Source organism: Poromitra crassiceps (assembly GCF_964638095.1).
Source record: "Poromitra crassiceps genome assembly, chromosome: 23".
NCBI classification, from domain to species: Eukaryota; Metazoa; Chordata; class Actinopteri; order Beryciformes; family Melamphaidae; genus Poromitra; species Poromitra crassiceps.
Window position 1 is genome coordinate 15,862,816 of NC_139639.1, and position 68,182 is coordinate 15,930,997.

The 68,182-nt window shown below is 44.4% G+C and overlaps 5 protein-coding genes across 5 annotated transcripts in view; 4 read left to right on the plus strand and 1 right to left on the minus strand.

Annotated features, from left to right (window-relative positions):
* The window catches only part of LOC310797237 (low-density lipoprotein receptor-related protein 8-like), a gene marked incomplete at both ends in the record, with an annotated part of 100,749 nt that extends 100,431 nt beyond the window's left edge, over nucleotides 1–318 (plus strand). The window contains 1 exon segment of the mRNA XM_083659593.1: nucleotides 1–318. This exon segment is cut by the window's left edge and continues 23 nt beyond it. Within this exon segment, the coding sequence (XP_083515719.1) occupies nucleotides 1–318 (318 nt within the window).
* A 5,373-nt stretch (nucleotides 319–5,691) lies between these two features.
* LOC310797238 (KN motif and ankyrin repeat domain-containing protein 4-like) lies at nucleotides 5,692–21,519 on the minus strand. The gene is made up of 10 exons (XM_083659594.1): nucleotides 21,414–21,519; nucleotides 14,703–14,782; nucleotides 13,123–14,622; nucleotides 11,986–12,061; nucleotides 10,600–10,905; nucleotides 10,188–10,272; nucleotides 9,823–10,042; nucleotides 9,075–9,217; nucleotides 8,594–8,791; nucleotides 5,692–7,026 (listed from the first exon to the last, which is right to left on the minus strand). The coding sequence occupies exons 2-10, from the start codon at nucleotides 14,716–14,718 to the stop codon at nucleotides 6,934–6,936; spliced, it is 2,637 nt and encodes an 878-aa protein (XP_083515720.1). The 5' UTR covers nucleotides 14,719–14,782; nucleotides 21,414–21,519; the 3' UTR covers nucleotides 5,692–6,933.
* Nucleotides 21,520–33,158: 11,639 nt separating this feature from the next.
* LOC310796773 (angiopoietin-related protein 3-like) lies at nucleotides 33,159–36,939 on the plus strand (the record flags this gene model as incomplete). The annotated part of the gene is made up of 7 exons (XM_083659009.1): nucleotides 33,159–33,650; nucleotides 34,476–34,586; nucleotides 35,103–35,214; nucleotides 35,768–35,881; nucleotides 36,017–36,112; nucleotides 36,325–36,597; nucleotides 36,731–36,939. 7 exons carry the CDS (start codon nucleotides 33,159–33,161, stop codon nucleotides 36,937–36,939), a joined length of 1,407 nt encoding a protein of 468 aa, XP_083515135.1.
* A 3,016-nt stretch (nucleotides 36,940–39,955) lies between these two features.
* Nucleotides 39,956–48,770, plus strand: LOC310797244 (phosphoglucomutase-1-like; the record flags this gene model as incomplete). Its single annotated transcript, XM_083659600.1, has 11 exons — nucleotides 39,956–40,213; nucleotides 41,424–41,586; nucleotides 42,015–42,161; nucleotides 42,585–42,710; nucleotides 45,573–45,763; nucleotides 45,874–46,028; nucleotides 46,253–46,368; nucleotides 46,588–46,723; nucleotides 47,951–48,134; nucleotides 48,277–48,405; nucleotides 48,668–48,770. 11 exons carry the CDS (start codon nucleotides 39,956–39,958, stop codon nucleotides 48,755–48,757), a joined length of 1,695 nt encoding a protein of 564 aa, XP_083515726.1. The 3' UTR covers nucleotides 48,758–48,770.
* Nucleotides 48,771–56,905: 8,135 nt separating this feature from the next.
* Nucleotides 56,906–59,612, plus strand: leprot (leptin receptor overlapping transcript). Its single transcript, XM_083659620.1, has 4 exons — nucleotides 56,906–57,024; nucleotides 57,371–57,446; nucleotides 57,560–57,746; nucleotides 57,935–59,612. The coding sequence occupies exons 1-4, from the start codon at nucleotides 57,009–57,011 to the stop codon at nucleotides 58,049–58,051; spliced, it is 396 nt and encodes a 131-aa protein (XP_083515746.1). The 5' UTR covers nucleotides 56,906–57,008; the 3' UTR covers nucleotides 58,052–59,612.
* The last annotated feature ends 8,570 nt before the right edge of the window (nucleotides 59,613–68,182 follow it).

Below are 68,182 nucleotides of genomic sequence, written 5' to 3' on the forward strand. Positions count from 1 at the left end.
TTCGGGCTGGTGTGCACCGGAGTCTACCTGGTGTGGCGCAACTGGCGACGCAACTCCACCAAGAGCATGAACTTCGACAACCCGGTCTACCGCAAGACCACGGGCGACGGCGAGGAGGACGAGATCCACATCGGGCGGACCGACATGGGGCACCACGCGCACCACCACCACCCCTACCCGCCCGGCGTTGGCGTGGGAGTCGTGGGAGCGGGCGGCGGCACGTGCCCGCAGTTCATCGCCCTGCCACTCGGGGGCAGCATGCCCGACCCAGGAACTCACTGGTACACGGAACAGCCCATGCTCTCCACCGCTAAGTGACCCGCGATGGTGGCTACACGGAGGGGGGAGATGGCCGCTCAGGCACACGCACACACAGTGAGGTCAGAGGTCGACTCTGGCTCTGACCGAATAACATATCATCATATGTTACAGTACATCCAGCCATTCACAACCATGTCCGATGCCAGTTTTCATACGAAAAGCAGCAGTAACTCGCGACTATGATTCTTCTTATTATAGTTTCATGCTGTATCTGTGCTGGAGCTGGATCTATTTTCCCTCCGGTCAATGCTGAGAATTAATTATAGAGTTAATGATGTGTAATAATGTGTTCCCAACATTGACTTAAGCAGGAAGATTGAGTCATACTGGCCCCTGTTCAGAGTTCTCTTTTGCGTTTACAGCTGAGGGAGCCGTGTGGTTTCTGATCTTTTTGCATCAGAGGTAGTCAGAAATTATTTTTCCATCCTTGATGTTTCAATTTGGGTTTTGTGTTATTTCTGGTGGACCGTGGAGCTCTGGGAGCACTGTTTAGGAAGGAGCAGGTCTGAACCTGTTTAGGAAGGAGCAGGTCTGAACCTGTTTAGGAAGGAGCAGGTCTGGAACTGTTTAGGAAGGTGCAGGTCTGAACCTGTTTAGGAAGGAGCAGGTCTGAAACTGTTTAGGAAGGAGCAGGTCTGAACCTGTTTAGGAAGGAGCAGGTCTGAACCTGTTTAGGAAGGAGCAGGTCTGAACCTGTTTAGGAAGGAGCAGGTCTGAACCTGTTTAGGAAGGAGCAGGTCTGAACCTGTTTAGGAAGGAGCAGGTCTGAAACTGTTTAGGAAGGTGCAGGTCTGAACCTGTTTAGGAAGGAGCAGGTCTGAACCTGTTTAGGAAGGAGCAGGTCTGAACCTGTTTAGGAAGGAGCAGGTCTGAAACTGTTTAGGAAGGAGCAGGTCTGAACCTGTTTAGGAAGGAGCAGGTCTGAACCTGTTTAGGAAGGAGCAGGTCTGAACCTGTTTAGGAAGGAGCAGGTCTGAAACTGTTTAGGAAGGAGCAGGTCTGAACCTGTTTAGGAAGGAGCAGGTCTGAACCTGTTTAGGAAGGAGCAGGTCTGAAACTGTTTAGGAAGGAGCAGGTCTGAACCTGTTTAGGAAGGAGCAGGTCTGAAACTGTTTAGGAAGGAGCAGGTCTGAAACTGTTTAGGAAGGAGCAGGTCTGAACCTGTTTAGGAAGGAGCAGGTCTGAAACTGTTTAGGAAGGAGCAGGTCTGATGAAACTGTTTAGGAAGGAGCAGGTCTGAACCTGTTTAGGAAGGAGCAGGTCTGAACCTGTTTAGGAAGGAGCAGGTCTGAAACTGTTTAGGAAGGAGCAGGTCTGAAACTGGGCCAGCACTTTTGTTGATGGGACAATCTGTACAAATTTATGTCAATCAATCAAACAGCATTACTGGAGCTGCCATTTATAGCTCACATTTCCCTGGATGAGTTCTCCTCTTTGAAAGCCTTTCTCCCATCTCTGATAGAAATGAGGCATTTTAACAGAGCTTGCCAGCCACAGTTTGTGAGCGTGTAGTTCTGTAGCTCAGAAGATGGAGGCTTATTTCCATCTATTTTTTCCGATCAGCATAGAGGATGAGTGTGCACTCGATCTGAGAGAGGGGAGAGAACTGGCTTCTTCCCAGGAGTTGCGTTTTCGTTTTCCGTGACATTTTTAGATGTGAAGTGACTTGAGCTCAACAATAGACTGGTGCTTTTCGTGAGGTAAGTCATCATTGCCATTTGTCTCCGCCATATTTCGATATCACCAGGCCACGGCTGATATGCTCGGCAAAAGTCACCATTTATGTGTGTGTGTGTGTGTGTGTGTGTGTGTGTGTGTGTGTGTGTGTGTGTGTGTGTGTGTGTGTGTGTGTGTGTGTGTGTGTGTGTGTGTGTGTGTGTGTGTGTTCTTTTTTTATAGAATTTAATTCCATCGTTGCATCCTTGCGTTATTCTTTGGCAAATGTGCACAGTCACTGCACGCATAGACATGCACGCACGCGCTCACACACACACACACACACACACACGCACACGCATGCACATACACACACACAGGCATGCACACACACACATGCTGCAGTGATAGCAGACTCACGCTGCTCTCCAGAGAACAGATACGATATGCACTTGCCCTCAGAAAACGCTAACAGCATGCATGATTGCTCACCCACTGACAATACAGGCACTGGCAGGAGACACACAAACACATGCACATGCACACGCACACTCATACACATAAACACACACACACACACACACCCACACACACACACTCACACACACAAACAAACACACGCACACTCATGTCACGTACACAAAAGCAGGCAGGATTGCGTAGCCTGCTTTTCCCCTCCTGAGACGGCCGATGTGTTTTGAGCAGACGCTTTTGGACAGCGCCAAGTGGGACGGCCCAGCAGGGGGCCCCACCGCTGACAAGGACCCGTCTGCCTGACGCAGTCAGCGAGAACAAAGAAGAGATTCTGCCATAAGGAGGCTGTGAGACTGGGCTTCTTCTCTGTCCGGCCCGGGTTTTCGCCCCGTCAAGAACACTGTCACCGTCATTGTCCCAGGTCCCACTTGTTGTTCTGGAATGAAAATGGGATTTTGCAGCCGCCAGGTGGAGAGAGAGATTGTGATGTGTGCGCGCGTGTGTGTGTGTGTGTGTGTGTGTGTGTGTGTGTGTGTGTGTGTGTGCCTGTGTGTGCGTGTGTGTGTGTGTGTGTGTGTGTGTGTGTGTGTGTGTGTGTGCGTGAGTGTGTTCATTACCATGCATGTGAGTGCTTCTGTTCCTCCCACAGCCATATTTGAACCGTTTTGTATGCTCTTTGTTGCACAACCCTCTTAGAATGCCTTCTGTATCGTGGTGTGTTGCATGGAAGAACAGTGTGTGAATGTATGTAGTGTGTGTGCTTATATTTCTGTGTGTGTGTGTGTGTGTGTGTGTGTGTGTGTGTGCGTGTGCGTGCGTGCGTGCGTGCATGCGTGCGTGCGTGCGTGCGTGCCATAGTGAGTGAATGCACGAGAGCGTATGACACTGGAGAAGGTTGGAGGGTGCTTTTTAAATCATTGATTTGTAAATATGTTTTCATAAGGTTTTTGATAATGTATTATACAATGATGTAAAAGAAAGCTGTACATAAGATTTTAGATAACTGAAAGTGTGGACAGGTATATTAATTTATTTGTATAAAAGAGAGCACTGCATTCCCTGATTGTAAGGAATATGAATTATCCACCAAAGTGGTTTGTGTTGTTTCTTGCTGTGCGCGTCATCTTAGCATCCTCTTCTTTCTTTGTTTAAACCCACGTGAAACATGGTGTTCCTTCTTAAATTATTAACCCCGCATCTTTGCAACGCTTCTCAAACCTTTTGGTGTCAATGAAAGGCTTTCTTGTTTATTTGTGCCTTTTGCTTTACTTTGTTCATTTTCCTGACAGGGAGCTCAATCAGCCAACTGCTGTATTATACATGCAAACATCATCTGTATCAATGCCAAACCGGTTCCACTTTTTGATTTTCTGTAATGAAGTTCTTTCGAATATCTCTCTATATATTGGTATATAAAATCGGATTGAAAATGTCCTCCGCGTGTGCTTTTTCGTCATACATGTATCATGTTTTCGCATCATCTAAGGACACATACGGTACAGTATTCGACACATACACCAGAGGATCAGGTAGATTTTTTTTTCTTCTCGACATGTAGGGTCCTTAAATCACATGATCAATAGCTTATCTCAGGCTGGGCCTCCTCCGTGACCCAGCGACAATTAAAGCGATTCATAGGCAGACAGAGAGACGAGATAAACCCGGTCCATTATCTTCATTAAGCAAAGCAGGGCAAATGACTTGAAATCCAGCCTCCGTGTTTTCTGGTACCCCATTAGGATGTTACGCAATAGGTATCTGTGTTCGTAACAATGGCGCCCCCGGCAGGAGTGTGTGTGCACCTCACAGATGTTGGCAGCTGCACAAAGGCCCAGATGGACACCTTTATCCACAGTGGCGTGAAGGCCAGGTGGGGGATGGGATGCTACAATATATTCACACCTACACAGCTGTACTGTGCAAGGCCACATATCATAGCATCATGTAGCCTACATATTGTTTCATTCACGGAGGCGTACTGTATGCACCTCAATATTCACAAAATGCTGCGGCTCATCTCTAAACACTGAACATTTAGTCTGTTTAAAGACCCCCTAAAGTAATGTTTTAAGATGTACAATACTCTACTTGAATAATACAGTAACTTGTGTGTCTGATGGTTTTTCCGTTAAATTATCTTGTTGAAATCCTTAAAATGACCCGCCCTCCTTTTGCCTCATTAGAAATGCCAAAACAACCAATCGCAGCATAGAGGGGCTTTAACTGCTGAATAATGGACAGGGATTGGCTCCAGTATTTGTGATGTCACGACTCACGAATAATCATGCTTGTCTTGAAAATAGCCTTTACAGTGAGCACAGAGAAACTTTCCACTTTCAGCAGACGATTAGCCTTCTCGTATCAAACTCTGCACAGACATCATTCTGCACAGTCACGCTCAAACATCCAACTGTATAAGAACAAGAAGAAAAACACATTTTTGACTTTAGGGGGTCTTTAAGGTAGAAAATGCAAATTTGACTACTGCAGTACTGTTTCCATATTGAGTCTCTCTCTCTCTCTCTCTCTCTCTGTCTGTGTCTCTCTCTCTGAGGGTGTTTGCTCGGGGGGGTCATTGCGACAGCGGGACAGTCTCTCAGCCAGGCGGAGAAATCCTCGGGGGAAATGAGGTGGCTTTGCAGAGAAAAATCCAGCCTCCCCCTCCCCCCTCCCCTTTTGTGGTATCACACACACACACACACACACACATCATCTCAATCTTCTCTGCAGAACTAAAAGTCGGGGCCTCATACCGTTTCCCCAGGAGATTAGTGGAACAAAAACCACTCAAACTCATCTGGTTTATCATGCTTGACTGGGCCCGCCCGCTCCAGCCACCATACAGCTGGAGTGCAGCTGAATCATCTGGTTGTGGTGGTGGTGTCCTCTCCTCTCGCAGTGGCATCAATACAATTTGGGCGAGTGTCATGTCTATAATTGTCTGTCACACTTGAAAAGGATTAGATCCAATCCCTTGGATAGGCTCGTCATCTCAGAATTCCTGATTTATGCACCTTGTTTTGTGGATGGGATTTGGCCGGGTTGTGGAGACCGTGGGACGGGGAAGCTGTGCCACCTGCTGGTTAGGTTCATCACTACAGGGAAGATAAAGCTGGTTGAGTTTTGACCTGACTGCAAAGCTACACACATTTCCCAATGTGTCTGCTTGTGTAAAATAATACTTATCCAATATCACTGGTATACATTTCCTCCATTTTATTAAAAACAAGCAGTTGATACATCAATATTGCAACTAAATTGACTAATCGGTGAAATTAACAGGATGGTGTATCGACAGCAACAGGTTTATGCTTTACCTTTCCTTCATGTGTTTTGCATGCAGCATGGAAAATGTATTCAGCATTCCTTCATGTATTTCCCAAGCGTTTTTTATCGAAGAAGAAAAATGTTCAGCTGAGCACATTCAAATAGATAGGAATGCAAATAGCAATCTGTAATTTTCCTCCCGCAAGAGGTAAGCACTAGGGATAGTGCAAATTGTATTTCCAGCACATACATTTGCATAAGTATCAACATATTCATGTAACCCAATACAATCAAAGAATCGTAATAAATATATATATATATATATATATTTATTTTTCATTGCATAGTTTGCAGAGCTAAGCTGCGACTTGGATGTGCGAAGACCTGACATAACTATAGACATTTACAGTAAAGACAATGGGACATTTATACTGTTGGTATGAACTCACTCATAATGGCGTAACGTTACACTCATAAGGCACGGCAAAGCTTTGCCAGATGGTTGAACACTGACGGGCCTCTTGCACGGTTGTTCCATTGATAACTATGCTGATGAGCAGAAGTCCATCTTCACTCCACACAATTCAGTAAGGACAAAATGAAAGCAAGAGCTCGATCCAAGCACATAATGCCAATAGTGGGTCTTTAAACACTGCAGAGCGACAGCAGGAGATGGGAGTGGGCCATGTGTCTGAGATGTGTTTGAAGCTGGAGATGGGAGTGGGCCATGTGTCTGAGATGTGTGTGAAGGTGTTGTTTCTGCAGAGAACAGGAGATGGGAGTGTGCCATGTGTCTGAGATGTGTGTGAAGGTGTTGTTTCTGCAGAGAACTGGAGATGGGAGTGGGCCATGTGTCTGAGATGTGTGAGAAGGTGTTGTTTCTGCAGAGAACTGGAGATGGGAGTGGGCCATGTGTCTGAGATGAAGGCGTTGTTTTTGCAGAGAACTGGAGATGGGAATGGGCCATGTGTCTGAGATGTGTTTGATGGCTCTGTTTCTGCAGAGAACTGGAGATGGGAGTGGACCATGTGTCTGAGATGTGTTTGATGGCTCTGTTTCTGCAGAGAACAGGAGATGGGAGTGGGCCATGTGTCTGAGATGAAGGCTTTGTTTCTGCAGAGAACAGGAGATGGGAGTGTGCCATGTTTCTGAGATGTGTGTGTGTGAACTTAGGTGATGTTTCTGCAGAGAACAGGTGCATCATGGCCTCCAGGTCTAGAGCGCTCTGGCTTTGGCGTGGGCCTGCAGCAGGGCGGCTGTATCAGTGTGGGAGCTTTGCATGGCCACAGACAGGGCCGTGCCACCATTCTGGAGGACAGAAAGACAGGAAAGCAGGAAACAAGGATCAAGTCACCATTACTTGGCTGGCAACACAGACATTCATGTAAGGTTTGAATTCAGAATCCATATCTCTCACCACAGGATACAGGCTTACTAAACTAAATGTGTGAGGTTGCATGTTTTATCTTTTGAGTGTAATAATTGATTTCATTAGATGTTAATTTGCCTAATTAAGGTGGGTTTGTCAGAGTGGGTTAGGAAGGAAGGTAGAAATCCTGTGGTTGATGATGGACAGCCTTTTCCCTCTGAAACTCAGGAGATTTCCATCCTCTCCTCTGTTCCGCTCTCCACCTCCGTCCAGGCTGAGAGATAAGGTACTGTACTGTTAGCTCCGCCTCCCTCCAGACTGAGAGATAAGGTACTGTACTGTTAGCTCCGCCTCCCTCCAGGCTGAGAGATAAGGTACTGTACTGTTAGCTCCGCCTCCCTCCAGGCTGAGAGATAAGGTACTGTACTGTTAGCTCCGCCTCCCTCCAGGCTGAGAGATAAGGTACTGTACTGTTAGCTCCGCCTCCCTCCAGGCTGAGAGATAAGGTACTGTACTGTTAGCTCCGCCTCCCTCCAGGCTGAGAGATAAGGTACTGTACTGTTAGCGGATTAGCTCATCTCAGCCCAGGGAGATTTGTCCCACTGTAGCCCTGATTATGCCTGGGAGAACTCCATTCAGTCCCCACACTGAGCTTTCACAGACCTAAGCTGCTTCTTCAGCCCAATTCTGTGTATAGAAAAGTAGATATATAATATGCCATTTTGTTATCAGTAAAAGGATTACGTACAGGAGTTGTGAATTTGAGTCATCCTGTGATCCATTCAGTGTGTTCTGACTGTAGTATTCACTAGGGGGCATTTGCTTGAAGGTGCTACTTGTAGTTGTAGTATTGTCATTGTCAAATTAACTGATACGTTGGTATAATTACTGTAAACAACTGAGGCCATGGATGAGACGATTGTTAGCCTCTATCTGACACAGTAGTTAGTGCTTTATTATTATTATTATTATTATTATTATTATTATTATTATTATTATTATTATTATTATTGCCATTTTGCCTTTATTTGATAGGATAGTATGTGCTGGACAATGACAGGAAAGCAGGGAGGGAGGGGAGGACATGCAGCAAAGGACCGCAGGTCGGATTCGAACCTGTGTCGGCTGCGTGAAGGGCAATGCCTTAATGGTGCAGGTTCTACCAGGTGAGTCCCCCACACAGTGGTTATTGCTTATTAGTGTTTTCCCAGAATTAAGACGTGATTTGCTTCCTGTAGCAGAGGAGGTTGCTTCTTCAGCCAAATGTCTTGCTTTATTGCAGATGATAATCATGTTGGAGAATATATCAAACCTGGTGGTACACAATGTACTGTCAAATGCCAGAGGCCAGTTTTGCTTGATTATGTTAATTATTGTAATGTCTCAAAATGAATGTGGCGATGATTTGATGATATTAAAATGCAGTAATCATGTAGCGCCTTTAAAAAAACTGATTGTCCCACATTTGTGCCTTTGCATGCCTGTAACATCTAAGCCACACCTCACCTTGTCAGTCAGGGTGAGGTCACAGCTCCTCTCCAGCAGCAGCCTGGCGATGTGTGTGTGGCCCCTCTCGCAGGCGAACATCAGGGCCGTGCTTCCCTGGGCGTCCTGGATGTTGGCGTCCGCCCCGCAGCTCAGCAGCAGGCGGACCATCACCACTCGCCCGTGCCTCACTGCCAACTGCAGAGCCGTCTGGCCCGTCTAGGGGGGCGATAGAAAGAGAGGAAGAGGATGATGGATTGAGATGTTGATGAAGGACCACTGTGGATGCATGGGAAAACAAGAAGTCAGCTGGAACACACCCTGCTGTTACTGGTCATACTGCCCTCACATTTTAGGCAAAACTTCAGAGAAATAAATGTTTTACCACCCCGTTCTAACCTGACACTGCCAAATGGTTTAATCCAGTTGCCTTGCAAGGTTAAAGGTTAAAGGTTAACCCCATTCTCCCCCATGTTAGAATGTGAACACTTGGCCGTGTTACCTGGCTGGAGCGAATATTCACGCTGCCCAGCTCCATGAGCCTGCGGACTACCTCCATGCCACCGGGGCCGTCGGGGGCCGTCAGCGAGGCCAGCATCACCGCTGTGTAGCCAGCCTTGTTCTGCAGGTCCACATCGCTCGCGCCTGGGGTGTGGAGAAACAGGTAGAGCTCATATCTGTGCTTTTTTATATTTATACTATAAGCATACTTTGCACATTTACAATAGCTCTAGTAACACCAGAGATGGCGACTTGCAGCTTAGACTTGAGTCACACAGTGACTTGAGATATATTCTATATAGATTTTTATTCTATATGAGAGATATATATATATATATATATATATATATATATATATATATATATATATATATATATATATATATATATATAGTGCATTAAGGGAGATGTCTACTAATAATAATGTCAACTAATCAATGCTGATACTGTATGCCAATGATAATACAGTACATGCTTTGAATTCCTTAGATACTGTAGCTATGCAGTGTTCTAAGAAGACCGGATAGCAGCAGATAATGGAGCGCTCATCCATAAGAGATTTGAGACTCTTGGACTTGTGACCAAAGACTTGAGACTTGACTTGGACTTGCAAAAAATGACTTGTGAACATCTCTGGGTAACACACATGATTTGGTAGTGATTGAATGCAAGATGTAGTGCAAGCAAATAGGTCCTTCTATTCTATTCTGTTCTATTGTGATTCAATGCTTTTTCCTGTAGAGAAGCACCTGTGTCCAGCAGCAGGCTGACGATGCTGTAGTTGCAGTGGGACACACTGTAGTGGAGCGCCGTGTTGCCGTTGTCATCAGCCAGGTTGACCAGGAAGGCCAGCAGAGAGGGCGTGGCCTTCTTCACTTCCCTCAGGTACACAGCCACCCGATTGGCCACTGAAGTCTCCTCTGCCGCCACGCCGAACCAATTCTGAAACAGCACCACTAGGGCCTTCCTCTGGAAGACAGGGAGAAACCATGCTATATATGGATGTCGTTTTCTGACATGGATTTGGCCTAATACAGACTAAATGAAAGTGGGACTATTAGACAATGTTCTTTATGTTGGAAAGAGAATATTTGGAGGGGTCAAGCGTACATACCATGTCATCGTTGGGGTTGTCCATGTTGTCCATGTGGTCTCTGAGGAACTGACAGGCCGTCATAAATTCCTTACTCACTGTCTCCCTAGAAGGGTGTGTGTGTGTGTGTGTGTGTGTGTGTGTGTGTGTGTGTGTGTGTGTGTGTGTGTGTGTGTGTGTGTACAACGTGTGTGAAAGAGAGAGAGAGAGAGGGCCTTTAATGTCTGCGCACACTGTCCTTACGAAATAAACTAAACTTTAATTCATAAGAGAACAAATTCCTCAAAGCATTAAGAATAATATATTCCCAAGAGATGAAAAAGAAACATTTAGCATGGGAGCTTTTCCCCTGCGAGAGAGTAAACATCAAAAAAACATTTCCTGGCAATGAAATAAACAAATAATGATAAGGCTTCCGCTCCGGTCCCCTCACCTGCCTCTGGTGGTTGTCTCTGAGCCAGACTCTCTCTCCATCTGCTCCCCTGGGGCCGCTGGCTTCGTCTTGGCCGCTCTCTCCGGAGCTGCAGCTTCCGCAGACGCTTCCATGCCTCCATCTGTCGGCATTGATCCCGCTCCACCCGCTCTCGCCTGCCTGTCTGGGCTCGCTCTTCCCGGCTTCTTTTCTGGGTCCACATCCGCCTGGGATGCAGCCATGTCCCCGGGGTTCTCCCTCTGCTGCGAATGGTCACGAACGCTCTGGTCCACACAGACCAGCTCTGCGCTCGCTGCCGTTTCATGGCTTTAAAGGAATTAGATAAAGGAAACCAGGGCAGGAAATTAACACCGTGCGGCAGCCAAATGTTGGTGAATGTTGGCGGTGGCAGTTTTTGTTGTCTATTTTACAAGCCACTGATCAGTAAACAGGGTGTCGTTTTACAGGAGCCTTATTTCTGTTTTATCTGGTGAAGTAGTGAAAGAGGCTATAGTGAATTCTGATCCACCAAACAGTGAGACTTGAGCATGAATAAGTTAGAAAGACAGCCAGTAAAAGGCAAATACCACTCAGTTCACGTTATTTTGCATCCTACAAAAACAAACATCCTACAAAATCTTCCTCATACGTTGTTGTCGCCGATAGCTGTCATTTTTCATGGCCAGGCGACAAATGAACAGTGACAGCCACTCCATCACTGCTTTGTCTGTTTTACAGATACAAGATTTCTGGAAGACAGAAGATAATCTTTCTAATCAGTGTTCAGTGGCCAAGCGTCTCCAAAGCTGAACGTCAAAGACAAAGCAAAGAAAAGATGTGATGCCTGGAGCCGCTTCATTTTGAAGGAATAGCAGTCAGACTGTTGACTCATGGAAGATCTGTCTGATCATATATTTTTAGACCATATGATGTAGTAATACTATCCATTCTGAACCAAACAAATATGCCCCCCGAGCCCCAAGAAATCCTGGAAACTGTCACAGTCACCTTTTCCATCTTTTGAAATTCATTTTCTCTGGAGATTTACGCCACAAATTAGGGAGTAGGATAAACTAAACGTTTTCATTTGTGGCTATGGGAAACAGCAAACGTTCTCTTGAACTCAGTTATCCTAAGGCATGGGATTTCCATGCTTTAGTATTCCCATGATGGGAATACTACATTTCAAAGCAAAAAATGCAACTATGCCGTCCATAAACTTAAGTCTTTAGAGGGCGAGGCATGCTTCATCATTCAATCTGTAATCATGACGCTTTTCTCTTTGTCAGCACAACACAATACAAAACAACCCAAGCTTCAAGAACCACAAGTTCGTATTTAGGCTATGCGTCAACCAAAACTGTGGTTCACCAATAATCGTAAATCCCCAGATTTTTGTTTACTAACCCTTCATTAACACCAGCAAAGTGTAGATTTTTTGATAGCCGGGCAGCTCCGTCTCTCTTCATGATGGATTTAGGGGCTACAGAGAAGATACAAACAGAGGATGTGATGGAATATTTAGGCCAGAACAACTGTAACAACATCCTGACTAAATACATATTTAATATGGCTTGTATTTTCCTCTGCATACAACCATGTATCAAGTCATTATAAAAGCTAATTGTATTGCCATATTGATTATTGACTGTATTGATTATTGTTTAAACAAATAGTTAAGGTGGGAAATGGGAATAGTCTTGTGCATTTTGCACCCTGAAACCTGCATAATACTGTAAGAGGTGTGTTATTGGCTTGATCAGCAAATGTAAATTGTGTTGTTAGAACAACTTTTCCTTGTAATTAAGTCCAAAGTGTTCCGCTCTCGGAGTTGGGTCTCCTAGGATCTGAGTCAGGGCATTCCAATACAGAAACTGCTTAATGGGGTATAAACAGCAACAAGGTCTCCCAGTCATTAATTAAACCGGAGCTACATAAATCCAAACCGGCTACAACCATCAATTTACACCAAATAGTAAATCGTGGGTCTCAGTTTTGACAGAGAAACACCGCAGTTGTTGTCTAAAAAGAAGAAGCCTCTTCTAAAGTCAGTGAGAGTTTCAGCATTGACTTTCAAACTAGAGCCATTTCCCTTTATTTTGGGAAGAGCTCAGTGCACTGAGAGAGACATGCACATATGAAATGAAAGCGACTTCAACAATGCTTTGAAGACATATGCTGTTGCTGTTTTGAAATTTAAATGAGCTCGCCGTTTTGAAGAATAGTCCAAGGTCCACACTGCCTGCTCTTACTCCTGTATTACTGTTGTTACAGCTGTAAAGTTGTTACAGCATTAGATCTAAGGAAATCATTCCTGATAATATCGTATGTTATTCATTACTACAGTAGTCAGTACTTTCTACAGGGCTCTATTTTGAGTTTTGGTTGATTCTAGTTGAATAGAAGCAGATAGGTGATCAACTTAATGGATGTTTTTACAAACCAACCACTGGTTTTCTATGATATGCATTAAATAGAGAGTTATAAAACAGACATGAATTCATAATTAGGTTGATGTTTAGGACACTGTGTAGTAGACAATACCTCCATGTTGAGTCCCTTCACCATCACTGTGCCGATGGTGGGGGTAGTAGGAGGCAAGGATGTGTACGAGTCCCATCATATCCTGCTGTAGGGAGTTGACTTTGGGGTCTGGGTGCTCCAGAGGTTTACCCTCCTCTGCCGGCTGCCTGTCTGCACACAAACACTCCCACTGCTGCTCCAGAAGCCTCTTGATCTTCCTTATGTGGTGGGCAGCCACCGCTGAGTCCATACCCTCCACTGATGCCTCCTCAAGTTCCATAGGTGCTGGTGGAGGTACTGGTGGACTCTCTCCGGTCGATGTCACGCTAGAATTAACCACAGAGTTTTGCTGTCGACTTCTTTGTCCGTTAACAGTCGTTGCACCGACGAATGCATCCGAACCTTCTTCCTGGTCTACCACCACCCTCTCAGCAAGCACCCACACCCCAGGGTTCCTGACTAGGTGCTCGATCTTATCCTCTTTCCATCTGCTCTCCTCCTGCTGCTCTCTCAGCAGCCCCAAGGCCCTCTGGAGCTCCAGGCCACTCTCGTGCAGCTTCTGCTCCAGCACGGCTACCTTGGCCTGCAGCGACGTCACAGTCAGCAGCTCGTCCAGGTCCGTGCTGGTCCTCCACTCGTGCGTCGGGTTCGAGTCATCTTGATTGATGCTGAGGTTTCTTGGAAACATGACATAACCTTCGTGCCTCTGCCTTTTGATGTCCGAGGTGCCGTAGTGGGGGGTGGTGCAAGGGTCTGCAGTTCCATTGACAGAGGGAGGTCGGGCAGACAGGTTGAGGCCCAGACGGAGCCTTTCCCGTTCTTCCTGGAGGATGCAGATCTGAGCTCGGAGCTCCGGGATGACCCTCATCTCCATCTCCAGCTCGCCCACACGTTCCAGGGCCTCTGTCAGCCGTCTCAGCAGCCCTGAGCCGTCCTGGCTGCGAGGGTTGTCCAAGGAGTAGTCGAGAGGGTAGAAGATGTCATCACAGGATGAGTCCCTTCCTCCAAGTTGATCCCTGGAACTCCGGAGGCTGCCTGGGTCGTCGGTGGACTCAGACCCCTGTCTCAGTAACACTGTGAGCGGCAGGCTCGAGGCTCGGAGGAGATTGGGTCTGATGTGTTCCCCTAGGGGCTGCTCATCAAACGCCTTGATTCTGGCCTCCATCTCCCTCAGGGATGTGAGCCCCGTGGGGGAGAGTGGTGACCTGTGGTCGTATGCCCAGGCGGCGTAGCCATGATGGGCATCTGGCTGTCGTGACCTGGGGCCTAGAGCTCCAGTGGACCCCCAGGGACTGGGGCGGTAGCCACTCCCAGAGAGGTTGAGGTGCCTGGGGAGAGTGCTGGACCGTGGGCCCTTGCTTCGGCGATGGATGGGGACTCTTTTGATGGTGTTGCCTTTCTCTATGTCGTCTACATATTTAAGGAAGTCCAGGTCCAGTCGGAAGCCATAGGGTGTTTCCACGGAGTAAGGGGGCTTCCCTGGTACGCCGTTCTCCGTAGTTTTGCGAGGTAAACTATTTCCTGTAAACATTAAAACAATATTTCAGTATCAGCAGTTAAAGATCTGATTCAGTGAAAGATGTAATGTTCGAGGATTTTACCATTTTGTCCTTCCATCGTTTTGCTGTCTTCAGTTCTGTGAACTATTTGCTGTCACATAATCTGGTTGTAGCATTGGTATCTGAAAAAAACAAACAAACCAAATCAAATCAAACAGACGATAATGCCCACAATACATGAAAAAGAAGCACAAACGATTATTATTATTATTGTTATTTACAAGTGGCAACAGTGGTTTGTTTCGGCTCTAAACTATCAACATGATAATTTTCTTTTTGTTTCACTTGAGGTTTTTCTTTCACTTGAGGTTTAGCTCTGGTATTTCCAAAGGGACACTCGACCTCAATTTTATGACCGGATGGAAGACCATTATAAACTTGGCAGCAGTAATCCCTTTTAGTATTCCATTCATAATCCTCCTCCTTTTCATTCTCTCTCTTATGCGGTGCAAACAAGGACACAGACGTCCAAGCATCCACACACAAACGCCTTTTCTTTTCTTCTCTCCGTCGCTCTCTGTCTCTCAAGGCTTCCTCTTTCTTCTCTCACTCTCACTGCTTGGTCCATGCATCACACTGCTTGGTCCATGCATCAGACTGCTTGGTCCATGCATCACACTGCTTGGTCCATGCATCAGACTGCTTGGTACATAATGGCCTGCATTTATATAGCGCTTTTATCCAAAGCGCTTTACAGTCAGTAGGTACATTCACCCATTCACACACCGATGACGGCAGGTTACCACGCAGGGTGCTGGCACACCAACGGGAGCAATTTGGGGTTCAGTGTCTTGCCCAAGGACACTTCGACATGCAGACTGGAGGAGCCGGGAATCGAACCACCAACCTCTTTTATCCAAAGCGATTAGTGGACGACCCGCTCTACCTGCTGAGCTACAGCCGCCCCTGGTACATGCATCAGACTGCTTGTTCCATACATCAGACTGCTTGGTCCATACATCAGACTGCTTGGTCCATGCATCACACTGCTTGGTCCATGCATCAGACTGCTTGGTACATGCATCAGACTGCTTGGTCCATGCATCAGACTGCTTGGTCCATACATCAGACTGATTGGTCCATACATCAGACTGCTTGGTCCATGCATCACACTGCTTGGTCCATGCATCAGACTGCTTGGTCCATGCATCAGACTGCTTGGCACATGCATCAGACTGCTTGGTCCATGCATCAGACTGCTTGGTACATGCATCACACTGCTTGGTCCATGCATCACACTGCTTGGTCCATGCATCAGACTGCTTGGTCCATGCATCAGACTGCTCGGTACATGCATCAGACTGCTTGGTCCATGCATGCTTGGTCCATGCATCAGACTGCTTGGTCCATGCATCAGACTGCTTGGTCCATGCATGCTTGGTCCATGCATCAGACTGCTTGGTCCATGCATGCTTGGTCCATGCATCAGACTGCTTGGTCCATGCATCAGACTGCTTGGTCAATGCATCAGACTGCTTGCTTACAACAGTGGCCTGATGTTCACTTGATTACAGCCTTGCCATCCAGGATGAGAGCTGAAAATAACTCCAGCCTGTAAAGCCCAGCAGCTATGGCCAGTGGAACAAAATAGGCTATACTCCTACAGACATAAATACAGACAACCATTGTTCTGAGTCACTACTCTACTTTCCTTATTTTCTATTCCCTCTCTCTCTCTCTCTCTCCCTCTCTCTCTCTCTCGCTCTCTAGTTGCTCCATGGGCTTCTCTCAAATGTATTTTGCTAAACTCTTTCTCTGTGTAACTTTCTTTTACTCTCTGTCCTCTTTCACCGTTTCATCTCAGCCTTTATATACAGTGCGTGCTTTGGGCTTTTGACAGTACATGGCTCATCTATCCTCTTCCTCAATTGTGGGGACTCTTCTTATCTTTAATATATTGGAATTACACAAACAACTGGATATATCTTGAGGGGTATACAGTCAGTTCTCCCCCTGGGGCCCGTCCCACACACTCCCTCTCTGTTTAGACCCCTACTGTATCTCTTCCCTCCTCCCGTTTCTCACTCCTCTCTGTCCTGACCACCGGCCTCTGTGGCGGCTTGCTGTCCTCTTCAGGCACCACAGCCACCGAGCCACAGCCCCAAACAATGTCAGCTATGCAGTAAACAGACCAACAGCAGCAGACGGCCCTGCTGGGACTGAGACCTCCATCAGACACTCACGCTCTTTCTGATGGGCCGGAATGAACGGCTACAACAGTGCAAACGCTCAGCATGAAAGACACAGCACGCATGTTTTATATAGAGTATTAACACATTTACACATTCTGAAGCACGCACTGCACACAGATGCACATGTTTACTCAGAGATGCTATAGATACACATACATACATACATACTGTACATACTGTACAGTACATACATACATACTCTACAGTACATACATACATACATACATACATACATTCATACTGTACAGTACATACATACAGTACATACATACATTCATACTGTACAGTACATACATACAGTACATACATACATACATACATACATACATATACTGTACAGTACATACATACAGTACATACATACATACATTCATACTGTTCAGTACATACATACAGTACATACATACATACATTCATACTGTACAGTACATACATACATACATACATACACACACACATGCATACACACATACATCAGTGTTTCCCCTACCATTCTACAGGCCTGGCGGGCCTGCCAGGCCAACGGCGCCCCCGCCAGAAAAATAATTAAATAAAAATAAATAAATGTTGTGCTCTCCCCAAAATTTCAATCCCATAATACAACTGTTCGCATCGCATCCCATAATAGTATGATGATACTTGGGATGCCATTGCGAACATAGATGCGAACAGGTTAGTTAAAGGTTTAGCGTCGCCAGCGAGGGCCCCCGCCATTGCGGTCGAGGTATGTTTCGAAATCCCTCCAGGCCTGACAATTTTTCTAGGGGAAACACTGTACATAATGTACATACATACATACATACATACATACATACATACATACATGCATTTATGCATGTATGTATGTATGTATGTATGTATGTATGTATGTATGTATGTATGTATGTATGTCTGTATATATGTATACATGTACTGTATGTATACATGTACTATATGTATGTATGTGTGTATGTATTACATACATATTATGTATGTATGTATGTATGTATGTATGTATGTATGTATGTATGTATACCTGTACTATGTATGTATGTACTGTATATGCAGGAGTACAGTATGCAGGCACAGTACTGTACATACCAGACTGGGATTTTGGCGTTCTTTGGTGCCAGATGGGTGGAGTTTGCCATGTAGGATAATACAGATATTACCACAAAATTGACAATTGCAGGAAAGTATCTGAAAGTCAATTGAATTTGCTTTTCTGTCTGTGATTTACAACTTACCATACACTGTCTGTATTGTCCTAGTGTGGGGAAACCCCACCCATCTGGTGCCCCAAGGAAGATAAAACAAACACTGAGGATTATTCCTAAATATTGTTTGACCAGTACGCAAAGGATGGAATCCTTCTCACTGTCTGTTCTCTCCAGAACATGTCATGTATTCTTGACATTTGAGCACGTCATGCAAATATAATCCACATAAATGCTACAACTCCCTCCCCTCCTGCTGTTCACTGTGACTGAGAGACTGCAGCATCTTGTCACAAAGCTCATCTTTGTCCACTATCTTAGCACAGAACACACATGGCTTTACCTCAAATGTGTTGTTTTTTGGAGCCGTGAGATACTGGTATACTGTACATTGAAAAAGATGCAGTATGTTGTGATGCCAAATAGGTGTTTCTTTTAATATATAGTTGAAAGGAGTCTTTCAGCCCGTGATCTGACTATGTCTAGCGAGCCTATAGAGGCAATTGCCTGGGTCCAGACCATTGAATCGGCCCACTCCACTGAATATCAGGCTATAGACTCCTGATAAGGCTTAATGCATAACAAGAGAGGAACAGACCCGGACATGTGTCTTCATTTTCAGACTAATAGAATGATTCAGTGATGTGTCTTCTGGCTGGACATAAACAGAGCAGGAGACAAACAAGAAAATGTGCTCTGTTCATGGAGCCGATGTGAGTCACTGATAAGCTTTCCATCCAGAAAGCTGACTGCTGCTCTGCTGTGAGCTCTGTTGCTTTTTGTGTGTGTGTGTGTGTGTGTGTGTGTGTGTGTGTGTGTGTGTGTGTGTGTGTGTGTGTGTGTGTGTGTGTGTGCGTGTGCGTGTGCGTGTGCGTGTGCGTGCGTGCGTGCGTGCGTGCGTGCGTGTGTGTATGTCTCCCGTGCAGCTCTGAGCACATAATACTGTGCTGACATTACATCCAAAATGTCCATCGGCACTGCTCAGTACAGCAGCTGTTACTGCGAACATCTCAATCAATCTCAATCCTGCCCTCTGCTTCATCATCAGGTGCCTGCAGGCGGTCAGTTGGACATCGACAAGATGGCAACACAACACTGTTACAAAATCATTTCTATCTTGTGATAAAAACACATTTGAAGAGTTTCAACTCACTGTGAGATACCTACGATCTGGGGGGGGGGGGGGGGGGGGGGTTGGGGTGAGAGCTACCATTGTTCATTTTAATCTATCTTAATCACCTGCCATCAGACATCCAAAACCATAAGACCTCCTTTTCTTACACATAAATATAGACATACTCGTATATTTCCTCCTGACCCTGCTACCGCAGAGGAAACAATATAGCAGTGACTCTCACAAATCTTTGCCTAACTCTCTCCACAGTTCCATGGCACAGGTTTTAATTGTGTGTGCTCAGAGCAGCAGGCCCACCTCACAGGAAACCCAAGAAATGAAACGTGAAATATTCACTTCACCCCAAACAGGCCCCATCCTACTGTAGCTCCCGCGCTGCAGCAGCAGCAGCAGCACTGCTGCCTCGGCACATTATTGAACTCGGTCCAAAGTCAGCCTTCAGACTGAATTAAGTTTTTCTGGAGTTTTTCAAGATCAAGGTTTCCCTCTTATCCAGCTAAAGCTCTCGCCCTATATCCAGCAAATCTCTGCGTTATCCAGCGGCCATATTCCTTCATCTGAGTTCTCCTCAGCCTCCTGTTCGCACCACAGATGACCTCTCCTGGGTAAATGCGTCCCTTTCTCTCTCTCTCTCTCTCTCTCTCAATCTCTCTCTCTCACGCATCAGCATAAACCTCATAATCACAACATCTCCATCCACTGCATTCTTCACCAAAACCGCAAATTAAATATGAACTCATGACACGGGTGAGAAGGCCACCTCCCTCTGGAGCAATGTTAAACGTTGGGGCCTCAGATAAAGGCAATGGCACTTTTCAGATGCGGTTTGAGGATGCGAGGCAAGCTACCAGGTCACTTTGGTTCATAGACCATGATGCTACCAGCAAACGTCAGCTGCAATGCTGCTGTTGACACAGTCCTCCTGTCATAGAGACCACACAACTTGTGCTTTATAACTGATGGCAGTGTACAGATCAATGCATCATCTTCATGATTTCAAGTTTGCATAACCCTGCTTGGAATGAGGAACTGAGGAAGAAAAGTGAACGGCGTCTCCTTGTGGAAAAGCAATCATATTGTCCCAACCCCCCACCTGCACTGTCTTTGAAAGTAGATGGTTTATGGACGCCACTATAATGTGTGAATGCCTGACTTCTAAAACTGGAGACTGCTCCACTTCCTCAAGTCATGACCCGAACATGAGACGCAGCAGTGAGATGTGAAAACTCTGTGTAAAAGAAACTCTCTCCGTGCACTTTGCCAGTCTCTCTGTTTGTCTCTCAGTGTCCATCAGCCTGTCTGCACAGTGTGGATGTCCACATATCTGCCTGCCTGTGTGCTGTCTGTTCCCAGAAAACGTATTCCTCTCCTTCACTTTTGGCCGAACAGACTGTGGTTTTTCCAGCACATAACTCTAAGCCTTGTCTTCTGTTCGGAGTTGATTTAGGAACCAAAGCCAACCGTTTGGATTCAAACCCCCCCATTCCCTCTCTGCCCGTCCGATCTGCCTCTGCTTTTCACTTTCAAACGCTCCGATTCTTCGCCCCGCTCCGCACGCAGACTTCCTAGAAGTCCCTCAGGTTCTGTTAGTCGTGTGTTTTCTCCGTTGGTTCGCTGTGTTTGTTTGCTCTCTGTCCAGGGATTTGGGGCCAGTGGAGTCGTGGTCCTCCTGGTCTTCTTCCAGGAGCAACAGGGTCACTGTGCTGCACTGTGGCATCTCGGGCTCAGTGTGCGGTGGGTGTACGTGGTGCCAAAGCACATAGGGATGGAACAGCTGCCAGGGGCTTCAGGCACGGAAGAACAGCACGGAGTTTTACCATGGCAAGGTTAAAGTAGACGGTGCTCTGCCTGCCAGTGTGTGCGTGTATGTGCACACGCCTCTGTCCCTCACATGTATCGAAGATCGCCGGTGCGCGATGTATGCGTAATTGTGTAAATATAAATTAGATACGAAATGATGATCTATAAATATAATCTGGCATTTAATCGATGAAAGTCACAATTATTCTCCTGCCGGTCTGATTAGTAATGCAGCACAGATCCACAGGAAAGCAATTTCTTAAAACGCTCTGGAGTCAAAAGCTTTTCTGAGCCTGAATTTAGATCAGCCAGTCGTGGACTGAAGACATTCAAGGTCAGCGTTCAACGATCCAATTCAACAGTTTTCCGCCCGGATGGGGGGGGGGGGGGTCAGCAATGACATGAACATTAAATCAGAGCCGGAGCTTACCTTGTGCAGTGTCCTCCACTTTGAGTCTTGCTGATGGCGAGTGAGGGTGTGTTTGTCAGACAGTCCACTCCAGTCTGCTCTCAGTTCAGCCCCGCGTGTCTGTCTGTCTGTCTGTGTCGTGTGGAGGGAGGGAGAGTGGCATGCCGAGGCTGTTTGCAAAATGCCAATGTGAAGTCCTGCCATAACACAGACGTGGGTGGGTGTGCTGCTGTGTAGGAGAACAGAGAGCGGGGAGGGGCTGGCGGACATGCCTTCCTCCCTCCTGTCCAGTGAGACTGGCAAGTGGGAGCCGGGGCACACGTAGCCACGCCCATCCCTTCAGCCGTCAGCCAATAGGAGTTCAGAGGTGTAGCCAGCCACCGAGTATGGGAGAGACAGCCGCTCGCCCCGAGACCCTGGTGACAGTGAGTGAGTTTTCAAAATAAACCCCCCTGATAGCCGGACTGGTATGGGGAGTATGATGAAATAACAGAGTCGCTTTACAGGCATCTGCATAATCTGTTCGTATCACTTGATCGTCCCGTGTGACACATGCCACGCTCTCTCCCTCGGTGACACACAGACACAGAAAGTGTAACCCTATCTGATGTTATGTGGGCTCTGTCCCCTATAATCAAGTAAATGGGGGGTCGGGGGGGTGGGGGCAGTGGGGTCGGTGCCATCCATGGGGGTTAACTCTCTCAGTGCATACCTCTCATTCTTCTCATTCACGGGTCGCCTTTCAACCCGCTACGTATCAGCATCCTCCTCTGGGACAATTGCTGTCCCGTACTTTTCAAAAGGGCACCGGACAATAAGTGACAACTGCCCCTGTCAAAACTGCCCTTCTACCACCAAGCTTATGATGTTTAAAAAAAACAAAATGGAAAAAAAATCTATTTTTCTCTGTCTTGCTCTCTGTCTATTTTGTCTGTCTCAATTTATTTCTCACATTTCGTCTCCCTCTCCTTTCTCCTCTTGCCGTCTCACTCATCTTCTTGGTGTGTGTGTGTGTGTGTTATGGCCTCCGTTTATCTGTTCAGGCCAAGAGAAATACATTTCCCATCAACATGTGGAATGATGCCTCATGAAAACTCGTCGCTCACCATCTCCCACCAAGTGAGTTTAACTCGCAAGTGAGCAGTGTTCATGAAAACTCTATTACATGTGGAGCAGTCTGTTCATGAAAACTATTGCATGTAGAGCAGAGTGTTCATGAAAACTCTAAAGCAGGGTGTTCATGAAAACTCTAAAGCAGGGTGTTCATGAAAACTCTATTACATGTAGAGCAGGGTGTTCATGAAAACTCTATTACATGTAGAGCAGGATGTTCATGAAAACTCTAGTGCATGTAGAGCAGGGTGTTCATGAAAACTCTATTACATGTAGAGCAGGGTGTTCATGAAAACTCTTACATGTAGAGCAGGGTGTTCATGAAAACTCTAGTGCATGTAGAGCAGGGTGTTCATGAAAACTGTAAAGCAGGGTGTTCATGAAAACTTTAAAGCAGGGTGTTCATGAAAACTCTATTACATGTGGAGCAGGCTGTTCATGAAAACTCTATTGCATGTAGAGCAGGGTGTTCATAAAAACTCTAAAGCAGGGTGTTCATGAAAACTCTAAAGCAGGGTGTTCATGAAAACTCTATTACATGTAGAGCAGGGTGTTCATGAAAACTCTAAAGCAGGGTGTTCATGAAAACTTTAAAGCAGGGTGTTCATGAAAACTCTATTACATGTGGAGCAGGCTGTTCATGAAAACTCTATTGCATGTAGAGCAGGGTGTTCATGAAAACTCTAAAGCAGGGTGTTCATGAAAACTCTATTACATGTAGAGCAGGGTGTTCATGAAAACTATATTACATGTAGAGCAGGGTGTTCATGAAAACTCTATTACATGTAGAGCAGAGTGTTCATGAAAACTATTGCATGTAGAGCAGGGTGTTCATGAAAACTATATTACATGTAGAGCAGGGTGTTCATGAAAACTCTAAAGCAGGGTGTTCATGAAAACTCTATTACATGTAGAGCAGGGTGTTCATGAAAACTAGTGCATGTAGAGCAGGGTGTTCATGAAAACTCTATTACATGTAGAGCAGGGTGTTCATGAAAACTATTACATGTAGAGCAGGGTGTTCATGAAAACTATATTACATGTAGAGCAGGGTGTTCATGAAAACTCTATTGCATGTAGAGCAGGGTGTTCATGAAAACTCTATTACATGTAGAGCAGGGTGTTCATGAAAACTCTATTACATGTAGAGCAGGGTGTTCATGAAAACTCTATTACATATAGAGCAGTGTTCATGAAAACTCTTACATGTAGAGCAGGGTGTTCATGAAAACTCTATTACACGTAGAGCAGGGTGTTCATGAAAACTATTACATGTAAAGCAGGATGTTCATGACAACTCTATTACATGTAGAGCAGGGTGTTCATGAAAACTATTAGATGTAGAGCAGAGTGTTCATGAAAACTCTATTACATGTAGAGCAGAGTGTTCATGAAAACTCTATTACATGTAGAGCAGGGTGTTCATGAAAACTCTATTACACGTAGAGCAGAGTGTTCATGAAAACTCTATTACATGTAGAGCAGAGTGTTCATGAAAACTCTATTACATGTAGAGCAGGGTGTTCATGAAAACTCTATTACATGTAGAGCAGGGTGTTCATGAAAACTATTACATGTAAAGCAGGATGTTCATGACAACTCTATTACATGTAGAGCAGGGTGTTCATGAAAACTATTAGATGTAGAGCAGAGTGTTCATGAAAACTCTATTACATGTAGAGCAGAGTGTTCATGAAAACTCTATTACATGTAGAGCAGGGTGTTCATGAAAACTATTACATGTAGAGCAGAGTGTTCATGAAAACTCTATTACATGTAGAGCAGGATATCCATGAAAACTCTATTACATGTAGAGCAGGGTGTTCATGAAAACTCTATTACATGTAGAGCAGGGTGTTCATGAAAACTCTATTACATGTAGAGCAGAGTGTTCATGAAACCTCTATTACATGTAGAGCAGAGTGTTCATGAAACCTCTATTACATGTAGAGCAGGATGTTCATGACAACTCTATTACATGTAGAGCAGAGTGTTCATGAAAGCTCTATTACATGTAGAGCAGGGTGTTCATGAAAACTCTATTACATGTAGAGCAGAGTGTTCATGAAACCTCTATTACATGTAGAGCAGAGTGTTCATGAAAGCTCTATTACATGTAGAGCAGAGTGTTCATGAAAACTATTACATGTAGAGCAGGGTGTTCATGAAAACTATTACATGTAGAGCAGGGTGTTCATGAAAACTCTATTACATGTAGAGCAGGGTGTTCATGAAAACTATTACATGTAGAGCAGAGTGTTCATGAAACCTCTATTACATGTAGAGCAGAGTGTTCATGAAAACTCTATTACATGTAGAGCAGGGTGTTCATGAAAACTCTATTACATGTAGAGAAGGGTGTTCATGAAAACTCTATTACATGTAGAGCAGGGTGTTCATGAAAACTATTACATGTAGAGCAGAGTGTTCATGAAACCTCTATTACATGTAGAGCAGAGTGTTCATGAAAGCTCTATTACATCTAGAGCAGGGTGTTCATGAAAACTCTATTACATGTAGAGCAGGGTGTTCATGAAAACTCTATTACATGTAGAGCAGGGTGTTCATGAAGATTATATTACATGTAGAGCAGAGTGTTCATGCAACCTCTATTACATGTAGAGCAGGGTGTTCATGAAAACTCTATTACATGTAGAGCAGGGTGTTCATGAAAACTCTAAAGCAGGGTGTTCATGAAACCTCTATTACATGTAGAGCAGAGTGTTCATGAAACCTCTATTACATGTAGAGCAGGGTGTTCATGAAAACTATTACATGTAGAGCAGGGTGTTCATGAAACCTCTATTACATGTAGAGCAGGGTGTTCATGAAAACTATTACATGTAGAGCAGAGTGTTCATGAAACCTCTATTACATGTAGAGCAGGGTGTTCATGAAAACTATTACATGTAGAGCAGAGTGTTCATGAAACCTCTATTACATGTAGAGCAGAGTGTTCATGAAACCTCTATTACATGTAGAGCAGGGTGTTCATGAAAACTCTATTACATGTAGAGCAGAGTGTTCATGAAACCTCTATTACATGTAGAGCAGAGTGTTCATGAAAGCTCTATTACATGTAGAGCAGAGTGTTCATGAAAACTATTACATGTAGAGCAGGGTGTTCATGAAAACTATTACATGTAGAGCAGGGTGTTCATGAAAACTATTACATGTAGAGCAGGGTGTTCATGAAAACTCTATTACATGTAGAGAAGGGTGTTCATGAAAACTCTATTACATGTAGAGCAGGGTGTTCATGAAAACTATTACATGTAGAGCAGAGTGTTCATGAAACCTCTATTACATGTAGAGCAGAGTGTTCATGAAAACTCTATTACATGTAGAGCAGGGTGTTCATGAAAACTCTATTACATGTAGAGAAGGGTGTTCATGAAAACTCTATTACATGTAGAGCAGAGTGTTCATGAAAGCTCTATTACATGTAGAGCAGGGTGTTCATGAAAACTCTATTACATGTAGAGCAGTGTTCATGAAGATTATATTACATGTAGAGCAGAGTGTTCATGCAACCTCTATTACATGTAGAGCAGAGTGTTCATGAAAACTATTACATGTAGAGCAGGGTGTTCATGAAAACTCTATTACATGTAGAGCAGGGTGTTCATGAAAACTCTATTACATGTAGAGAAGGGTGTTCATGAAAACTCTATTACATGTAGAGCAGGGTGTTCATGAAAACTCTATTACATGTAGAGCAGAGTGTTCATGAAAACTATTACATGTAGAGCAGAGTGTTCATGAAAACTCTATTACATGTAGAGCAGAGTGTTCATGAAAACTATTACATGTAGAGCAGGGTGTTCATGAAAACTCTATTACATGTAGAGCAGGGTGTTCATGAAAACTCTATTACATGTAGAGCAGAGTGTTCATGAAAACTATTACATGTAGAGCAGAGTGTTCATGAAAACTATATTACATGTAGAGCAGGGTGTTCATGAAAACTCTATTACATGTAGAGCAGTGTTCATGAAAATTCTATTACATGTAGAGCAGAGTGTTCATGAAAACTATTACATGTAGAGCAGGGTGTTCATGAAAACTCTATTACATGTAGAGCAGAGTGTTCATGAAAACTATTACATGTAGAGCAGGGTGTTCATGAAAACTCTATTACATGTAGAGCAGTGTTCATGAAAATTCTATTACATGTAGAGCAGTGTTCATGAAAACTCTATTACATGTAGAGCAGTGTTCATGAAAACTCTATTACATGTAGAGCAGTGTTCATGAAAACTCTATTACATGTAGAGCAGAGTGTTCATGAAAACTATTACATGTAGAGCAGGGTGTTCATGAAAACTATTACATGTAGAGCAGGGTGTTCATGAAAATTCTATTACATGTAGAGCAGAGTGTTCATGAAAACTATTACATGTAGAGCAGGGTGTTCATGAAAACTCTATTACATGTAGAGCAGAGTGTTCATGAAAACTATTACATGTAGAGCAGAGTGTTCATGAAAACTATTACATGTAGAGCAGAGTGTTCATGAAAACTATATTACATGTAGAGCAGGGTGTTCATGAAAACTCTATTACATGTAGAGCAGTGTTCATGAAAATTCTATTACATGTAGAGCAGAGTGTTCATGAAAACTATTACATGTAGAGCAGGGTGTTCATGAAAACTCTATTACATGTAGAGCAGAGTGTTCATGAAAACTATTACATGTAGAGCAGGGTGTTCATGAAAACTCTATTACATGTAGAGCAGTGTTCATGAAAATTCTATTACATGTAGAGCAGTGTTCATGAAAACTCTATTACATGTAGAGCAGTGTTCATGAAAACTCTATTACATGTAGAGCAGTGTTCATGAAAACTCTATTACATGTAGAGCAGAGTGTTCATGAAAACTATTACATGTAGAGCAGGGTGTTCATGAAAACTATTACATGTAGAGCAGGGTGTTCATGAAAATTCTATTACATGTAGAGCAGAGTGTTCATGAAAACTATTACATGTAGAGCAGGGTGTTCATGAAAACTCTATTACATGTAGAGCAGGGTGTTCATGAAAACTCTATTACATGTAGAGCAGTGTTCATGAAAACTCTATTACATGTAGAGCAGGGTGTTCATGAAAACTCTATTACATGTAGAGCAGAGTGTTCATGAAAACTATTACATGTAGAGCAGGGTGTTCATGAAAACTATTACATGTAGAGCAGGGTGTTCATGAAAATTCTATTACATGTAGAGCAGAGTGTTCATGAAAACTATTACATGTAGAGCAGGGTGTTCATGAAAACTCTATTACATGTAGAGCAGAGTGTTCATGAAAACTATTACATGTAGAGCAGGGTGTTCATGAAAACTCTAAAGCAGGGTGTTCATGAAAACTCTATTGCATGTAGAGCAGGGTGTTCATGAAAACTCTAGTGCATGTAGAGCAGGGTGTTCATGAAAACTCTATTACATGTAGAGCAGAGTGTTCATGAAAACTCTATTGCATGTAGAGCAGGGTGTTCATGAAAACTATTACATGTAGAGCAGGGTGTTCATGAAAACTCTAAAGCAGGGTGTTCATGAAAACTCTATTACATGTAGAGCAGGGTGTTCATGAAAACTCTAGTGCATGTACAGTAGAGCAGGGTGTTCATGAAAACTCTAAAGCAGGGTGTTCATGAAAACTCTATTACATGTAGAACAGGGAGCCAGTGGAGGAGCTGTAAGCGCTGCCTGCTGCTGCTCCATGTTCAGAAGAAGGATGGAAAAGGAATTAGCGAGAAATGCTCCTTTTCCATTACCCAAGCAGACAACTGACTCCGAGAGGGATTGTGGTTTGACTCAGGGGAGAGAGGAAAGAAAATAGTCTTTATTGGACCCAACGAATGCTGACGGACTGACCACATACTGCAGCACATAACAGAAAACTTGGCTGAAAAGGCTAGAATGTCAGCCTGGTCGAGGCAGTTTCGGAAGACATAGTCAGTTTTGAGGGTAAAGGCAGGGTATGAATGTATAGTAGTTTGAGATTTGCTAATACGACTGACATTAACGGGAGTGGTTAGTAAGTTGCATAAATAGACTTGTTGAGCCCACAGAGTTAAATGCATAGGGCAGGCCCAGTGCGGGGCACTTTTTCTGTCCCATTTGACTGGTGCTACTAGGAGAGGCTGCCTCCTGGTGGAAAGTATAACTGTAGGAAAGTTGAGCATTGCCAACAGATGGGGAGGTCTTTGAAGCAAAAATCATGCAGTGTATCACATGCTGTCAGGGGCTTAAAAAAATCACAGAAGTTAATTATAGAGTATTGATAATGTGATCCCGAACGTTTAAAGTCTCACACAACTCTGTCATCAGTCAGTATTCATATATAGTCTATATCTACCATCAGTCAATGATTAAGAGATGTTGGGGATTTTGTATGTAAAGGAACACCGACGTAACTGAAGGCCGTCACACAAAACGTGCGGGAAGTGTTCTACTCTCTGTTCAGTCCATCTAAACGTCACAGCAGACTCCTGTTTGAAGTCTATTATGTAACAGTTACTCCTGGCCAGCGGGTTTGCAGTTGATACTTTGTAGCTGCATTGGCCAATTCACAGTGTACTGTACACAAGTAGTCATGTAACAGTGACCTATGAGACCAGACCCTCCTCTAGACCAGGACAAGTGAGCTGAATTCAAAATCATAAATGCAGAACTCTCATCTAAAGTAGCCAGAATTATATAAATGATATGGAATAAATCTACTTCTTTAGGTGTCAGCACATACAGAATGCATAAGCTGTAACATGAATCCTCATGGGCTGATGCCTGGACAAATGCTAGCATCGCCCGTTTTAGGGACAAAATGTTTGATGTACACACTGTGAAAACAAATTTCCCCTACTGAGGACATTAAAGTATGACTATGAATCTGAATCTGAAATATTGATATTGATATTGATATATTTTTAGCCACACAAAATGTATATTGAATTCAAAGTCATATAATACAGGGCTGAAAATACTACAGTATATCCATACAAGCTAATACTCTTATCTGTGATTCAACTGAATTTTTTTATGAAAATGATCAAAGCAGCCTATGAAGCATTTATATTTGCAGCCTTTCAGGATATTGTAATAAAATTTTAACAACCAAAAAAGCAGATTCTTCTTTGGCTGCAAGTCTGTTTATAGAGTCAACGTCCGTGCGAGTTCTGACAGTCAAGGTATGCCCATTGATAAATCACTCCCTTCACCTGGATTTGTGCCTGCAGCTGCATGGCATAGAGTCAAGCTCTCACTACTCTACTACACTGATAGTTTGGCCATGGACTGTAATTATTGTATTTTAAATTTTTTCCCCAGATTTTTTTTATCCCATTAGTGCTAATTTTAATTTATTTATCCCGGTTGCTGCTCCACCCTCTGCCGATCTGGGGAGAGCAGAAACTGGCTCCATGCTTCCTCCGAGACATGGGCAGTTAGCCACCCGCTTCTTTTCACCTGACAGGGGAAGCTTCACCGGTAGGACATAGCATGTGGGAGGATCACGCTATTCCAACGAGTTCCCCTCCCTCCGAACAGGCGCCCCGAACGACCAGAGGAGGCACCACTTCAGCGACCAGGATATTGCATGTTTTGGTGAGGGGTTCCTTCCTATACTGTATGAAGGAAACCCCCAGGGGGCACGGGGAGAACATACAAACTCCACACAGAAAGGCCCTTTTGACGACCCCACCCGGGCGGTGCGCACTCGAGGACATGCGGACGGGCACGCATTGACTGTAATTATTTTTAACCAAACTTTAAATCGAAGTTATGGAGGGAATCGGTGTATTCCATGTCATTGTGCTTTTAAGGAAAATAGTAATGGGATGCAGTTGAAGAGGAAGGAGAATTTAATTCAACGTGGAAAATAATTGTTAGGCTATCTGAAGTTCATTGCTTAATATTTCATAATTATGTGTCCTAGGGTAGCACTAACCTTCAATAGTATTCAATAGTGAGTTTAATTTCCATAAGAGCAATGGCTCAGTAGGTGTTAAATCTGTGAAATGTTGCATATCTCACTTTGGAATGGAGCTTTTCATTTGGACTGTTCTATCCCAGTTCAGTAACAGCAAGTCAACCGAGTTTACTGGAGACTTTTGTTTAGAAATCATACCAGCATCCACAGCACAAGCAATACAGCTTTAGTAGGAGTGTGTAGGGATGTGTCTTGAACGTGCCAAAAATATGCCAGTCGCTCAAAGAAATCAATTTGGCCCGGGTCTGCTTTGAACAAACAAGTCAACAGTCTGTGTCTATTGTAGATAGCTGGTATTATGAAATCATTTGACTTGTTATCTGTTTTGTAGCAGCAGCCAAATTCCCTTGCCAAAAACAGTTCAATAGAAAGCAGTAACTGGCAACTGAGACTGGGCATGTGCAGCCACATGTGTCTCTTTTGCTGCAATCCGTTGGCTGAAGAAAATAATTTTGCGGAGGAAAATGATGTTAAAATAAATACTATGTGCTGTGTAATATTACTCCAGATTATGATACAATGAACATTTAATTAGCCCTGGGAAACTTGATACAGCAGCAAATAGTAATCGGATATAAGAAAAATATTGTGTAGTCTACGCCAAAAAGATACATTTAGTGTCTCCCTGGGACCCAAACTCACAAAAAACATACGGTAATGAGTTGCCATGACGACCAGTTGGGACCCACCCCCCACGGGTCCATGACCCAAATTGGGTCCCGACCCATAGTTTGGGAAACACTGGGCTACGGTAATAGTAGAATATACTAAGTGTTTGCATGCATGCATGTGTGTGTGTGTGTGTGTGTGTGTGTGTGTGTGCGTGCGTACTACGTACATGTGTGTGTGCGTGTGTGTGTGTGTGTGTGTGTGCGTGCGTACTACGTACATGTGTGTGTGCGTGTGTGTAGTATAAACAAGTAACTAATTTAGGCCTATTGTGCTAATTGACCTACAGTACTATACACTGGTTAGATTGTGTGTGTCTGTATTTGTATGATCAAATGAAGCCAAATGTAGACCAATAGGTTAATGATAGTTCGAGTTAGATAGAGAGTTTAACGCTTGATTCCATCTGCACCCCTTTACACAATACAACTACCACTGGTTCACACTCCCCCTCCCACATCTATCACACACACACACACACACACACACCCTGGCACCCACCATGACCCCGTGACCCCCGTGTTCAGTGAAGCTAGGCTGGGGGCTGCTGGTCAGGAGGGGGCTTCAGAGATGTGGGCCATTCTGCGGCCATGCGCTGCCCCCTACAGAGCGGGGCTGTGGGCCATTCTGCGGCCATGCGCTGCCCCCTACAGAGCGGGGCTGTGGACCATGCTTTGACGATGCGCTGCGCCCTACAGAGCGTGGCCTCTGGCTGGAGTCAGGGCTGAGGCCTGTGTTTACTGTGCACACATCCTGGGGCTCATGCAACCCTGCTCTCATATGGGTAGTTAACATTTAACAGAGGAGAAGCTAGGTCACCACCCTATATGGACGGACGGGTGATTATAGCCCACCTCATACCCCCCACTTCAATTTGCAGGGAATGTGCGTAACGAATGACTCCCATCTTCTCGCACGTGTGGCGTACGTGTGGTGGTCAAGTGGGCAAAGTTGGCCAAACTCCTGTTGCAGAAAAGCAGTCGATCTTGCTTGCAGTGCAGTGTGATGGTGTTGCACTGTGTTTATGGCGATTGTTTATTAGGATAGGATATTCTCCAGGGACTTCAGATGCATTGAATTGACTGTACGTCTCTCAGACCAAAAGGACCTAAACAAAACATTGCAATGCAAAACTCATGTAAGTCAGATTTCATCATCGATACTATGGGCAAACTGGGTCAACTGCTTGCTGTTATGTAATAATCCAACCAAGCAACATAACAATACCTTCTGTACAGGCAGGCCAGCCATGGCCTCACCACGGGTAACTATAGGTCAGTTGAAACACTGCTGCACTGTGCAACCTCATGATGATACAACTGGCAGCAGTATCAGTAGTTTTCAAGGGCAAGTGTTTTGATACATTAACTGACTCGTCAGAAGTGGCAGAATATTCAGCCTAGCCTAGCTAGTTCAAAAAATGAATTATTTCCCCAACCTATCTTGTGAATTGTTTTGAGCATATGAATTGCAGAAAAGCCCACACCTCCAGTGGAGGTGTGGGCTTTTGGGTGGAGGTCCTCCACCATATGTTAAATAATATTAACATAGAATATAAAATAAACAACATCCTTCACTACACCTAGAGATAACTTTATACTTACATTACTCATTTGAGCTCTAAACTTTGCCAACCCCCTGCAATAACCCCTGGGATAGAGAGAGATACATCCTCTAGGTGGCAGACACAGATGAACTGTGACTGTTGAGAGCGTTCCAGCTGATGGCATCATGAAATTTGAATTTAAAGTGGAAATAACTGTTGAAATGTGAATTCGCTGGCTGAATATAAAGTGACAAGCTTCTCTCATCCAAGTCTCAGCTCGTTGGGCTGGAGGAAAAGACATTGATCGAATGGACAGGTTAATGATTGACCTGACACCAGACAGCCTATAAAAGCCCAGGATCCTCACCCAGTGACGTCCCTTTACACAGACAGGAGACAGGACTGACATCACAGGCACACAGCTAGTGAAGGAGCACTACAGCGTAAAACATGAAACTAACCATCGTCTTACTGTGTGTCCTGTCGGCTGTCCTCTGTGTCCAATCTGAGGAACCTCTCCCGCAGGCCGAGGCTCCCGTCGAAACGCGCTCCCGCTTCGCCGCTCTGGATGACGTGCGTCTCCTGGCCAATGGCCTCCTCCAGCTGGGCCAGAGCCTCCGGGAGTTTGTCCACAAGACCAAGGGACAGATCAACGACATCATCCAGAAGCTCAACATCTTCGACCGCTCCTTCTACCAGCTGTCGGTGCTGGCCAGCGAGATCAAGGAGGAGGAGGAGGAGCTGAAGAAGACGGCGGTGGTGCTGATTGCCAACAACGATCAGATCAAGAGCCTGTCTCTGGAGATGAGCTCCAAGGTGGACAGCATCATGGTGGAGAGGAGCCAGCTGCAGAGCAAAGTGGGAGGCCTGGAGGAGAGGCTGAGCAGTCTGTCTCAGGGCCTGGTGACCAGCGAGCAGGTGGTGGAGATCAATGCCCTGAAGGTGAGTCACCTGGGGTCACATTGGAAACACATGCCTGGGTCTGCACACAGTGTTTTGTCCAGATGTTTGGTGAAAAGACTTCTGAAACACCATTTACATCCTGTGGCACTAAAAACTGAAAACTAGACAAATTAAATCCTTCCACTCAGGTAGGATGGCAGCTTCTCTCCTGGCTCTTATGTAGTAACATTTCTGCATAGAAAGAAATTATGATATTTATGTATTTGTATTTATTTATTTGTTGAAGGTAATGCAAACCTCCATTACACTATATTGTAAATGTCATATTTATAATGATAAAAAATGCACAAGTGTCTCAAATACTGTGATGTATTGATGACCATTTATTTGAGTAAGAAGTAGCATCCATTTTTATGTTGTACTATGCTGTTCCATGATGTTCAACGTGTTTTCTCAAAGCACAATTGCTAGCCACTCAAAATGTTATACATTAGGGATGGGACAATATATCAAAATTCAATATTATAATGTAACAATATCTGGGCCAGAAAGATTACTCACAATATTACCTCAATTGTATTCTGCTGTAGTAATTGCAAATGAGACAGCTTGCCCAAATTATATTATTTGCACTTGACTTGGTAATGACATTATTAAATTGTTACATTGTAGCAAGTGCCAGTGCCATGGCTAGGAAGATTTGTGGCTTAGAAGTAATTATTCAGCACAGTCAGGCTTTGTTGTCACTGAACTTTTGTTACATCGTATCGTGGTTGTTTTGAATCGTGAGCCACATTATCGTGTATCGAGTCATATCGTGCCCCATATAGAAGAAGCCCATTTTCCCCCTTTTCTCCACCTCAGGACGTGATCCACTCCCAGGAGCGGAGCATCACCGAGCTACTGAAGGCTGTGAGGGAGCAGAGTGACCAGCTCAACCACCAGAGGATTAAGATCAAGCTTCTGGAAGAGAAGGTGCTTATTATGTTGTTACGGCAGTGCGAGGGCAATTCCACCCAAATTGACCTTTAGGTTGTTATTGTGCAAAAGTACACATTTTCTTAAAATTTCCCAAGACTTTTTCGGCTGCTTTTTGAGTCATGATCTTTCAACATCATCAAATTGCATTTCCGGAGTTGTTTGAAAGAACCTTTTAAGGAGTGCTGCTGCTGTAGCCTACTATATAATTAAAATTCTTAAAGCTTAGAAGTAGCCTACATGAAGGGGGCTCTCCATAACTTTTTTCAACCATCTCAGGCACGGTCGGCCCTTGAATGATATCATAGGATTGGATTTTCCTTGGTCTTCAGAGCTCCAAACTCATAAAGCAGCTGCAAAATATCTGAAAAACCTGGGAAAATGTCTGCTTTTGTGGAAAACAACCCAACGTTAGTATGTGTGGAATTGCCATTTAACCCACTGGATTTCTCAAGCGACAATCTGAGGATTATGTCCGCAAGCTAAAGTGTCCATAACACATTTCTTTTCCAGTTTACTACCAACACATTTGCCCAAGAGACCGTTGAGAAGACGCCTGACATCTTTGACACTGAGACACAGACCCTGACCCCTTATCTCACCACTAACAGTACACAAATTAACGGTAAGATCATTCATAAAACATGAAGAAACACATTGAGTGACAGCAGGATTTGTAATCAGCCATTTATGTCAGAAAGCAGCAGAACCACAGTGGTAATACGCACTTTAATGTTATTGTGTTCTACCACTATAGTCTTCTATTGGTCACTAACTAGGTGTGTGGTAGTGGAGAGGTAAAAGCACTCGCCTACCACTGCCGGGAGTCCGGGACTCAAGTTCACTTCCTGGCTACCCTACTTCTGGCTTGGTCAGACGTTCTTACAGACACAATTGGCCGTGTCTGCGGGTGGATAGCTGGTGGGGTATGATTCCTGGTCACTGCACTAGCGTCTCCTCTGGTCAGTCAGGGTGCCTGTTCAGGGGGAGGGGAACTGGGGACAATAGCGTGATCCTGTGTTTCCCTGCCGCTAGTCTGAGGATTTGACCCAAAGACTTTCCAGTCATGAGTCCACCTCTCTAACCTCTAGATGCCCTATGTATGCTAGCTGCTGATCTAAGTTATGAAGATTCAAGACGGAGTGTGTGTGTGCGTGTGTGTGTGGTTCTTCTGGCAGATCTGCCATCAGACTGCAGTGAACTGTTCAACAGAGGGGAGCGAGTCAGCGGGGTCTACAGCATCAGACCCAACAGATCGGAGCCCTTCATGGTCGTCTGTGACATGAGCAAAGGTCAGTCTCACAAGAAGGAAACAACAATAACACAGAATACTCACATGTGTGGTGATGAGCCCAACTTAATATGAATATCCTGCTCCTCACTATCCTGCTCAAGTCATTTTCTCTTCATCCCCTGTTTCCATTTAGACGGTGGTGCAACAGTCATCCAGCGAAGGAAGGATGGTTCAGTCAACTTTGATCAGACCTGGGAGAAGTATGAAAATGGATTTGGTGATTTTCGAGGTGAGAGATGCTCTTCTCTAACGTTACTCTCGTCTAGACTCTGCTCTAGGCGCATGTGTGTACTGTTTCCAAACCAATCAGCAACTGCCAAATTCTTCATGTTTTTTGAACATTTCTAAGCACTATAAATAAGCTGTGTTCTCAAAGAATTCCTGCACCAGTGAGTCATGCCAATGCTCTTCAGCTCTGACCTCTTGCTCTTTCTCTTTCAGGGGAGTTTTGGCTTGGTCTCATGAAGATCCACTCTCTAGCTGCTCAGGGCAACTCTGTCCTTCACATCCAGCTGGAGGACTGGAAACAGGGCGAGCGCTTCATCCAATACAGCTTTAACCTGGAGGGTCCTGAGAGCAACTACACCATTCACCTCACTCAGCCGTCCGGAGATCTGCCTGACGCCATGACCAACCACACGGGCATGATGTTCTCCACCAAGGACAGGGACAATGACAACCTTCAGGACTCCAACTGCGCCCAGGACTATACGGGTAAGTAACACTGGTGTGCACCCATGCCAAAAACCTGCTCCATCCAAATGTGGGTGTTAAAAGGTCATTTAATGTAAGGCTAGAAGATCAGAGTTGCTTTTTCTGCACTCATGTGATTTCTGTCATCTTCCAGGTGGCTGGTGGTTCAACGCCTGTGGAGACACCAACCTGAACGGGATGTACGTCCCTGTGAGGCCAAAGGGCCGCTCGGAGCGCAGGCGGGGGATCCACTGGAAGCCGAGCCGGAGGGCCTCGTACTCCCTCAGGTTCACGCAGATCTCCATCCACCCCGCCTCCGCCGCCTCCACTCCAGCTTCCTCCGAGACGGGCGCCTTCCTCTGAGCCAACGCCGGCGCTCTCCTGTGAAAAGAATCGAAACAACGCAGCTGAATACTCAGGCCCGGTTCTACACGGATGCAAGAGCATGCATTGCGCCCTCAGTTTAATATTTTGCACCCTCACTTGAAATTTGAATGATAGGCTTCCGGAGGCTGTAGCAGGCTTAAAGCTATGAAGATACTGATATCATATGAAACTAGAAGACCTAAGGCATCCATTAGTGCCAACCTTGTCATTCTATCTTATCGGGAAGGAGGTGAAACAACGCTCCAAAGTTAGGCTAAATTTTGGTAAGGGAAAAACTGGCACGGCCCATTTCAAAAGGGTCGCTTGACCTCTCACCTGAAGATATCTGAATGAGAATGGGTTCTATGCGTACCCACGAGTCTCCCCTTTACAGGCATGCCCACTTTATGCTAATCTCATGCAGTTTTTGGCTAAAACCATGCAGTTTTTTGCATGCAGTATAGATGTGTTATTTTCACCTATTCCATTTGAATATTTCTGCATGCTGGGGTCCCTAAACACTCTTTGAATTGCATACATTGGGTATGCCTGGAAAGGTGAGACTCTTGTGGATTCAATGAGTCCAATTGTATTCATGTGTCCCCATAGTAGCCATGTCATTGTACTGAGACCATTTTTCGAAACCTGACCTCATCTGTTCATCGGGGACCCGCGCTCGGGACCCGTAACACCCCACACTATTTTGTCACTGCCGCTACTAGTGCACCCCACTAATCGCCCGTTCCTTTATCGCAAAATAACTGGGATGTGGAGGCTAAATGACATCAGATTCGTTTCGTTGGTGTTCCATTTGCAGAAAACTGGAGCTGGGAAGTTCACTTTTGAATTGTGTCACATCCGTTTAAACAAGTCAGCTCTTGGTCAGATCCAGTCGCTAGCCAGGCTAGCCATTGTTAGCAATAATGGTTGATATTTAACAAGGCATTTCGTGGCATTTTGCGCATACAAACACTGCAACATGTCCACACAGATAGAAGTTAGGCAGTGCTGTGTGTACAACTGATTTAATGAGACACAAACGAGACAGAAGTGCTAATAAAAAATAGCATTTACTACGATTATACTACTGTTGTTGCGTGGAGCAGCCCTCTTGGATTTTTGAGGTCACGGCTGCTGAGGCTCCTACGAGTTTGGAATGGGAAATACCAGCTTTGGTGATGTCACCGTCCCAGCTCATGGACCTTTGAACCGTCACATTACCACTTCCCAGTTATAAAGGAATGCCCCATAAATTCAGATGCACCCTGAAGCATGGGCGCATAGGAAGAGATTACTATAGCATGCTGAGCCAGCTGTTTGTGAGTGGGGTTGTGTCAGAGCCAGCCAAGAGAATGAGCAAAAGTACACTTCCTTCCTGTGAGTGAGCATCATACGCTCTTATATAATAGGAACATCAAGATAAATGTGAAATGTGAAAGAGAAATATACTGTAATGTAGTTGGAATCTTGCTGATTGTTAAGATCCTCACATTATGCCATACAATGTATTTTCAGTCACTCACTGTATCTCAGAGGTTGTACATTATAGTAGGGGAGAAGTGAATGCACAAAGCCATCCATGAGCAGTTTTCACAGTGAGTCACATTGACTCTCAGCATACATGCATCTGTACTGTACATACTGTATTTTTGTTAATATTTTTCTATATATAAAATATAAATATATAAAATAAATCTAAAATAGATCAATAACTTCATATTCATATTGGTGTGGAAGTCTCAAAGGTTGTGAACTTGTGAGTTTGGTGAGAATGAGAGACATTGATGAATGTTTTATTCAAACCTATGTCTAAATATAATCAAGAAATGCATCCAGAGATATGTCCCAAATGCTGTTTATGGACCCAAATCTACTCTGTGATCTCTTGCCTGTTATGGGGTGTTGCTTGATTGTCTAACTGGCGTCCTGGGATTGGTCAGGCTCAGGACGGCCTCACTAGGATTGGTCAGGCTCAGGACGGCCTCACTGGGATTGGTCAGGCTCAGGACGGCCTCACTGGGTCAATAGAGACTTGGCCCAGAGTCATGACCTGGAACCAGCTCAGCCTTGACATTACTCATCCTTGGCCTCAAAACATCAAACACCAGCTTTGTTTTGACTCCAAGGTCTAGTTAATGAATGAATGTGTGTAAATGGCGTTACTACAGTACATACCCAAACTCCACCTTGACTGTTGTACTAGGGAGTTTACATTAGACTGTGGGTAGAAATGTTATTTTATGACTTAACAATCACTGTGTCAATCTCACCTATACTGTAGTAACAGCCCTTAATGTACTCTAGGTGGCAGCACTGTTCTGTATCACAAAGACTTCCCCCTTCCACACTGAGACTTGCTAGAGAGTTTTAAGAATTTCTTTTTTTAATCCTTTAACCCCTATAATTAGCATTTGGGATGGATTGCATATTCTATATCAAGCATGTGTGCGTGCCTCTATTTACTCTCTGATTGCTCCTCTCTCACTGCCTCCATCTTCTCACTGGGCTTTGAGACAGCGGGTAAAACATTAAGGAGATATCCTCTCCTAAAATAGTGCTAAGAGCATCTTAGATGGGAGATGCTGGCTCTTTTGCATATCATCGTTCCCGGCACAGCTGCAGCCACACACAGACAAATTGCCGCCATAACACTTCAATACTTGCACACACACACACACACACACACACACACAGGGCCTGTGCCTGGGCCTGGCCCTGCAACCTTGACAGTGATCTCCCTGCACATGTGTGAAGGAGCGTCTTCAGTTACTCCCCCCTGCCTTCGCACAGCCTTTAGTTTGAGAGGTTATTTTGGGCCTCAGAACTTCCCCTCTGCCCCTGGACTTCCAGCCTGTGTGATATAATGGGCGGGGCGAGGACTTTTCCCTCCCATTCTCTTCCTATGCACCGTTCCCCCCTGTCAACTGACGGGGGATTCTCCTCCAAACAACGGCTTCCCCAGCTCTCCACTTTGTGTGTGTGTTGTTGTGGGTCGGATCCTCTATTGGATGCCATGGACGACAGTCCTCTGCAGGTGTTGACTGTGCCTACGGCCCCCTACCCCGACCAGAGGCCGGGCACCAGCGGCCTGAGGAAGAAGGTGTATGTCTTCCAGTCCAGGAGGAACTACCTGCACAACTTCATCCAGAGTATCTTCTCATCCATTGACCTGCGTGACCGCCAGGGGTCCACCATGGTGGTGGGGGGAGATGGACGCTTCTTCAACCAAACAGCCATTGAGGTCATTGTGCAGATGGCAGCTGCCAACGGGGTCAGTCTCAGCATGTGTGTGTGTTTGCGCACGTGCATGGATGTGTGTTCAGGTGTCACCATGCGTGGATCACTGGATGTGTGTCAGTGTCACCTGCCCCTATCATCTGTTAGAGGTATTTCTCAGTTGTTGTCATTGGAATACCAGGCACATATCTAATTAATTACTGTACAAGCCAAGTTGCAGCTTTTGACGTCCGCTCATATTTTAAAGGAAAAACAATGGAGATCTTGCAAGATCCTAGATCAGTGGTTCTCAAACTTTTTTTACACTAAGTACCACCTCAGGAATGACCACCATAAAAGTATGAGAGGGAGGGAGCCCCGCGTGCCACCGGTGGTACCCGTACCACAGGTTGATAACCACTGTCTAAAGCAACCAGATAATGTTCAGGTGGTAAAACTAAATTTTTTAAATCACAGTTTTTATGTCATCATGTTAATATTTTTTGTGATGAATCCCTTTCCTTCCAAAATATTATTATTGTTGTTGTTATTGTTATTATTATATTGATATTTGCACCTGTAGTCTTCCTGCAGTATTGTTTTGTATTTATTGCGAAACATGCTGAAAAGTGAGAATTTAATTCGTTTTCACATTCTATAAATGGGCTCATCTCATGTGTTGTGAGGTTGCATGCTGGCATCCAGTTACAATTGCAATTTAGGACTTTGCTGCTTGCTGCCCTTATCAAGTGCAAAGTACAAAGGTCCAATGCAAGGATGCAATGCAAAGAAGTGAAAGGGAGACAGTACAGTGCACCATGCTGAGAAGTAAAACGCGGAATGCTTCTGTTGTTTGTAGGGGGCATGGGACATAAAGGCAGGGGGCCACTTCTGTATCCAGCTCTGCTTGGACAACCTGTCTTGAAATAGAAATGTATGAAACCTGTTTTGTTATCGACCCCCTGCCAGCAGTGCTAATGTGTTCTCTGAGGACCCCGGGCTTAAATTAGCCAGCTTCTGATGCTTTCACAGATGGAGGGTATACTTAGAGGGATTTTAAATAAGTTACAAATGACTGCACCTGTGCTTAATGTGCTTTAACCGCAGCCCATTAAATGAAATTCTAGTCCCGGTTAGTCTGCAGATGAAGCATGGCCCCCCATAACCTGATATTCAGCTGCTTTTTATGCCCTCCCCTCTGATATATTAAGACGCAAGCACATGCCTTCCCACTCATGCACACACCTGTGTGATGCCCTCCTCAGGTGGGCCGGCTGATCATTGGACACCACGGGATCATGTCCACGCCGGCCGTGTCCTGTGTGATCAGGAAGTACAAAGCCATTGGTGGCATCATCCTCACGGCCAGCCACAACCCCGGCGGACCTGATGGAGACTTTGGCATTAAGTTCAATACTGCAAACGGAGGTATGGTAACTGGAGAGGAGGAAGCAAGCAGAGGCCTCGGCCAAGTGCAAAATAGTGTTGTGACAGGACAGAAGTCAGGCAGACATTTCACAAGGTGTGGTTCCAGAAAAGTAGCATAGACACACTATTAAGATCAAGTTTTAGACTTTGAGATTTCAAAAAGTATTCATCAAAGAGATCGGTATAGTGTTAATAGTGATAATGTGATGCCTAATGTGTATTCATAGTGTTCTGTTACATCATCACACAGCCATCGGTGATTATAAGCAAATGACAGCTGCAGCCAAAGCCATTGAGTTGTGTATACACTATGGTAACGCACCATATTGGTAGGGAAAGGATGGGAATACTATGATGCATAGTTATAAGTGTGCAGTACAATACATGTGAATAGCTGATGTTCTTCTGCTGTGTAACCCTGCGTCCAGGACCAGCCCAGGAGGCCGTCACAGACAAGATCTTTCAGATCAGCAGAACCATCGAGGAGTTTGCCATCTGCCCCGGGCTCCGGGTCAACCTGGCATCCCTGGGCAAACAGATGTTTGATCTGGAGAACAAGTTCAAACCATTCACAGGTGAGGAGCAGCATAAACCTGTCACTCATAACTTAAAAGCAGAAGAGGATAAATGAGAGACTAAACAGAACCAAATACGTGGATGGATACTAGAATATGGATCAGATTCCCTCAATCTGTGTTGGCACAATACAGAAATACTTGACAACTGCAAAACAACTGTACATTCCCAGTCAATAAATATTACTGTGCTCAATTAGTATTTAGTGTTTCCAACTGAGCCACATAATAAAAAGAATTTGCACATTCTGCTGCTCAAGGCTGCAAACCTGTATGTGCTGCAGTGCAACCTAAAGACACAGTTTTAGTTTTGCCATTCTGTCTGTCATTAAATTTGCCAAGCATAAAGAGCTAATCTCAACTCAAATCTTAGTTTATGATGATGCATATGTTCATTGACAGTAAATTATTTTCTCTTCCCAGTGGAGATTGTGGACTCAGTGGAATCCTATGCCAATCTGCTGAGGAATATCTTTGACTTTGCTGCTCTGAAGGAGCTGCTGTCTGGTGAAAACCACATCAAGATAAGGCTAGATGCCATGCATGGAGGTGAGAGAACTCTGTTCCTGTCTTTATTGACCAAGAGCATCTCATCTCACCAAGATGATGACACTCAAGACTATCTTTTACAGAGATACTCTTTTTGCACTAAAAGACTCTTTGCTCTATTGGCTTGAATAGAGATTGAATATTGCTTTGATAGTGAACTTGTTTTTTTCTTTTTACAACTTTTGTTTTTTATGATGTTCAAAGAGAAGCATAGCATCTCCCAACTGAGATGCTTTAAGCATGATATTAGGAGAGACATACCATGACATGTAACCATGATGACACCCTGCGTTCAAATCCAGCCTGGGGCCGTTGTTGTTGCTTTTCATCCCCCTCTCTCTCTACTTTCAACTATCTCACAAATGTAGATCGTTTCAACTAGGGGTGGCTCACCTGGTAGTGCACGTACCACAAAGGCTTAGACCTGGGTTCCAATCCAACCCATGTTCTCTTTGCCGCAAGTCGTCTCCTCTCTCTCACCACCTTTCCTGTCTGCCTACTGTCCTATCTAATAAAGGCAAAATGCACCCCCCCCCCCTCAAAAAAAAAAAAAAAAAAAAGATAGTTTCAACTATCTAGGCTAAAATATGAATGTATTAAAGGGCCAGCTCACCCTAAAATCCAAAATACATATTCTTCCTCTCACCTGCAGTGCTATTTATCCACCTAGATCGTTTTGTGTTAGATTTCTGCCTTTTCTCAAATACAATGGAACTGGATGGCACTCGGCTTGTGGTGGTCGAAGTGACAAAAACATACAATTGGAAAGACTCGACAGCAATGTCTCTTTCTAGAAATCATGACCCGGTTATTCAAGATAATCCACAAAGCTTGTTGTGTGCAGTTTCATGTACACAACATGTATTTTCATGTATTTTCTTTAGACCGAACTACACCCACTAGCAACTAGTTAGTTCCTACATGAAACTGCTCACAACTATGTATATATGAATATATATATAGATTTATATTACATATAGTTATTTACTACTATAACTACCATTACTACCCTATTTATTATTAAGTCCATCTACTGTGGGGTCTGGTGAATCGTTGGTGTATTGTCTGGCTGTACTGTATGTTTGCACAAAGGGGAGTTTGCAATTTCGTTGTATGATAATTATGCAATGACAAATAAACTACTATTACTATTACTATTAACTAGGTCTGTGTTGTCTTGGGTAATCGGGTCATTATTTCTGGAAAGAGACATTGCTGTTGAGTTTTTCAAATGTATGTTTTTGCCGTTTTGAGCACCACAAGCCGAGTGCCATCCAGTTCCATTGTATTGTAGAAAAGGCAGAAATCTCTACACCTGATATCTCCAAAACTCAGCAACTCAAACCAAAACGATGTAGATGGATAAATAGCACTACATGTAAGAGGAAAAACATTTAATTTGGGATTTTAGGGTGAGCTGGCCCTTTAAAACCTATTTGCAACCGCCTAAGACAGTCACACAAAATACTATTACGTTCTTGTCAGCAGGCTCTACATTAGACTTGTTTTGAACGTATTTGTGAGTAAGAAAAACATGTTGATGATGCTCACATTCGTCACTTGTTTGCATGAAGTCTTTGCTGACTCAAAGGTGAAGGACCTGTAGTCAGCAGCAGCACACAGCATCCTGTTTGGCCTCTTCATCTCACTATCACATGATGATGTTGATTCCATAGTCAGCAAGTGCTGATCAGTCTTGAGTTGACCCAAGTCGAGCTCATCCACCACATTCACAACAAGTCCGTTTGATAGAGAAACCCAACAAAGATTCAAAAGTATCGCATTACAGTGGAATCCGCTTAGTGATCACGGTTATCGTGATCAACCGCTTATGTTGATGAAAAAGCATGGTCCTGAATCATTCCTATACACGACATGCTGTTTAAATAATTTGCTTATAGTGATCAATACTCTGCTTACAGTGATCATTTTGGGCCTTGTCCCACCTTTAAAACTACAGTAATTTTTTTTAACTTACAAACTGCTACAAATGAGCCAACCAGATACAGCAGCGATATGCCCGGTGCATGTCTGTCTGTACATGGAGAGATCGCGGCATCTCTGTCTGTGGAGTAATGGCAGTGTCTCCGTCTATGCAAGACAGCTGTGTTTGAAACAGCTGGAGGCCTAACTTACTGTACGGATTTTTAAAGTCAATAACATTACTTTATATGTACTGTATTCATGTAATACATGCAAATGTCAATTAGATAGTAATCTGCATGAGAAATAAAGAAAACTAAAATCAGTTATAATAATCATCCGCTTATAGTGATCAATTTGACCCGTCCCGAGGTGATCGACACTATAAGAGGAGTGCACTGTACTGTACATGACCTCGGCGTTGAGGAGAGCCTGAGGCGACTCAGAGTTGTAGAAACTGTCGACTGCAGAATGATTAGGTTACTAAACTCAAGCGTTCCCAGATCCATTTGGAGTATCCCCGAGTGATAACACTGAAGCCTCCCCACCCTCTCACCTACATGTACACACAGAAACACAATTAGCCCCTCCCCAATGGAAGGCAAGCCATGCCATGTTTTTGATATTGATAGGGTTTGTATTTTAACAGGATACCACACACCCGTGTCCCGCCTACCACAGTGACCCCTGCCATTCTCTCTATTTCAGTCACTCTCTTATGTCTTTCCTGTAATTAGGCCAAAGGTACAGCCAAATTAATCAAACTTCTTGGAACACAAGATTAAGCAGAGCCACATAGTTCTGAGATATTTTCAGTCTTTTAACAATTCCGTTATTTCAACTTCAAGAACCGCATCTGATTGCCGCAGTTCATCACTAACCCTGTTGTCTATCCAATCTCTCAGTCTTTTCTCATCCCTTTGTCTGTCCGCTCCACAGTGGTAGGTCCTTATGTGAGGAGGATACTCTGTGAGGAGCTGGGCTCCCCTGCTAATTCTGCCATCAACTGTGTCCCCATGGAGGACTTTGGGGGTCAACACCCCGATCCCAACCTCACCTACGCTGTAGATCTGGTTGACACCATGAGGGACGGACAATATGATTTTGGTGCAGCATTCGATGGTGATGGGGTGTGTGTGCATGGATACTTAACCTTGAATGGATCCCTCTGGTATGAACTGGGGGCCTGACCCAAGGGCCCTTTCCTCGCTTGACCTCTAACCCCTGTCTGGCTCTCTAGGACCGTAACATGATCCTGGGTAAGCACGGATTCTTCGTCACCCCATCTGACTCGGTGGCTGTGATGGCTGCCAACATCTTCTGCATCCCTTATTTCCAGCAAACCGGGGTGAGAGGCTTCGCCCGCAGCATGCCCACCAGCGCAGCCTTAGACAAGTAAGGCCTCGGCCTGGCATTCACATACTATTGTGAGAACCTGTGAGCAAATTCTGTAATCAACACTCGGGGGCCAGGTCAAACTTACAGTACTTTACAGATTGAATCGTGCCAATCAAACCGTTGCTGTAGATATATAGATGCAATTGCACAACCACACATTAGTTTGAATGTTTCAAGCTCACTGTCCTTCCTTGAATACTCTTTCCTTCTACCTCCTGCAGAGTAGCCAAAGCGACAAAAATAGAGCTCTATGAAACTCCCGCTGGGTGGAGGTTTTTTGGGAGCCTAATGGACGCAGGCCGACTGTCTTTGTGTGGCGAGGAAAGCTTTGGAACAGGTACCTTACATCTCCAGCAAGTGATTTTGACTACAGACGTTTTATTTAACACATTGGGAGGGGAAAATCCATGTCTGAATTTTAAATCACAACAAATCCTGGGTATTCCAGGCCCTGAATTACGAACAGTTACTGATGGGTTTAATTGAACCAATGTTTGTTTGTTTTTTGTGCGCTGTAAATGTCATTACAAAATCTTTCCGTCTTTCCCCATGTCAGGTGGAGACCATATTCGTGAGAAGGATGGGCTTTGGGCCGTGCTGGCATGGCTGTCCATTCTGGCTACTAGGAGGCAGAGTGTGGAGGATATTGTTAAGGACCACTGGCAAAAATATGGAAGAAACTACTTCACCAGGTGAGCTGTGGCCAGAACAATGTGGGACCTGTAACCTACAGTGTCCTGGTGCTCCAGATGTGTTCCATGATGTTTTGTGTCATCTTGTTCGTCTGTGTCGTTACATGTGAACACGCGTACAGAAGGACTTGACTGACATCTAGTGGCAAATATAAGTTGCTGCACATTCTTAAAAGCCTTGCACTGTTCTGGTGGATGAATGTTGGCAAAACAGATGAAGACCGAGGCCAGCAGATATATTAGCGACTCTGACATTATCACCCGATGCTTGCCGCCATTTTTGCATTGCGCTAGTGTTGGTATCAGTATTTAGATACTATCAACTTGAAGTTGATCATAGGGCCAAATCTATTCTAAAATGTACAACTTGCAATGCAATCAATTTTGTCGACAGACTTGTAGTTACAAATACGTTTTTTTAAAAGAATGCATTTTGAGTGAGATTCAAAGAAATCGAAATGTTGATGCTATCATAAAAGCTCTACAGTAGCAAAAAAAAAAAAAATAGTATGTCCTTTTGTGCATGTCCACAACATGCTGCACAGCAAAGTTGTGAGTATTAATTGAACTCCAAAGAGTCTAAATATCAAAACTATGCCAGTGCTTATGTAAGTCCACATCCATCACAGTTAACTCTTTTAAATCATTTTGAACACCCACACAACCATTTCAACTCTGTGAGTGGACAAACAACTCAAACACTCCAATCACCACTTGGCACTGAAACCTTGAGCATTAAGAGAGCATGCTGCAGGTTGGAGATTACATTGCATGAATAGCCTATGTGGGAGGGGTGTATAATACCAATGGGATTTCCATGAATAACGAAATAAATAAATAAATCACACATGGCTGTATGATTCATTTAGACACCTGTGATGTCAGGCTGTCATGTAATGTCACCTTTTTCTTAATATTTCTGCCCTGGGGGGGCTTTATTTATTTATTTATTTATTTATTTATTTATTTATATTGTTTATGTATTTGTTTGCTTGTTTGTTTGCTTGTTTGTTTGTTTGTTGGGGGTGTATTTTGTTGTACTAATCAAGAGCCCAAAATGTTAGTTAAAAAATCCAACCTGCACCATGCTCTTTAACACTGAAAATTGTGTTGTGTAACAAAGGTGGGCTGAGAGATGAGAACGTGGGCTGAGAGATGAGAACGTATCAACACAGCACATATTCTGTTGTTGACACTTGTTGTTGTTGTTGTTGTTGCGTGGTCCAGATATGACTACGAGGATGTAGACCTAGATGCAGCCTGTGAGATGATGGAGGATTTGGAGATCATGATGATGGACAAGTCCTTTGTAGGGCAGAGGTTTGCTGTCGGAGACAAAGTCTACCAAGTGGAAAAAGCAGATAACTTTGAGTACACAGATCCAGTAGACAGCACTATCTCCAGGAACCAGGTACAGAACAGACACACCTGTGATTGGCCAAATGTTTGCAGCATTACCCTTCCTTTGGTTGTTTAGGTTATGTTGGTAAAGTTGGAGGAGGTCGAGATACTCGCCTACAAACCTTCACCACTTATATGCTATTTGACTGCAGGGCCTGCGGATCATCTTCTCTGATGGTTCTCGGATCATCTACCGACTCGGTGGGACAGGAAGCGGTGGGGCGACGGTTCGAGTCTACATAGACAGCTATGAGAAAGAACACATTTTGCAAGACACACAGGTACTATGTGCCAAAGTCCTGAACGAGTATTAAAAAGATAGTAGCCTATGATGTAAATGTTTGCATTTTAGAATGAAATTTCCCACAAGCATTTTCACTCTTTGGTCAAAAGTTCCCTTATTTTCTATCTTTTGGACATCACTATGCCGCCAGTATGTCCACTGATGTCCATTGATGGAGACATGACTCAATAGCGTGTGCACCATGTACTTAGTCAAAGACATCAAATAGTTTCTAACTCTTTTGTCTGTGTTTGGGACAGGTGATGCTGGGACCTCTGGCCACTATTGCTCTGAAGATTTCCCAACTCCATCAGAGGACGGGGCGAAGTGGCCCGTCGGTCATCACATGATTTCTCCCACATGTTGCACCCACTATCCAAAAATTAATGTCCTTATTATTCCTCTTACCTATGTCGATTTTTGTATCAACCGAGCTTCAATTCAGAATGTATCAATATTTACAACCCGCAGTAGTTTGCATTGTAGGATCACATATATTCCGTGACTGTGACTGTACCACAATAAACAGCTGCTTAATGTTTGCTCATGTGTGGTTTGTGATTTTTTTCCCATCAGGCAGCAAGCCGTGCTGAATCTTAAATCATTCAGTTGAAAGTCACTGCGTTTAAATTGACGCCTCTGCCATTGATTTCAGCTTTAGCATCATAGTTCACAGCAGCAGTTGGTAGCATGCAGTGCTGTTCTGAAAATACCAGCAATCCGAAGAAAGGCAGCTTGTGGCTGAAACACAGCTGTTTAAGTTTCTACTCTACTGTGAAAACATTGATACCTTTTTCATCTCATTGACTTGTCAAAATCAGCTCTGCTCACTGGAGATGAAACAGTGTGGTTTCTTGGAAAGGAGTACCATGCACTGCTGGAAGAAAGTAATCAAACATACTGTAGCCCAAGAGCAGAAACCAATCTGTCTTCCAGCATGTGTCCAGGTCCAGTAGGCCTATTCATTTTCGAGGTAATGAAGTCAGTGCCATAAAGCCTCAAACTATTATTTGATTCATCCATGCTTCTTCATTCAGGGAATTAATGTTCACTCAGAGAATAATGACTTGCTGAAATTGAAGTCGGGTGTGTGGTTGGTAGGGAGCTGGAGGATGGCGCACGCACGCACACACACACACACACACACTGTTAATGTTAGTTTCTACAACCAAGACAGTAATGTGATCGCAGTTCCATAATAAATTACAATGAAGTGATCCTTTGATGATGAATTCACGAGTAATTGTGTACTGACAAATCGTGGTTATGAATGATAGCTTTATTCAATTATTCATCTGTAAACTGCAGTTTATTTTGCTCTTGCAATGACACTTCCCCATAGTGATCATTTCAAGTTTCGTCTAATAAATCCAATATAATATAAATGAGACCCAATTACAATCAGAATAAATTGTTTTACTTTGTATTATTTTTGATTCTGCATGGAAAATCACCCAAAAGTGAATCACCTTTCCGTTTTCACAGCAACAGTTTTGAGGTGGTAAGGCAGGATGTCAAGCAGGTGTGACCTATACCATTAATGATGGTTCCATTCCATTTAGGTGTTCCAGCACTAGGGCCCTCATTAATGGCATGGGTTACACCTGCTTTACCACATCAAAATGGTTGCTGTGCTGTGCCTATTACCAGGCTTCAGTGAAGGAGCCTATAGCCTTATGGGGGTTCCTCTGCCTTTCCGACATGCTGCCACTCCGAACGTTAACTTCCATTATTCGGACTGGCGGTCGTTCACCTTAGAAGCCGCAATGCCGACCTTAGGTTTAGGCGTGGGGGTGGGAGAGGTTAGGTTTTGGGTTAGGGTCTGGGGGAGGTTAGGTTTAGGCATGGGGGGAGGTTAGGTTTGGCGTGGGGGCTGGGAGAGGTTAGTGAAAAAACGGGGAATATAGACCCCCTTTCTGAGTGCCGATATTTCGGAGTGGCAGAACGTCGGAGTGGCAGCACGTCGGAGTGGCAGCATGTAACCGGATAAACGTGCTATATAAATGCAGTGCATTTACCTATGGGTTACATGCTGCCACTCCGACGTGCTGCCACTCCGACGTTCTGCCACTCCGAAATATCGGCACTCAGAAAGGGGGTCTATATTCCCCGTTTTTCACTAACCTCTCCCAGCCCCCACGCCAAACCTAACCTCCCCCCATGCCTAAACCTAACCTCCCCCAGACCCTAACCCAAAACCTAACCTCTCCCACCCCCACGCCTAAACCTAAGGTCGGCATTGCGGCTTCTAAGGTGAACGACCGCCAGTCCGAATAATGGAAGTTAACGTTCGGAGTGGCAGCATGTCGGAAAGGCAGAGGAACCCCCCGTTTATCCAAAGCGCTTTACAATGTGCCTACATTCACCCATTCACACACCGAAGGCCATCATGAGCAATTTTGGGGTTCAGTGTCTTGCCCAGGGACACTTCAACATGTGGACTGGAGGAACTGGGGATTGAACCACCGACCTTCTGGTTAATGGACGACGCGCTCTACCTCCTGAGCCACAGTAGCCAGAAAATGTTTTTAAAGGAACTAACCTACAGTAACTGGTGGCTACACGATTAAAATGTTGCTGTCTGGACTGCAGCAGTGTCCATCCTCCTTCCGCCATGAAGGAGGTGGTGAAGGCAGCTGCTCCTCTCTAACGTATCAAGTGGAGGAGAATAATTAACCACATAATCAATCTGCACGGCTGATAACAGATCCCACCAAAACCATGTGTCTGTTTTCCAGATGTGAAGAACAGAACGCTTGTTTTCTCATCACAGCGTTTGAACAGGTTTCATGAAAATCAACACATACTGTAAATGACCAGGGGAGGTTTCTACATGATCAAATGTACTAATGTGACACGACGCTGTAAAAGGTTTAAGCTTTCTTTATTCAGCTTCAACAAAGGGGAGTTTCCAGCATAAATCACTGTCATTGAAATGTGCATTAAAGCAGCAAAATAGGAATATTTGTACAGTTCAATGCCCTTAGGAATTCAGGTATCAGCTTTGGCACATATTTCCTTCTGCCATTACCAGCCGGCAGTGACCATGGAAGGGTTTCAAAACCGTCTACACCTGTTTTGATGACTAACAACATACAGTAGCTAGGTAAACGTAAAAAAATACAATGTCTGAAAGAAAAATGGCCACCACAGCCAAGTAGGCTAGTACAGTATTTCAGCTCCAATTCTGAAAAAGTTCAGAGCATGGAGCAACATGTGAACCAGTTTTGATGTTTTTACACTCATGTGGTTTTGGCCCATTTCTCCTGGACTAAAATGACGCTGAAACTCTCAGCAGCGCGGCTTCTCGGCCTCGCTCCTGCTCTTGGTGACGAAGAGTCTTTTGAGGAAGAAGAGCTGCAGGTATCCGGCGGTGATGATGACGAGGCTCTGGGCCGCCGACCACCACCTGACGTAGCGGGAGTTGGTCTGCAGCAGGAAGTAGTCTGCGCTCTTCCTCATGCGACCGAAGTTGTAATGGCGGAACATGTGGAAGACGTGGCTCTCCACCCTGTGGGACGCCTCCTGCAACAGCAGCACACCAGCTTCACATAAAACTCCTATTACTTTTACAGCTACAGAAATCAGTTTTTACTGTATTTTACTGTTTTAGCAAATCATTCCAGCAGATTATTTAGAGGTTAGAGGGCCCGGCTTCTGGGCCCCCCTTGACCGAGGGCCCAGGAACAACTGACCCGGTTCCCCCTCCCCCCTGGGGGTCCACCCGCTATGCCGACCACCCGCAATGCCGACCTTAGGTTTAGGCGTGGGGGTGGGAGAGGTTAGGTTTTGGGTTAGGGTCTGGGGGAGGTTAGGTTTAGGCATGGCATGGGGGGAGGTTAGGTTTGGCATGGGGGCTGGGAGAGGTTAGGTTTTGGGTTCGGGTCTGGGGGAGGTTAGGTTTAGGCATGGGGGGAGGTTAGGTTTGGCGTGGGGGCTGGGAGAGGTTAGCTCCACCGACACGCTGCACGCCGCCTCGCTCAGCTGGTTCTGCTTGTGGGCTATCGGCATTGCGACCTGTCGGCACTGCGGCCTGTCAGCACATAGACGCGGCACCCCCCCCTGTTGCCCGCTCTGTGTGTGTGTGTGTGTGTGTGTGTGTGTGTAAAAGTTGAGTAGTATTTGCTGCAGCTGCAGTGTGCTGCCACGCCCGTTCTTCTTCATTGTCTGATACCACGAGATGACAGCAGGCCAAACAGGAAGGTGCGTCTACCTCTATGGTGGTCAGCGTGTTGTTCAGGTCTTTGCTGACTTCCTCTTTCTTCTTCTTCTCTTCCTCCTTGCGCTTGGCGGCGTCCTGGTGGCTGTCGTAATAAACGCCGAAGCTGAGGAAGACCTGCATGCTGCCGAAGCGGTTGTGGAAGTTGTTCAAGCACATCTGATAGAAACCTGGATGGGTGCAGAATAGATGAGACAGACTATAGATAGAATACAACAGATAGAGAGAAAGACATCTGTCTGTCTGACTGACTGACTGACAGAGATAGATAGACAGACAGACAGACAGTCACTGACCTGTTTCCTCAGCCTCAAAGTTGATCTGACCTTTTGCATCGTCAACAGTTGACATCACCAGACTGCTGGGAGAGTTTACAGTGACAGACAGGTGTCTGTCAAGGGCGACCCCTGTCACCCACTGGACCTACAGACAGACATAAATCTATTGCATTGACCCAGAATATCGCACGATACTTTAAGAACTTTCATGTCACGACCTTTTATTTTTGAAAAATATACAAACCGAACCTCAGCAGGAAGAATCCCATTTACCACATTTCATTAAAAACAAGAATACGTTGAGTACATTGCACCACAAAATAACTTTTGAACAATATATCTCCTCATGTTAGCAGGCCAGGTGGCATCTTGCCTCACCATGAAGGTCAGGTAGAAGCGTTCCCCCCGGTGAGCGAAGTGCCAGAAACACTCCATCCCCGCCGCAGGAACAACCACGGAAAAGTCGTACTGGTCGGCGCCCCAGAACAGCTCCTGGTCGGCCATGTCGGGGCGCAGGCCGCTCCCGCCGCCCGCCAGTCCCAGCAGCAGTACCACCACGAGGCAGGACGTCCCACACAACATGGCTGAAAGCAGGTTTCTTCTACACTCAATGGAAGCTGCAGAGAGTCTGAGTTGCAGAGCGCAGAGGCTCAGGACACAAATGATTAACCAGCTGAAAGGTTTCCTCCATGCTGTGGGAAACCTGGGATCCTTCACAGCTGGATGCAAGAAGGACGATAAACAACCAGTGAGACAGCCACCAAATAACCAGTAAACCAAATGCTGTCTGTCCCTCTGACAAACTCTCTCATGTCCCATTTAATAATAATAATAATAATAATACATTTATTTTATAAGGCGCCTTTCACAGCACTCAAGGTCGCCGTACAACAAGAAAAAAACAGTTACAAAATACAATCAAAACAGTTAAATTACATCACAAAGCACAGAGCTTGCAGCAGAGCAACCAGTGGGAAAAGTGTCTCAGACATATGCTTGCCTAAACAGGTGTGTTTTGAGGTTAGCCTTGAACGAGTCGATGTTGATGGCGTCGATGTTCCTGATGTCGGGGGGGAGGGAGTTCCAGAGGCGAGGGGCAAAGCGGCTGAATGCTCTTGCCCCCATGGTGGACAGACGGGCAGGGGGGACAGTGAGGTTGATGGAGGAGGCAGACCTGAGGGACCGGGTGGGAATGTTAAGGTGGAGGAGGTCGGACAGGTATGGGGGGGCGAGGTTGTGGATGGCCTTGAAAGTATGGAGGAGGATTTTATAGTCTATGCGTAGTTTGATGGGGAGCCAGTGGAGTTTGTGTAGAACGGGGGTGATGTGACTGGTGACAGGGGTTCTTGTGATTATACAGGCAGCAGCATTCTGGATGAGTTGAAGCTTATGGAGGAGTTTGTGGGGGAGACCAAAAAGAAGGGAGTTGCAGTAATCCAAGCGGGAGGTGACGAGGGAGTGGACCAGGATTGCGGCACTGTTGGGAGTGAGTGAAGGGCGGAGGCGGTTGATGTTGCGAAGGTGGAAGTAGGCGGACCGGATGGTGTTGTTGATGTGGGAATGGAATGATAGGGTGCTGTCGAGGACGACACCCAGACTCTTGACCTGAGGGGAGGGGGAAACCAGGGAGTTGTCTATGGTGAGGGTGAAACTGGGTTGCTTGGAGAGTGTGGACTTGGAACCAATGAGGACTACCTCTGTTTTGTCACTGTTGAGTTTGAGCAAATTGGAGGTGAACCAGGATTTGACTTCCTGTAAACAAGCACAGAGGGAGGAGGTAGGGAGGGTGGAAGTGGGTTTGGAGGAAACATAGAGCTGGGTGTCGTCCGCGTAACAGTGGAAATGAATGTTGTATTTACGGAAAATCAGACCAAGTGGGAGGAGGTAGATGATGAAGAGGATAGGGCCAAGGACAGAGCCCTGGGGAACACCGGAGGAGAGGGGGGAAGGATGAGATGTGAATGATTTTAACTGTATGAACTGAGTACGGCCAGAGAGATATGAATGGAACCAGTCTAGGGGTGTGTGAGATATACCAATGGAGGCTAGGCGGTTAAGGAGGGTGGAGTGAGATATGGTGTCAAATGCGGCGCTCAGATCGAGGAGGATGACGATGGATAATAGTCCGGAGTCAGCTGCCATCAGGAGGTCATTTGTGATTTTGAGGAGGGCTGTTTCTGTTAATTTGTTTGTTAATTCTGTTTAATAGTTTAGTCTCTAAAATGTCCATCTCAGTTCAGAGTCCAAAGTTATTCTTCAGGTCTCCTCCTCAGTCTGAGCAGCAGTCAGAAAACACAAAGGATTCATTTAATGAGATGAAACAGAGAAAAGTAGCAAATCTTAACATTTGTGAATCTATTGGTTTGACTCCGTACCACCAGTGGTTTGCACCAAACAGTGTCCTATGAGGCAGCTACAGGCGGGCTTTGGTGTGGCGGCAGCTAGAGCGAGCCCGTGATAGACATGATAGACAGTCATCCAATCACCTGCCAGTGTGTTTTTTTAAGTGCCTTTGAAACGGTTTTCTGAGTGGTTCCCAGATGCCTATGTGAAAACAACCCATCTGGCAGCATCAGGCTATTTCTTCAATGTGTTCGAAAACTATTTTAAACTGTAAGACTGGTATATTTTAACAGGAGCTCAATTTCTATATTACATGAGGCTGTATAATTAAGGGGTTAGGGCTTGTGGGAAATGAATGTAACTCACATTACAGCCAGCCAAGCTGTCCATCTCTTCATAGATCATGTTCGTGGTGCAGGCTTCTCCACCAGTGTAGGCTTGGTGCAGTTTAGTTGGAGTGGCTGACCACAGGCAGGAGGATCCTGCTGCAGGTCAGGATGCCAGCATGGGACCTCCAACTGTTGAAAAGAACAGGCCAGGGCATTCAAATGTATGCTGTAGTCAAGACCAGCTTTTAATCGAGTCCAATTCAATTAAGTGACCAAAAATGGTCACTTGATAGGTGAACCTGGGATAGGTGAAATATTAATTAACCCATCATGAGGGTTAAGGTCCAGTTATAGGCAATAAACTATGTCTTTCCAAATATGAAAAATAAAATAAAATAATGGAGCTTAAAGAGTTTCTAACTGAAAATAAAACCCACTTGCTAAAAACTAGAATAAAAGCAATCAATTATTAATGTATTATTATTAGTTATTATTAGATACATGTGTTATTATGCAAGTATTTATTTTACTGGCCTGTTTATTTAGTTATGACCATGGATTGTATGTTATGACTAATAAATTATGGTCCATTGGTCCTCCACACCAGAGCCGTATAATAGAAGAGTTCCGACATCTCCATTCACTCCAATGGACCAGTTTTTTTTCCAGGAAGTAGAAAGTGGAACTCTTCAGTAAAAAAAGCAGCACTGTCGAGTTGCATCAAAATAGACAGTGTTGTACTTTGAAAGGGTTTTTCATCCCTTGAAATGAATCAAATTGTACATTATCAGCTTTATTTTAACATGCAAAAGTAGCGCGAGACCCATTCCTGGCTGTTCATTGGCTAATGATTCTTGCATTTTGGTCCTCCGCTGACGCCACTCTCTCTCTAGAGGACACTACTCCACACTACATGGTCCATTTTCTGTGCAGACTCAGAGCCTGGTCTCGAGGTGTAAAGTGCGCACATTGGTCCTTGGCCAACGGGATGGTCCCTTTGGCCGACTGGTTAGCGTGTTCGACTTTAAAAAAAAGCATCACTCCTCCGCCTGCCCAATACTCGGGTTCGATTCCCCTAGCAGGGGAGCAGGGCAAAGGATAGGGAGGTAGTGTGACTTGTCCGCTACTTCAACCCGGGTATCATTGAGAGCACGCTGGCCCTTGGCCATTGGGATTGTCCCTTTTTGTCTGATGGTTAACTTGTGCTTTGGGAGGACAGACCCGGGTTCGATACCGATACCAGCCTCGCCTGTGCAGAGCGTGATCATGGGTGATGCAGAATATTGAGCTACTGTACCTTTAAGAAGGTCACCTGATGAGTAAGAAAGGGAAGGAAGTAGGAAGTCAGCCTACCAAGAGAGAACGGGGAGGTTGAGCACATAAACAATACACAAAAGACGACAAGTGGGACAGAAAACTTCTATTTATTGCAATGGCCGGTGTTAAAGGTACATAATTCCAAGCGTTATACACATTACACACTCACTGGGCAGCGTTTAGGAGGATCATCAGACATCCTCGTCTTCACTGGATCAACAAGTTTGGCAGCCTAGTTACAGTTCCAACTGTTAGCTACGACACTTGGCCTTGCCATGTCGAGTCATTTGCGCTAGCCACACAGCTTTCATTGCAACATTGTGGCTATAAAGATGCGTTATATAATTATCTAATCTCTTCTTATACCTTCACGTCCTACTGTTTTCTTCTATCACAGTTGAAACTCACCCTAATGTTTACTTATAGCATACAAACAGTAACTTACAGCTGTGTTCTCGTTTTTGTCTCATCCCTCAGCACTTGTGAGTTTGTCCTTTAGCGGTGCCTTGGGGCTGACATTCCTAATGCTGGGCTGTGGACTGGAACAGTTTGGGTAAGTTATATCTGAGAAGCATATTGCCTCTGTTGACAACCGCTTCCTATAGACTCCTATTAAGGTCTGACTGGACATTAATGTGACTTAACTGTTCCATACTTGTTTTCTAGGGTATACTGGCCACTGTTTGTCCTGATTTTCTACGTGTTGAGCCCCATCCCCACCTTCATAGCCAGACGCCTCAGTGATGACACTGACGCCACCAGCAATGCATGCAGGGAACTGGCGTACTTCTTCACCACTGGCATCGTCGTATCAGCTTTTGGGCTTCCCATTGTCCTAGCCCGCAAGGAACTAGTGAGTTTGTCCTTCATGTGTTCAGAGTTTTATTTTATTTTATCTTGATAGACTAACTTTAGTCTCTCCTATTTCAGTATTTATTAGATTTGGCGGAGAGACAATGCCTCAGGGAAGTCAAATCTGAACCTGTAGATGACCACAGAAGATCTTCTGACCAATCCGACTTAAATATCTCTCTCCTACAGATCGTGTGGGGTGCCTGCGGTCTGGTGATGGCGGGTAACGCTGTCATCTTCCTCACCATCCTTGGTTTCTTCATCGTGTTTGGAGGTGGGGACGAGTTCAGCTGGGAGCAGTGGTAGACTGTCTGTGGACTATCGACGGAGAGCCGGGCAGATGGATGGATTGATGGTGGATAGATGGATAGGTAGACTACAGACTGAGGTGCACAATGTCTCCTGCATTCACTGGTGGATTATGCTCATGTATAGAGCCCATAATTTCAAACCTAAGGGGTATATTATCAGGCTGATGCCTATATTATTTTATTGGGGGATTTGGGGTTGGAGATAGCACTGTGTCCCCTATTCCTGTGCCTTGTGTCTGGGACCAGAGAGACTCCGACCTCACCATACCTATACACCCCTCTTATGCTATACCCCCGTCAGTATCCACCTTAACCCCTTTATTTTTAACTTGTTTCACCGTTGTCCTCCCGACCCCCCAAAGCACCTTGTTCATTACAATTATCTACCAATGCATTATTCCTCAGTTAAATAATATAAAGGGATCTTCATAAATAATTATGTTGTAATCTACTGCATCCACTGCATCGCTCTCTGCATTCTCGCAGTCCTTACTGTTAAAGGGGGAATTGGTTGTGCTGAAATATGGCTTCCTTATTGTAAGCACTACTGCTGTTTCCAGTGTAACAGCAGGTCAAAACAAGTTTATTTGATCCAAGATCCACTCGATCTATCTGACAACTAGTTGCAGGGCTCCCGATCAGGTAAAATATTGATACTTGTTGTTGTTGTTGTTTTTGTTTTTGTTTTTGTTTTTGTTTTGTTTTGTTTTGTTTTTAAGCATTTTGCTGCAAGACTATAAAGCCTTACTTTATGTCCTGATGCAATTGTTTACATTTTCACCAAAGATAATTTTAGACTGTAAAATGGAGCATATTCACCACTGAACTGTGGTTTTTGATCTGTGCTGTGCAAAGTCATGATACACAGATGCCAGCTAAGTCAACCAAGGACGCACTGTTTAGTGAACAGTCCAGATACAGAAAGATTTTGGCATTCTTTATACCTACCTGCAGATGATAAAGAAATTCACAATATTGACAATGTTGACATGTTAACAATTTACGAATCATATTTGTACACATTGAGTGTATATACATGTATACATGTGTTTAGGCTGTCTGTTTTGTCCTAATGGAGAGGGCTTTTCTATACACACATCCATAAGTGCCTGTCATACACAATGTATATTTTTCATTAATGCAAAAAGCAGTCCCATTGATATTTGAGTGAGTTTTTACATGTTGCACCAATAGGGGCAATGGAAATGCATTATTGTAATTGCTTTATTTTTCATCGTTGTAAGTTGTACAAAGATGTTGTTGATGAGATTATTAGTGACTTTGTCTTTGTTACATTAGCCCACTTCACGATGGCTGTTGCTGAGATATTTTGAAATTAGTATCAAACACTCAATTAAGTCTGACTTCTTGATATAATTGCTGATTTCAAATTCCTGATGCATAACAGCTTAACAAGGGAAAAACACTGTATATGCCTCACAACTGACGTGTTCGATACCAAGTTTGTTGCTTCAGATTCAGAACACAAAACACTAAAGAGCTCTCAAATCCCTGACTGCATTGTGTTTTCTAACATTGATTAAAGCTCTGTATTAGTGAAACAAATGGATCTCTCTCTTGCTGTTTCCATCTGTTGGTGAGGAAAGTGCTGATATGAACAGCGGGTCTTGCTGACAGGACTCGGAGTCGCCGGTGAAACGGACGGAGAGCTTGATCTAACTTGATTACAGCTGCGAGCGCCTGTGCACTGCTGATGGATGATGCATTCAAACAGACACCTGTAAACTATTTATACAGTACAGCACCTATAATGGCTGTAGCAAGCCTTTGGGTCAATACTATCTGCCCCAAAGAGTCTAGCTCTAGGTCTGACTGACAGAAAGCCAGCCAGGTGTTGTTGCTAAATATTGTAGATGTCCTGCAATATTCAGCATTATGTAAAACAGGGCCATGCTGTTTTGCCTAGTATGATTTACTGAACAACAACTCTGTCTCCCCCCAGTGTTGGGCAAGATACTTTCAAAACGTGATATACTACACATTACTAGTTACTTTCATTTGAAAGTAATAAGTTACTTTACAATATTACTGTCTGTGTAGAGTAACTCGTTACTTATTATTACACTACTTTTGCATTACTTTCACCAAAATAACAGCAGTAGCAGAATGACATCGCTGCCCCGGAACCATCCCGAAAAAGAATTTCAACCGCCTTGAAGTCATTGTAAACCTGTCCAAAATTCTAAATGTTATCCTTTTCCTTTGTTATTGTCACTATAGTGGTTATTTGCATAAAAAACACAATTTGATTAGGAAATGATTGTATCTTTTTTTTTAATGTCCTTTGATTAAAAAAAACTAAATTTGTAACTTGAGTTACCTGACAAAGTAACTGGTATAATATTAGCCTACTGAAATCCTATTGGTAATAAGTTATATTACTGAGTTACTGCTAAAAGTAATATATTACCCTCTCTCTCTAAACATAGAAACAGTGTTATTGAATACAGATTGGCAACGTTGCTCTTCGGGAGTGCGCTGCATAAAAGAAGGTTAAAACAACATTACTGTATGTATTCAGGGTTTAATAGGATCTGATAGGGATCAGCTGTGAAGCTGCACAACGCAAATGATTGGATTTCACCTGTGTTACGACTCGAGTGCACTCAAGCTTCCCTCTCAATCTGTGGATTCAGCCAAGTGCATTTCCACCACGAACAATAGGAACCCACAATCTGAAATTTAAATGAGCAACAGCTGTGCCGCCAGCGTTTGCATTCCACACACGCCATTAATGAGAGAAAGCGTCCGTTTGTGTTGACTGACGTCCCACAGAGAGGCTGAGGGTCGAATCAGCACGGCTGTGTGAAACACTGATAAAGAAGATTCCCAAGGTGTGTGCCTGCAACGGCAATGCAAGTCCATACTGTGTGCATGTGCTTGTGATTTATGTGTGTTTGAGAGAGCAGGCAGAGACCGTGTGAAGAATGAAAGGGATGGGGGGAAGTGGATGAGTTGGTGTATGATGATGAAGGTGGCAGAGAATGATTGGCTGGTTGAGTCCCACAGCACAGGCAGCAGGTCTGGTGTTTGCACACATTGAGGTTTAGCTGCACAGGGTTTGCAGCAGGTTGCAGGCTCATCTCTGTGCAGGAACTTCAAGGTGGCTGTGGGGCAAATGAAACCCTCTGTAAACATGCAACTTGAACAGAAGCTGAGTTTCTGGCTGAGTCGCTTAGGTCAGTCAGTGGTTCTAAAAGTGTTTCACGTCAAGGACCCCTAAACTGACACAAATTAGACCACAGACACCCATTTTGTTAAGAGTTTGTCCCTGCTTTTAGATGTTTTATTGCAGAAAGTATGAAACAAACCCTTGACCAAAATAGTCTCATTCTCCCCACTCCCCAGACCCCACTTTGAGAACCACTGGCTTAGGTGAGACAGATGATGAAAAGAAACACTTAGTGAGCCCAGATTGCGTCACTGACCGTGTCCATTTGCAGAAGATATACTGTACCCTAACAGCACTGCCTGGGCGGCTGGCGATGTCTCCTCTGGGGAAGAACCTGCTAGAAATGCATGAAGTCATACTTTATTTATACGTGAATGTGACTGACTGACTGACTGAGTGACAGAGTGAGTGAGTGAGTGTGTGTGTGTGGTGTGTGTGTGTGTGTGTGTGTGTGTGTGTGTGTGTGTGTGTGTGTGTGTGTGTGTGAGTGTGAGTGTGAGTGTGTGTGTGTGTGTGTGTGTGTGTGTGTGTGTGTGTGTGTGTGTGTGTGTGTGTGTGTGTGTGTGTGGAAAGAGAGAAAGTTGAAGGTAAAGATGGAGATGAAGAAAGAGAAAGAAAGCCCGGGGACACCCATTCGTCTCTGTCCCATGACAGCCGTTGCCTGGCAACAGCTAATGCATCAAAGTTGTTCTTACTGACTGCCCAGTCTGGCCTTGACCACAACACAGCACAATGCAATAACACAACAACATTGTGCAACAACACAACTTTCAACACAACACTATAGGCTTGATCGTCACGTGACTCGCATAGCTCCATTCCATAGGGTCCATTCTAGCATAAACCTATAGTGGACCTTCACGTAGCTAACAGTACATGGTGGGCCGGGCCGTTTGAATGCATAAAATAATGCTATCATAATTCTGATAATAAACAAAAGGTCTTACCCTTTCATAGTATCATCACACATGGTCCCCTCTGCTGCAACTCTAAAGCGCTGCTTAATCCAGAACCTTGTTATACTTCCGGGAACCATAAGCGGATTAGGACCTGACGGGCCCCTGGGCCTGGATGCATAAAGGGCCCCCCTCACAGTGCACATACGCACAATTAAGGCCAGAATAATAACTAAGACACACATTCACCTGCATCTCAACAGGATTTACAACACAGCCACCTGAACACTCAAAGCCAACAGCACAATAACAAGAAATAAACTCACCTGTATCTAACACAGGATTTACAGTGCAGGTACACTCAATTAAAGCCAAAAGCACAATAACCCTCTAATTGTACATAAACGTATGGAACATTTTGTCAAAAATATAGGGTTGGGGCCCTAAATACTGTAACATCCCCACACATCCCCCCAGCAGTTGAAAAAACTGGTGCTGGACTAAAAGAGACTCAAAGTAAAGGAAGGAATGTCTGCATCAGTATATTGAATAACTAAGTAGCCTATTTAGTGTTTTGTAGCATACAGTTATTATAAAGTGTTCCCAAAAAATATTGTTTCTCAGTAGTAAGGCACTAGTGAGAAATACACCAATGAGTGAAAAGTGAGGCCACATGCCCTGCTCTCCCCTACATAAAGCAATCTTATTTAACCATTTGACTTCCATAATGCCTGTCACTACTGTATACAAGGTGACCATTAAGACACAGTCAGACACAGTTTCTGGGTTGATTTGTCTTACTGCCTGGTTGTGTGCCAGGGTGAGACCTAGCCAACTGAAATTACGATATGGAGACTCTTGAGACTGAGAGGGTGTTTGTGTCCATGTGCTATCTGTGCACGCAGGCAGGCAGTGTGTGTCATAATATCCTGAGGAATGAGGATGATGGGAAGCAGATAGATGAAGGAGAAGAGCCCCCAAAGTGTCACAACTCATTTTATCAAATCAATTCAACCGTAGTTCTGCTTGAAACTCTCCCCCGTTCGTTCATACTTGCCTTTGCTCCACCCTCCCCTTCCTACCTCCTCTCACCCTTTCTTTTGCACCACAGGTTTCAAAAATGTAATGTAATGAGTGGAAGAGAGATACAAAGTGTGGACACAAGATAGGTGGGTTTTTATCCTCATCTAGACTTGGACTTTTGTTTGTCTTTGTCTTATGTACCCTATGAGCTGTTTTGCCATGCCAATAGTACCCCCTCATTCATGCCTGTTGATGATGATGCTCCTAAATTTGTTTTATAACTTTTAGTGTAATATGCAGACATACAAGTAAATCCATACAAAATGTATTTTTCACTGAACTGCCAGTGTGTGGGCATGGCTTCTTTTTTCCTTTTGTAACCAGGCTCCCCTAAACCTGAATCTGGTGCGACAGCTACTGGATGTTTTAGAGCCATTTATCAGTAATGTAACAGTTGACACATGTAATCCATGTAAATTGTAATCCCAAATCTTTTCAAGTAGTAGGCTACCCCCTGCAAGATGTTCAAGTACCCCTATGACGACACGTACCCCTGGTTAGGATTCACTGTCCCTCGTTTGGAAGTCGTTCTTCCTCTGTGTATTATGCTTTGCACATTGACAACTGACAACTTGAATACAGCACACGTTCTCTGACTGCCAGAAGCGCCAGAAGGGGGAGACAAAGGCTCTGCACTCCAAGTTACACACTCCAGCTTTAATATGTAGCCAGCTACATCTCACTATAAAAATGAACATTGATATTCCTGTCTGTAGTATTCAAAAGTGAATTTAGTGACCTTATAATAGCGTAAAGCAATGTTCCATGGTGACTTTTACAGTCATATTCGCATAGCACCCCTCTGAATATTGTTATTGGACGGGTCTTTGTAATAATGAACTGAATTACAACAGAATAAAGGAAAATGAATTACTCTATTTTAAATCAAAAGCACAGTAGCTCCAGTCCACTGAGCGAGAGAGAGAGAGAAAGAGAGAGAGAGAGAGAGAGAGAGAGAGAGAGAGAGAGAGAGAGAGAGAGAGAGAGAGAGAGAGAGAGAGAGAGAGAGAGAGAGAGAGAGAGAGAGAGAGAGAGTCCCTCCCCCTCGATGTGAGTCAATGGTAGTGAGGAGGCACGAGGGGACGCGTGCGCTCGCCGCTGACAGGAGTGCATCCTGCAGTCAGAGAGGAGACAGAAAACTAGCCTACACGTCGGAAAGATAGCTACAACACCGTAAGAGTTTTTACTTCATTTGCATGTTATTTTAAACAAGATATGTGCTGTGGTATTTTACTGTATCAATCTAAAGTTTATCGCATTCGCACGAGGTCGTACGCTGGCTGCCTTTGCAATGGCTGTATGATTTTTATTTATTGAACTTCTGCCAGACTGCCACCTGAGCTGCCTGGAACGTTAGGTTCACTATTTAATACTGGCTATTTTCGAGAGAACCTGCTACTCAACAGTGGAGCTGAAACGCTGAAAACGTCTTGATTCACTCATAATATCACGCTGCATGTGTCACTGTCTCAGTGTCACTGTCTGTCACAGGACTTTGCTTTGTCGGGATCTCCTTCCCTTCCTATCGACTTGTTCATTTTCGGCCAATTCGGCCAATGTCCGTTATTTTGAAATGACCGTTGACACTCTTTCTAGCACATGAGCTGAGTCCGGAAAATAGCCAGTACTCCTCATTGATCTCCTTAAACTAAATGTAGCAAACTTATACAAATTAAGATATTGTATATGAGCAGACAAAGCAGCAGATAAAGAGAAGCAGGCCAGTTACACAATATATTTTTTTAGGCTTTGAGGCAATCGAGACAGTGGATTGTGCAAAATGAGCTCCTTCAACTCACTATCAGGAAGATGTCCCTCTAATAACATTTAGTAGATCCACACCAGTGTAGGCTATATAAGTTATCCCTTTGTGTGGACAGTGCAGGCGTCCACACAGCCAGGTTGGGTGAAGGTCTATAAACCAAGTGATGTGTGTCATTGCCAGTGCCACAATCAATCAGTGTCCGTTTGGAAATGGGATCTGAGTCAAATGAGGTCGGGACAAGACTGGTGGAAAGCTGCCATCATTTCCAATTCCAACACAGTATCATTTCTCCTGACAAATGTGAGCAGTTAGGATCATTATCATCACACACCCCAAAATGAAAAATCACCAGACTATTCTGATAGGGACTTATTGTGTCTGTGGTACTCAATAGTGACATCATGATGGTAACCTTGTCTTACTTTATCTCTCTTGTGGTATCTTACACGTAAATGAGCAAACCCACGTATCTCTGTGTCTCTGTTTCATTGTCCTTGGCCTGACAGCATTCATATTTGGCATAGGCGCCGACAGAGGCCAATTAGCCAAATGGCTAATTAGTGGCCAAAATGAGTGAACATGTGTTCAGCACCATGGAGAGCTCCATGTGTTAGCTACTGATGGAGCTCAGCACAGCACACCTGAGTGGATTTGGAATCAGCCAGGCAGGTGGACCATATATGAAAGCCCTCTGGGGAGGGTGAGGACTGGCTGCATGCCAACTCTGTGAGCAAGGCGTCTCTAAATGGCCAGTGATTGTGTGCTCCAACCGGTATCACAACTAGTCAGTATGGACCCATTTCACAGCAAAACCACTTTGAGGCGGTAAAAGCAGGAACTAAAGCACAGGTGTACCCAATACCATTAATTATGGTCCCGTTCTGTTTAGGGGTTCCAGTGCCAGGGCCCTCGTTTATTATGAATTATTGGTTGCTTTACTTCCTGCTTCACCACCTCAAAAGGTTGCTGTGAAAAGAGCCTATAATAGGGCAGACCGGGATGGTTGTAGCAGTTTTGGTTTCTACATATATATAATTTAGTAGTTGTTTCTGCTACAGTAGCTCTGGCAAACATTGATGCAAGCTACTGTAACTGTACAGCAAGCTGTCTACAATCACAGATTAGGTGAGTTCAAATCAAAATACAAAGAGTTCCACTGTAACTTACCTCGCTATTGGGCAAGTTGTAGCACTAACTGGGGCTGGATGTAAAAATAGGTTAATATACAGCATATCTCCATATCTCATATTGTCTGACAAGGAAATACCATTAAGTTTATAAATGAGTTATGCAGTACTAGCCGCACAAATTAACTTCAAAATATCTGTGTCAGCGACTGAGCATGCTGAGACTCTATAGACCCTTTTCACGTGGGGCATTTTGTGTCGAAAGGCAGGTGGTATAAAGGAGGTGCAAGCAAAACACTTAGGAGGGTTTCCAACTTGCAGTCATGGAAGTTGGAAACCCTCATTAGTGTGTTTTGCTTGCACCTGTGTTACTGTTTACCCTGCCTTTTCGACACAAAATGGCCCCCTGTGAAAAAGGGTCTATTGTCTTTACCGTCAACAGACTGGAGTTGGTCTGGTGACGGTGAACGTGACACTGTGATTGTGGACTTAATATTTGTCTTTGACTGACCTTTTTATTTGACAGCAGTACATCCATTCCAAACATGACAGACATGTCTAAGGAGAAGCCATTTGACACATCTGAAGTCCACTGAGATTTCAATTGAAGTCCAGAGCAGAGTGCTCTGCAGTGCTCTGAACACGTGGTCTGAACCAGGGTCTGATCACGTGGTCTGAACCAGGGTCTGAACTCAGTGGCCATGGGTCTCTTTTATTCTTATTCAACAGCCATCCCACCAGCACTGTGAAACAACAGGGGGCACACATCCAACTTCTTGCTTTTGGCTGATGTTTGGCTGTGATAACATTTCTGCCTGTCTGGGCCAGACTGACTGACTGACTGACTGAGTAACTGACTGACTGACTGACTGAGTAACTGACTGACTGACTGACTGACTGACTGACTGACTGACTGAGTAACTGACTGACTGACTGACTGAGTAACTGACTGACTGACTGACTGAGTAACTGACTGACTGACTGACTGACTGACTGACTGACTGACTGACTGACTGATTTGTGGTGGTACACTTGCTATCCTCACATTGTTTGTTTGCTGTACATAAAGTGTCATTTCTGATGAACGTTTGGCCCCTCCCACTGATGAATGCATGCTGTGATTGTTTTCACTGAATGTGGGACGTCTGATGAAAGGCCAGCTAAATCCACACAGCATTGTGGGTAATATGTGCATGGCATTGTGGGTAATATGTGCATGGCATTGTGGGTAATATGTGCATGGCATGTGCTGCTTCACAAACTGTGATAACAGCCGTGGTGCAAGTAACACAAAACAACATGATTACATAACAACACATTGAGAGAAGCAACTGTAACCAGAGAGTCCCACTGTGACTCTGGTACAATAGAGAGCCAAAGTGAACGTCACTTCCTGCTTCAGCATGGTACCAGAGATTTTCATCCGCCGTTTATTTTCCCATAGACATTTTAGTAAAATGCTTATAAAAATAGTTTTACTTGTTCAAACCAAACGGTTCAGCTATATTTAGAAAAAGGAGAGACACATAACATTTCACATGGACCAAAACGTAAAAAAAAACAAAAAGTGGATTTAAAGAAAAAAAACAGTTTTGGTCTGAGTGAAATGTTCTATTGTCTCTCCCGATTCTAAATATAGCTGAACCGTTTAGTTTGACCAAGTAAAACAAATTTTATAAGCATTTTACGAAATGTCCATGGGAAAATAAAAGGTGGATGGAAATCTCTGGTACCATGCTGAAGCAGGAAGTGACGTTCACTTTGGCTCTCTCTATACAGCCATACAGCAGCTGTCAAACCTTTTCTCTGGGCCTCTGACTTTTTTCACAACTCCAAAACTACCAAGACTATTTCATTCAGTCAACCTTTTATTGCATCGTCTTTGAAAGACTTGGGCAACATCAACATGGCAAAGCCAGTATCATTATATCGTTTTATGCTCGCCAGAAGGCGAGACATATCTACTCAAATAAATATTTCCTTGCTGCTGTGTCATCATCATGGAGTACCGTAAGTCTTTTTTCTTTGAGAGTTGCCACTGCTGACTATTCTGTTGTGTTAA

What these genes read in the sequence shown, in the direction of transcription:
- LOC310797238 (XM_083659594.1), bottom strand. An exon ending in GAGACAACCACCAGAGGCAG is followed by an intron (nt 10,273 to 10,599) that starts GTGAGGGGACCG and finishes ACACCCTTCTAG; the next exon opens with GGAGACAGTGAGTAAGGAAT. An exon ending in ACAACCCCAACGATGACATG is followed by an intron (nt 10,043 to 10,187) that starts GTATGTACGCTT and finishes CCTGTCTTCCAG; the next exon opens with AGGAAGGCCCTAGTGGTGCT.
- leprot (XM_083659620.1), top strand. An exon ending in TGTGGACTGGAACAGTTTGG is followed by an intron (nt 57,447 to 57,559) that starts GTAAGTTATATC and finishes CTTGTTTTCTAG; the next exon opens with GGTATACTGGCCACTGTTTG. An exon ending in TCCTAGCCCGCAAGGAACTA is followed by an intron (nt 57,747 to 57,934) that starts GTGAGTTTGTCC and finishes TCTCTCCTACAG; the next exon opens with ATCGTGTGGGGTGCCTGCGG.